The sequence below is a fragment of the Neopelma chrysocephalum genome, unplaced genomic scaffold, assembly GCF_003984885.1.
Source record: "Neopelma chrysocephalum unplaced genomic scaffold, ASM398488v2 Primary Assembly neopelma1_22b, whole genome shotgun sequence".
Classification (NCBI taxonomy): Eukaryota; Metazoa; Chordata; class Aves; order Passeriformes; family Pipridae; genus Neopelma; species Neopelma chrysocephalum.
In genome coordinates this window covers 15,419,036-15,491,124 of record NW_020897690.1, presented here as the reverse complement: position 1 = coordinate 15,491,124, position 72,089 = coordinate 15,419,036, and the positions used below count along the sequence as shown (strand labels likewise).

The following is a 72,089-nucleotide window of genomic DNA, read 5'->3' as shown; positions in this document are numbered from 1 at the left end:
AATCAGGAAGAACAATGCGCCCCAGGATTCTAGTCAGCGCTGGCACTCCTAATTGCTGCCCTGCACAATGGGTTGCTGTGTTACCCCTGCTAGGGGCTTCCCTGGGAACACTATCGTCTTTTGAGTAGTCATTTCAATCTTTTAAAGTCACCTTAAATAACTAAATAGTATGACCCAAGCATTTGCTCATCACCCGGCAGTTTCCTACACTAAGACAGACTGTATGTGTTACAGAGATGTCTAGTTCTTTAAAACAGGGCTGTAGCTTACTTAATTGGTCATATAATTTTAAAATAATGGGACAGATTTGGACATTCATTTAAGTAGTGGATATTCAAAAGATTAAAAATAAATACCTATTCAGGTTAAATTTTATAGTTATGATGCATTTATAAATTTTTATAGGGTTAAAAGAATGTTACAGGCTTCATATGATGGTCCTATAAATGAATGTGCTGTGTACTTTATGTACTTTATGTGCTAAGTACTTTATGAGAGAATGCTGAAACTGGGCATGAAATGTGGGAATGAGTGACATATTGACTTGATCAACGTTGCAACAATTGATTAAGTATTAATAAACCTTTATAAATAACAAGTTCTGCCTTATTTGAAAATGCAATTTTACTTTAGGAGAGTTTTATGAGCAACCAAATACCATGGACCACAATATAAGATGAATAGCTATGAAAATGAGTGTCTCTTAAGGAATGCTAAGAGACCAGTCCTCCTGAATATTTAGTTTCACCATTTTATGTTGACTTGTTCAAGTGCCAAAATCCATTAATTGAGGCTCAATACTCTGTCTCCCAAACTGCTGTATTTTTAATAGCCACAAACCTCAGATTTTGGAGGCAATTCAATCACATTTCACATTCAGTCCATGCAAGGCCTTTGAACTGCTATATTTAGCCTTTTCTATTATGTAATAGTGAAAAATATCAATTTCTTTCAGATTTTCCATATCCTTCATCACAAATCTAAGCAACTCTCCTGACCCCAAAACACAAGAGTTTATAACAGAGTTCAGTTGAAAAGTCTTTGTTCTGGCCACCCATAACTGACCAGCTGAAATGGTAATTTTGTTTTGTTGGTTTTATGTCATCAGTTCTTTCAGTTACTGAATGAACCAGAGTCTTATGTTCTTGGTATGTATAAATAACAAATATAAAGATCTTGTAAGAAATAGGGGGTAGGGGTGCAGTAAGTAGGAAGTATCCACTGAGTATTATGCCCAGCTACTGACTGCTCTTGGAGAGAAAAAAAGCTGCTGAAGAATGAGGAGAACTGATCCTTAGGGCTAATGCTCCATTTTAGTACACTATCCCTGACCACATCCATGTCCATTCCCAATTGGGACAGACTGGCATCTAGTGAGTCTTCATTTAAATGTTTTCAACTTGATAAAAACAGAACTAAAACCTCAAGCAGACAGTCTGAGCTACAGGTACCAACAAAGGTGATGTTTCCCTATTTGCCCTTGTGTGAGTTTGGAAGAAGATTTGCTTTGATGTTCACTTTTCCCTTTCCCACATCCATTCTTGCCTTTTTTACACAATTGGTGGCTGCATTGTGATCAAGCTCTCTGTGCTCATCTAACTCCTTCTAGTAATTTTTGTAATGGGCTGAGCAGAAATGGTGCAGGAATCAAAAAGCAGGAGATACCACCCAAAAGCCAGGAGCTGGGCATTTTCCACTGTTTCTGAGACTCATTATTCTTTCTGTCCACTACATTTATTGCCATGGTGTTTAGGAATTTCAACCCTGAATTCCCATAATGAGCTATTTCTATGAAGCGCTGTATAGAGGCAGAACAAAGAGATGGTACTCGCTTTAAGATCTTACTGTGGACAACAGCAGATGGTGATGAGCAGACAGAGGGGGAGTACAGGAAAACAACAAGACAACTGTGAAACTAATTAGGATTGTAAAACTCTGGACAAGTCTGGTCACAATAGAAATATTAGTGGGTTTGGAGAGTACATTATTTCAGCTTCACAATCAAAGAAACATCAATCAGAATAAATATACAGGCAATGTCCTTGTTTCTGAGAAGGGAAAATCTAGTAGACAACACCTCAAATCAGTATGGATGCATGCAAAATATGGAACCTCTGTCTAAAATGAACACTTATTTCTCTTTTTTGTTAGCCTTGCATTATTGCAGACAAGCCAAAATAGAACTCCATTTTATTCTACTTAAGGACAGCTAACTATCCTTTCCATGGATTCAGGTGTACTGCAAGGGCCAAATTAATGCTCTGAATTTTCCTTTTTTCCTATGTGGCAATTGTGTGTTTCTGTATGGACACTGCTCATACATGAAACCAATTGTTGCCATTCCCAGGAGAGTACTTGCTGCTTAAAATCAGCAATGTCCCTGTGATAATGATGCTTAATTTAAAAAAAAGGAAACAGACACTACTGTTTTTCAGTTTAGAAATTACAAACTCTGCTTCTCTTCTCAGCACCATTTTATTTTTCCCTGAGACACCCATGTGCTGTCATTGTCTCCATATTAGTCACATCTCAGAGATGGCAGAATTAGCTAAGAATTTATAAATTGCCTATATATCTTTGACTGTTTGGCCTTCAGATTCCTCCTTGGTTCTCCTATGTTCTATCTTCTGCTGGTGTCATCCGTCACTTGTGCTCCTTGCTGTTATCTTTGACAGAGAGTTTTCATTAGAAATATCCATTCCCACAGCTTTCTTTGCATTCCCAACTTGCTTCAAGTTATTAGTCTATATAAAGCAATGTGGTGCTTCTCTCTGATTTATCTCAGTAGGCCTTGGAACCACGCTAATCGCCAAGTTATGACTGTCTGTGTATCGGGCAAAGGAATGTGTGGGTGGCATTTGTCTCCGCAAGGAGGGAGTCCAAGAGCCAGCCACAAGGATATTATTAACTTTGTGTCTTAGGTTGAAATATTAACTTGTCCCTTCAGCGCACTGAAAAACACGCCTGAGGATCTTGCCTAATATTCCAGGCTTCAACAACAAAAAATGCCCACAATCCAAGCTCCAGCTCGATTCTATAGCCCCCAAGGCAGTCATTGACATGCTAAAACAACCAAGATGTATAAGTGTTTCTTATGTGAAATATTCAGAGAGAACATCATAACAACAGCATTTCCTCCCACATGCTCCTTCCGTTTGAGATGTTCCAATTATGGTGAGCAGAAGTCTGTATAACATAGATGTGAAAGACAAAGTAAAAACCTGCCCACGGAGGGCCACCTTCCCCACACTGGGGAATGGGAGACAATGTCCATTCTGCCTGTGTAGCAAATGCTTAACATCTTTGAAGTCCTTTGCAAAGCCAGTCAGCATTATTTTACTTTGTACTTTATTTATTCTTTTAGTTCTAGTTACCAGGTAACTTAGTAAGTCAGAAGAAGAATCAGGAAAAAAAAAAGTGGAACACTACTAAATGTGCGTTACAAGTTTTGCCAGGTATATCTGTACTTGAGGTAGTATACTACAAGGAAAGTAACTTATACGGATTTCAGTAAATGTTGAAATACATGTATATAGGATATATATAGCAAAAATATATTAATATATACATAATATATAACATATGTGTTTGTAAATGTTTTTATTTCTCTCTGCATACATGTATAAAATATTACTGACAGGATGGAGGGGGAATTTATCTCAAGCAGCTTTGTCCACCCAAAAGTTAGGTGTCTACTAGATTCCTTACTTTTGGACAGCATGGTACGTGTGCAAGTAGTCCCATCTGAAAAGTTCAAACAAAATGTATAAAATAGACAATTCCAGAGAAATTCGTATGTTAATATACCTTCTCATATGGGGCCCTAAAATTTTTATACTGGACCAGGTCTTCTCAGATCAGCTGCATTGATCCATATTGCATTGGGAACATCCTCACCAAAATTAGTGATAGTGTAAATGAAGTAAGGTGCTGCCTGGCATTGGTCCACAGCACTGACACAGAGTAAGGCTCTATACTGACTTTTTGTATACATGCTGTAACCTATGTAATATATATTGTGATCCTGGCATCCTCCAGTTCTGTTGAATACCGTTGTGCACAAGCACAAAGTCAGCATGAAAAAGTCTGGCAGCACACTCTCCAGATGTCATGTTTATAGCAAAGACAGAAACAGCTTTCTTAAGTAAAGGGACATCTGAGAAACACTTTTTATTATCATCTGTTGTAAAAGGTTGTAAAAAGATGCTCAGGGCAGCAAGCCAGAGGCCTTTGGGTTCTTCAGAAGCCATCCTGTATTGTTATCAAAAAAGATCAAACTCAAATTAGACAACAGTACAAAGCTGCACCAGAGGACATTCAGACTGAACATCAGGAAACATTTCTTTACTGAGAGAAGGGTCAAACACTAGAACAGGCTTCCTAGATGGGTGGTTGATGTCCAAAGCCTGTCAGTATTTTAGAATCAGTTGGACAGTGCCCTTAACAACGAGTTTTAACTTGGTCAGTACTGAATTGGTTGGGCAGTTGGACCAGATGGGTGCTGTAGATCCCTTCCAAATGGTCTGTTCTATTCTATTCTAAACAGTACAAACTTAGCTTAAGAGGGATGCCATTTGTCTTGCCATTTTCTCCAGCATTCTCAGTTTCCTGATGAATGACTCAGCATGAGCTAGTGTTGAGTTAGCCTGTTCAGTATTTCTGAAAATGTGCCTTCTGTTCTTGCCTCGGCTGGCTTCAGCAGGAAAAAAGTAGATATTTTATCATGAATGAGCCTATACCAATGGTGGCTTTTCTTCCACCTGCCTGTAGAAATGTGTTGTTTAGCAGTCAAAGAAGACATGAGCAAAAGTTGTCAAAAATTGAACTTACAGGAAACTATTGAGAAGATCAACTAGTAATATTTTTAAAACTATCTTTGGATGCACCAGGAGGGGTAGTAAAGGCAGCACTGTGTGCAATTGCCTTCCTTTTACACGGATATTTTTCATGTGTATTTGCAATAGTCAGTTGCAAATTTTCAGCAAACAGTAATGAGTATTACCGTGGATTCTTTCCTGAATCTTTTTGATAAATGATTTTCTAGTCTTGAAGAACCTGAAGGGGTAATGTTTTTAGTGATGACTAAAAGGAAGTACTGTGCTCCTACTTTTTTCCTCAGGGGAGGGGGATTTTCCCAACTGTTTTTACAAGATACTGTTTTTACGGGCAATTACTTGCCTTAGTGGTGCATATAACACTACTGTATACAAAGCATTACTGTCTGACCTCCTTGTTAATTATGCTAAGCAGTACAGCTGCTTTCCACTAACTGATAAAATAAAAGGAAATAGCTTGTTTTCCTGAGGACATTAGCTTTCTGAGTAAAAAAAAAAAAAAAAGGCAGAAGCAAAGTTTGACCTTTAAAATTTAGATTTGTGCTGAGGGTCACTGGCAATAGGACTTTCGTACGTGCTCTGATACTGCTGACTCCAGCATCAGCATGGCTACACATTGGTAACCAGGGCTGGAGATGAAGCCCTTCTCTCTCCTTCACCAAACTGTAAAGTAAGTGCATGGGATGTAAGGAAGTGAAAATATGGTTTGAGTGTTAACAAAAGCACATGATAAGATTGTTAAACTGCTCTATTCTGAACACTGCTTCCCAGACACTTGAGGAATTTGTGGAGGGAACATAAATTTCTAGGTGATACTTCACCGAAGAGAATTTCATCACAGCCTGAAATAAGCAATTAAGCCTGAAATAAGCTAAAAAAGGCAACTCTTTTGATGCCATCTGGTGCTGCCCATTAATCAGACAACTATTCTCTTTTAATTAGGGACTAGCCCTGGTACGCCTTGTCATATCAGTATCACCACAGATATAGATACAGAGAGCTCTTTATGTTCTTAATTTCCACTTTGGCCTTTACTGTGCAATAGTTTAAAGAGAATTAGTTTTTCACAGGGATGTTAAGTGATTTCAAACCTTTGTGGTCGTTATCCTTACTCTTCAGGTAGCCTTTGGTAACATAAAATACTTCTCTGTAGCAGAAAGCTCAACACTGGACATTACAGCTACAAGAATACATTATAAATGAGTGTGCGGATTTGCTTTCCATGTTTACATATGATGAACCTGAGATGCAGAGAAATTGCATTACTCAGTCATAGTGGTTAGAAAGTGAGTCCTCGAGTCCTACTTTTCAGCCTCTCAAAATGTGTTGCTGAAGAACATCCCTACCTCTGGTGGGAAATGAGAACAAGTTTTTCCTTCCCTCATAACTTAAAACAAAACCCAAAAAACCAACCAGAGCCAAATTCACTGTGGTCATGATGATCACCCGGGAGTATACCATCACCTACAAACATGTGCTCTTCTTTTTTGTGGGCTTTGCTTTGTCACTGTGGTGTCAGAGAACTTCCAGCAGACCAAGGCGAAGACCCTTTCTGGGTCCATTTTCCAGATGCCTCTTAGATGAAGAGGATGATTTTCTTTTTTGGCCCTTTGCCACTCTGTTAGCTGGGTTGCAGTGAGCCATGTTTATAGTTCACATGGCTGAAGATAATCCCAACAATACACACAGTATGAGGAGAGTGCAGCTGGACTGCTGGGAAAATAAAACATCGGAGGATGAAAAAGCAGAGGAGGTGGGGGTTTGGGATCTTCGAGCTTTTTCCCCTTCAGCCAGCATAATCAACACAGTGATAAATTAAAAATTTATTCCAAGACAACACATAAGTTACTCAGAGGTCATCATCATCACAGGGCTCTTGTTCACGGAGTCCACATTTTGTTGGAGGGGAAAAAGCTAGTCTGCAAAGGGATTGTTATTTTTATCAGTAGTTAGTCATTATTTGTGGTCTTTCTAGATAAGAAGGCAGAACATATTACAGTACTTATCACCAACATTATCTGCCATTAGACACAACTGAACTGGATTATTGCTTCTATTTTTTATTTGTTTACATTTTTCAGTCTCAGAGCAGTTACACAGAATTCAGCTCCATAGTCTCCCTCTTTTGTCTTCTTAACTATGTATAAATAATTTTTTAAGCAACAGCTTTTTCAGAAATTAAAGTTCATTTTTGACGAGTGTGTAAGGTCTTTGTGGCATTAAATGTAACACTGGTCTTGTATGGAAAGAAAATCCTTTTAAATTTGTCTATTCAAGTATAAAATAACATTGATACCTGCTCCTCAGTAATTCAGAATTGAAGTTTATGATCTGAAACACTGTAGTATTCATTAATACTATTTTTTAGTGACAGAATATAAATTCTATAAGGTAGAGAATGTACTTGATGGGTTCTTGTTCTACTTTAAGGCCAAGTTCAATAAATAGTGTATAAATAAGATCTATTGGAAGAAAAGTATCATTGAAAAGCATTGAAACCAGCATTGCATAAACTTCTTTGACATTGTCTTTTCTCTGGACTGTGCAGCAATATGAAATCTTTCCTACTTTTGCCTGTAAATGTAATTTGCTGCAAAAATTTGCTGGATGATTTGGGTAAGTCTAATAATCTGCCCGTAGTTATTTTGCAAGTTGTTTGCTCTGGTTATTTACTGGCTTTATCATACTGTGTTATATCACATAATTGTAGCACCTGGACTTGATGACTGAAAACGTTTAACAGGATAACGTTGAAGAGCAATTAGGAAAAAAAAGGGGGGAAAAAGCCATTAAAGCAACCACTTCTTGCAATTTCAGATCAGATAAATATTTTAAATGAACAAATACTATCACCCCACAAACAACTCAAGTAACAAAAACTGCTGTCCTACAAGAAGCTGTAAGGTTATTTATTCACACATACATTTGTAAATCTTCTCATCATTCAGCTGGGTCCTGGGATAGTCCCAAACAGTGTTTATCAGGCCCCTACAATTGTAAAAATCCCTGAGCATCTGCCCTGGAACTGTCAGACAGGCCCCGGATCAGCTTCAAACACCAAGTCTTGTTAAATTCCCCCTCCAAATCTCTAAAAAAACTATCTTTCCTTAACAATGAAAATCTCTCTTTCCCTTCAATTCCTACACACTGCTTAGTCTGGGACTATGTCAAAGTATAAACTCTATCAAGGCAAAAACCAGAAACTAGACATTTAAGTATTCTTTCTCATATTCCTTCCATTTAAGGATTGTTAGGATTGCCTACTGTAGACAGCTTTTGTCTTTCCAGAACTAACCCACCACAATTTTTCTTTCCCCCATCAAGGCCTGTATGGTAGATAGATAGTATGATGAAAGTCTGAATTTATCACAGAGTAATTCATATGAAAGAGAGCACTTGTATTAAATAAAGACATCTTGGAATTATTTCTAAAAGTAGTATCTTTTTTTTTTTTTAAGGAAATAACATACAGAGAGTATATGGAGGTGCTGTATAGGTAAGACTTTATTGTCAATTTTTGGGGTAATTTGTAATTTATTTTCTAATTTCAATTGAAGTCACAGTTTCTCAGCTCAGTTATTACTGTGTCCCAGGCTGTAGCATTTGGATACCATTGGTGAGAACAGAGAACATTATGGTGCTCTAGTTTAACCCGAAGAGCTTTGCTTTTGGGAAATTTGAGAAACATGAAGAAACACCAAAACTGAGTCTTCAATGGTTTTCTGTCTTTCATGTCTATGGCATTAGTTGCTGATTTGGGTCCACAAAATCAGTATAAACCATTTATTTGGTTGTGTGTTTTAAAGAAATTGCAGTATGAGGGACTAAAGCTGGGCAAAACGTCAGTGGCTGGCTTTTAAGCGTAAAGTGGCTGAGCTTCAGCAAGGGCCCATGAGCTAGAAATGTGCAGGAGTTGGGACAGGAACCAAATTTGACCTTTTTTTTCATTACAGGAAAATCTTATTCATCTGCGACACTGAAAATGTTCCTGTGCAACTTTTGTTTCAGTAAGGCTGAGAAACAGGAATACAGCAGAGGCAGGACAAAGGCTATTCTTGCAGATTTCCCAGTTCAGCTAAACCCAGGACCAACGGAAAAGCTCCTGAGAAAGCCTGGAGACTCCCAGCACAACTCAGAGGTTTCAGAAGCCTTGTCCACAAGGAACAAGAATGGGAATGTCAGGCTTGGGAAGCAGCAGGAATAGCCTTCAGTGAGGTATTTCCGTACTGCCACTTCCTGCCTGGGCTGAAGCAAGGAACAGTGAAGTACATGACTTTTTTAAACAAGGTTCTCAGAGCCCTGATTTGGTGTTTTCTGCCCACAAAGGTCAGGAACCAGGCAGCAGAGCTAAGGAGATTGTGTGGGATATAAGCTGTCAGCAGACGTGGCATGCTGTCCCTTATATAGCAAGCACTGCTAAGTGGATAAGAGGGGGTGCTGGAGAGCAGGCATCAGGGTGCTGGCCCTATTTCTGTAGCTCCTGTCTTGCAGCTAATGCAACTGGTTCCAGGTGCTGTCTGCACCTGGCTTTCATCTGCTACAGAAGCACCCTGCAAAGGCCCTTTGCAGTCCTAGGCAAATGCTTTGATATCTACTGATAATGAAGATACTTCAGAAGTGATAAGTGTTACCATTTCTATAGCTCAGGACTGAAGGATGAAAAAGTACTTGGTACGGTTACCTGTGCCAGAAGGTCGCAGTGATGTCTAAATCACACCAGTCTGCAATTATTTATAAATTTTGTGTTTTCATGCTTGCTTTCTGTTTGTTGACATCCACAGTACATTGTAATAAGATTTACTCAGAACATTACTATAGTAACACCATTACAGTTCATTTCCATGGTGCTGCTGTTAATATTTAATGGAAAATGAGACAGGTGTCCCATTTTATGAGACAACAATGTGTTTCCTGAATGGATAAACTATGAATGCTGAAGGGCTGAATAGTTTTGCCCCTGTGTGGTAAGGACATTATCACTAAGGGAACTAAGATGTCTCCTGTTCTCCAGTGTTACCCCACTTTAAGAAAGGACAACATCTCCCAAGTTGCCTGACAATCCAGTTCACTGTGTTTAGCTGCCAGCTTCTGTGTCTCAAAAACTACCCCATGAGACTTCATCTGCCTAGCAAATAAGCAAAGGGTGGCTACCAGATCTAGAGCAAGAATGAAATGGTGCTATTTACTCTTATCTGCTTCAAAATCTGTCTTGTCTTAAACTACAGTAGGGAGAACCAGAAAAGTGGCATGAAGTTTTTTTCAGCTTGAAGGAGGCTGCTGAACTGCAGGGTTAGAGCATCATCGGCATCTGACACAAGTCACTAGAGCTCCAGTGCTGGGATGTCTTGGGTAAGAGTTTACCTCATTGCATGGTGCACTCAAAGCCTCCTGAAATTAAGTCAAGATGAGCATCTGTGCTAGAAATTCAACGCCACGATCAGGGTCTTCTTTGTTCTGCCTCTTGCAGAATATGAGCTTTTATTTTAGGTTTTAACTAAAAGGCTTTTGCATTTGTTCTAGGATGTTGCAGATGGTCTATAGGAAAATGAATAATCTTTCAGCATTTCAGAGATGAACATCTATGATATACAAATGCAGAAAAACTCAATGACCCTTGTTGTCCTGAGTACTCATAGCTATATTTGTCAGAACTATAAAAAACAAAGCCATAATAGTTTATGGTGATATAATCCTAAGTCGCATGTGAACATAAGACTCACAGTACACCTCCTGCTGTGGGCACTTCAGCCCAAACACTATGTCATATATATGCAATGGTGCCCTCTTTATTCTGTCTCTTTATGTCAGACAGAGCTGTCCAACCTGACTTGTTTTCCTCAGGTGCTAAGGTGTTTCAGTGAATGAGTCCTTCATGCAGGAACCTCATCACAAGCCCTGTTTGTGAGGTCATTAGGAGCCTGGAGAAGCTGTGCATCCTCCAAGCAAACCCGGGGTGCAAGAGGCTAGCCTTTCTTTCACCAAATCGGTTCCTAACTGCCTGTTATGATGCTGGTTGTGATAAGTTCAAGATTCTTAACATTCCAAAGAAAAAACAAATGGCTAGTCAAACCTCAGTAAGTTCATCAAAAATGGGGCCTGAAGAAAGAGGCAAGTTATATTTGATGGGGACTGACCTAGTCACACTAGGACAAGCAATACAGCTAAGTACCAAAGAGTCCTTTTATTAGGGGATAGAAAATGACAATGGCTCTGCCAGAATCTTCTTTCTCAGACTAATTATCTTATTATTTTGAGGACTCCTTGTGAGTGGCTCCATTTTTCCTGATCTAAATTTGATTTCCAAATATATAAGTAACTCTGCACATCACATCTTAAGTGACACAGCCCCTTGGTCCATTGAATATTAGGATGTCAGGCTTTGCACTTAAAATTATTTTAAAGTTTACTTTTGCAGTTAAAAGTCATGTTTTAACTGACTACGTGTTCAAGCATATGCAGCGAAATTTAATTCCTCTCTCAGGATCCTCAGTTATGCTTAATCATTCTTATGCCATTTGGAAATGGAGAATTTGGTTTGTTTTCTCAGGAAGTTTTTACTGGTTGCCCATTATACAGTCTAGCTGTGGGGGGAAAAAGCCAACCACATACTTTATGTGATTAGACAATGGGCCTGGGAGAAGTCAGACAATAGGACACATGTGAAAGGGGGCACATCATCAGACCATGGCCTTTAGATTTCAGGCAGTTCATAATCTGATTAATCACCTCCTCGATGATCTCTATCCAATGCAGTTTGACCATGTCTTTTTTTTTATGAGCAGCAAGATACTGCTTATGTCAGCATTTTGCAACCTGCCCTGTCATTTGGGAGATGGAGTTTCCTGTGGTCTTGTCTGTGTAACTCTCATCCCCAGCTCTGAAAGGTGAACACTGAGTGTAGTGGAGCTATTTCTTAATTATTTCATGACTGGTAGGAAGAGGGAAGTTGCTGTGTGATGTCTTCTCTTAAATTTCTTGCCCTCATTTCTGTCCTGCTTCCTCTCTAAACAGTGCTATCTTCCACCCAAAATGAAAATTAAAAGGAATAATCACAAATGTCAGCTCCAAAAATCACAGTTATAACGATAGGGGAATGTATTCTTCACAGCATCAGTTTATAATTAAACCATTTGTCTTTCACAAAAGGTGTCTAGGCTGTTGCTGTAGGATATAATAGGATATAATATTTTTTATAAACTATATTTTATACAGATTTCTTTTCACTTGGAGAACCCAGTATTTAAACACAGTCAGTAGCAGCAAATAATCTCCTTTTACTACCACTTTCAGCTGATGCATTTGGGACTTTGGCAGACTCCAGTGTTCTTTCAGCTAGTGGTTAAGATCATCACTATGTGCAAATGTTCCTCATAAATAGCTCCAGGATCTGCCTCTTCAAGGTGCTGAGCAGCCTGAGCCCTTACCAGTATAAAATGGGAGTCTGGCAATCATCTCACCTCTTGGGATCAAAGGACTGACAGGGCTAAATAATGAGCTCTTGGCATGATTTCTTTTTTCTGCAATTGAAGTGTTCCTTAAGATACAAAGCAATTCATCGTTTCAGTAGTGTTGATTTGAACTCACTATTCACCAGTTCTTAATTTTTCCTCAGATCCAGTGACTCAGCAATCAAAGTCACTAAGCCATCCACCATATCAGAAGTGATGGGACACTCCAGTGGGCATTCTATACTGGCTTCAGTAGGGCGCCGCTCTCCCATTACTCTCTTGGGTCTCATAAGGACTAAGAGATTATCACACAAAAATTCTCAGTCCACCTGACTTCATGAGTCAGAGCCTCTGGGTGGTGTACTCCAGCGTAGCCCCATCAAAGCCAACCAGAGAAGATATGGGCAATGGTTTGGAGATAGCTCAATTCATCTGTGCTTTCTGCCCCCCAAAAACATTTCATTCCATCCACCTCAGCCCTTGCCATTTCTTAACTTGTATCTATTGTCTTCCTGGCTTCTCAACCCACAAGTTATGAAAAGTGTTTTGCCATGTTCTCTTCGCTTCTATAGCCAGCACTTCCTAATCATCCAAGTGCCTTGCATTTTCCACAGCTGGCCTCTAAGACAGTTGCAGCCTTGGGTGCAGGGCTGGGTATATCAGCTATGATCACGATTTATTTTTGGGATGCAGGAGTATGCCCACATCTCAGCAGCTGTGAATGCTGGCATGTGCTGGGGACAGGAAAGGTTTACATTGCCTGGATTCCAGGGGACTGATTTAGAGTGACTCATTTTGAGGCAGTTGGCCAGATAAAACCCATGCTGACTCCCTCTGGAAAGCTGCTGTCTAAAAACAATATGGTCTCATCTTCAGCTTTTCGGCAGTGTCCTCAAGAAAACTAGCCTTTTCTTTGGCTCCTCTTCCTGTTGCACCCCCAGTCCCTGGTGGGCACAGGACAAAAGGCATATGCTGGGATTATGCGTTTATCTTTTGTGTATGTCTATTATGTGTCTTTTCCAGGTAGAGGACTCTTCTAGTAATGCCAGCCGTGTCAAGCCCACCTCTCCTACCAGCACATGGGGAATCAAAGCTGTACAGTTCAGCAGCCACACGTGTTGATGGAGAGGTGATTTGGGATTTGTCTACCTTAGGGTCAGCATCCCCAGACCACAGTGAAACAGCTGTTGATTAATTTCTGTCACTTATTGGAATGGTGACCAGCCCGTAAAACATTTCACCATAACCCAAACAAGATATGATGCAATGATTAGGAGAATAATTAAAACTCTGACCATTCTTCTTAATGGCTGTGGTAATGACAGTAATGGCAGGACAGTTTGCCCTCTCTGATCATGCCTTTCTTAGTGACATAATACATTTCAAGCTTTAAAGCACCATTGTGGTTGTGACAAATGAAACAATTCAATAAATTAAACATGGTTCGGAGAGAGAGATAGTTGGTGAGTGCTGGCTGATGCTTGGTTCATGTAAGAATAAAGCAGCAGCAATCCTGAAGCTTTGCTTTGTGCAAAGCTCTGCTTGTGGTTTGGCTTGCTCGTGGTGCAGCATGAGGTGCTGTAACCTGTTTAAGCTGCCTTGCAGGAATCAGCTCTGTCTCATCTGCCTCTGACTCGTTGCATGACAAATGCTATCTGCCCTGCACAGCTGGGAATAGAGACTTCCTAAGATTGCAGCTCATGAAAAATCTGGGTGGGACAGCATATATTCTAGAAATGCCTGATGCAAGTAAATTGCTAAAGCAAGTTCTTTTTATATAATGGTTTAATTAACAACCTCCATGTTACTGCATTTAATGTGATTCACTGTGCTTATCAGAAGACTTCTTTTCTGAGGCAGGGATCATACCTTCCCTCTATGGTTTACACAGGTTTTTCCTCACTGGTGTAAGGAGTGGATAAAGTCCCTTGTCTTGTTCCTGAGCAGGCAAACTCCTGCATTCCAGCATGTGAGAACAGGAGACAAGATGGATCACAGCCAAAATCACTTTTGTCCACTTCTGGAGCCCATCAGCAAGAGGCTGAGGGTGCCTGAAGGTGTCAGACAGACTGCAAGGTAATCTCATGAAACGCTGCTGATCACAACAGAGACTTTGAGCAAAAGGTGCACAGCCAAGTTGCTACTATTGAGGGACATTTCTGGAAACCAGTGCAATCCTTAACATTTTTAAAGGATGTTTGTGTCCTGAGCTTTAAGCTGTGAGGGAATTGGACCATGCCTCTCTCTCTAGACTGTAAATAATTTGCGGGGAGAGCTGTTTTTATCACTGTGCTTCAAACAACACTCAGCATATTGCTGGAACCAATTATATAAATAAATTATATAATACATCTTTGGGTAACTTAAATACCATGCTGAGCAGTCAGTAGTTGAAAATTGAAAGATGCCCAAGCCAAATTTGAAAATAAGGAGATAAAACATTAGATAATTCAGTCATATTTATTATAGTTTTTCATTTTCTGTAGCAGCCTGGTAATATAGAAAGATATTTGTGCTAGAATACCAGTGTTCTATAGAACAGATGTTTTTATATTACTTTCTCTAATGTGTTTAATAACATATTATATGACATACTGTAGTCATAACACTTGGTTAAAAATCTTCTGCAGATATAGCATTTACTTTTGATTAAACAAGTGTGCTGGGACTTCAGAGTATCTCAGCATAATTTAATGTTATTCTGCTATTTTGGAGCAGTTAATTGAATTGCACAATGGGCTACTTCAAGAAAATATGAAGAATATATTTGTTTTGAAAAGTTAAGGTAAACAAATTCACTCCTAAACACTTTAGTGACGAATATCTCACACTCTTGAAGTTCAAAATAAGTTATATTTCCTATTTAAGCATAGTTTCTTGATAGTGACAGTCTGCTAGTTCTCAAAATACAGATTACAAAGCAAAGACTGAGATGAGCAAAGTTTATGAATCCATAGCAGATATGTTATGCTGGAGACACCGTGAGTATAAACAGACTAAAATCCAAGGAGCTAGAGAAACGGAAGGTCAAACTTTTTCAGCCTCTTTTATGCAAGGAGTCTCTCCTGAATATAAAAGAAAGGTAAGTTGTTCTGTACTAGAAGTCTGTGTGTATAAGAAAAAAAAAAAGACGGTAACAGTAAGATAACTGGTTTCAAAGAAAATGATGCCAGTGGAGGAGGAAAGTAGGAGAGCAGTGAACATCAAATTATCATGGGTAAAGAGAAGGCAGTAGCTCTCATGACAAAAAGGTTGTCAGTGGCTGGAAAGGCACAGCTTCTTTCTTATCCTTGATTTTCAAACGTTGATGAAGACATCTCTGTATAGAAGAGATTACAGAGGTCTCTGCTACATTTTGTCAGGATACTGATTTTTGATGCACATTCTGTATACTCTGAATCTTGATATCCAGAAGGCATTTGACTAATAGAATGGTGGATAATGACCAAGATCATGCCTGCAGGAGACAAAGGAAAAATGATGATCTCTGGGCAAAGCATTGCTTTAATATTATTAGTTACCGGCACATTGAGCACAGCCCTCTGCATCATGCCCATGGTAAAAGGGAAGCTGTTTCTGTTGAGGTTACCAAGTCAAGGTGTCCTTGACATGGATAACTTTATCATTAGCTTCTTAGCACAAAGTTTGAGCTTTAATATGTATTACTTAGCTGCATATCATATAACCTCAGTGTATCTGTGTTGCAGACTGTCCTTATCTGAATGATTAACATTAGCTTATGAATGGTGGCTAAAAAAAAGTGCAAGAAAGATCAAAACAGTACCCTAATTAAGCAGCATCCCCTCAAACAGTTTATAGTTTCAAGGTGACTCCTCAGTCTGTGCTCCTCAGTCCAGCAGTAGGATTGTTTGCCAAAACTTAGAGGGGAGCAATTGAAAGACAGCAATTTGCTAAGGGCCTGATTCCTGGAAGAGGCAAGAGAGGAAATTGTCACTTTCAAAAACTGGCATTCAGGTAGTCTGAGCCCAATGTATAATCAGGGCTCAGTTCTCCAGAGAAGGGGCTGCTTAAGTTATGCCTACTCAAAGCATGAATTGAATTTCAGATGGAGGTCCCGTAGCATGTAAAGGGATAGCATCATGCTCAGGTGGCATGAATGTATAGCCTAGAGATGGAAGCAAGGAGATCATTAGTTCATAACACCAAGGAAGAAGTGAAGGCACCTGACTATTTCTTGGAAAGTGTCCTTAGGGAGCTGGGAGAAGTCTCAGAAGAGGCAAAATAGGCAACAGTTGGGGTCAGGGAAGCGTCAACTGCATTTACAGCTCATTCGAGGAACATAAGGTCACATTTATACTATTTACTGATAAATGTTTTACTGTACATCCAGGACAGTCTACCCTGCGCTGTTAGAAATCATAAAGTAATTCAATATGCGATAAGGGTGTAGCTTGACACTCATCAAGTCTGAAATCCCAGTTTCTGCGAAGAGTCACACCCTTCTGCTTAGACGAACTGTTGAACAATAAAAGCCTTTGGACTTGGCATTCAATGAAATGTGAAATCAAACTGGTTAGATGCCAGTTCTTCAGTTCAAACAGTTGGGGCTGGTTGAGGTGAGGTGGTCAGTCACCGCAAGAGTGTAGGGATGCCTCACAGAGCCAACCATCTCTTCCCTATTTGTTGAATCAACTTCAAGGATTTTCAGGCAGACCAAAAGCTAAAAACTCCTACCTGGGTAGAAACTTCTCTCCCCTATTTTGTTTACCTCACTCAAAACCCGTGAATTACACTTTAAAATAGTTGACAATGTGTAACCTTAGGAAACCACATTCCCGTTGGTCAAACATATTTTGTGGCTTTGCTAATATGATATTAAAGTGTATGAGACACACTGGCTACCATTTGGTCTGAAGGAAACAACAGATGCCAGGTAAAATAAGAATCCAGTGCTGCCAGTTGCAGGGCCTGGAGGAAATACCAGAGATGTCAATGGAGTAGAGGATGGTGATAATTCTAGGCTATGTCTACACAGCTTGTCAAGCACAAATAGGGAAAGTCTGGTGCACCCCTTGACCCCAAGCTCTGCATTTGTGCCATCAACTCTATGATATTTTTTAGTCACCCTTTGGTATGAACATTGCATAAGAAACTCTGAGCTATAAATTGGGTTTGCTTCTAGGGGAAGCAACATCAGGAGCCACGTAAGAAGGATTGCTTAGGTGTAATTTTTGTCATTTAGGATATATGATAGTTGCCAAGGCAGTAAATTTTCATTTGCTCTCTCTGCACAACAAAACACCTTCCTCACATCTTCACCCACCTGCCTGCATGTCCCTCCATTCTTCCTATGAGTCTCACATGAGCACAGGTGTCAGAGGGTTGTTGGTTAATGTGGACTGCAGTGTGCACCTGGACCACTCTACATAGATGTTGTTCCACCTTTAGAGGATTCTTTCTCCTGAGATTTCACATGGAGAAATTGCTCCTCAGGTCAGATTTCTCCCCTGGTCCTGGTAGGAAGCAAGTTCCAGTGATTTTCTCCATCAGTGGGAGAGCACACACAAGAAAGCTGGGTGTTTTCCTCATCTCTAGGATTTCCTAAAGGATGGCACCTTATAGATAGTTGTTGGGCTGCTAAGCTTTTACACCTCTGCTGCATGTTAGGTTTTGGCCTTTCCTCTTTAGTCTCCTGCTAGCTATTTTTTGCAGAGGAGGGCTTTTATCTTTCCTTCTCCGGACTTTCCTCACTGTGCCTTTTGTAAATTCTTAATTTCAAAAGTGTTCTTCAAAGACCTTTTGTCCCCTCCTGTACCTAAGTGGAGTTTAATTGTCCTCATATTAAGGTCCTTACTGTTTCTCAAGAGGAGCATGAAACAGAAGCTTCCAAGGTCTTAAATGCAAGATACACACAAATACAAAAACTATGGGTGAACTGTTTCAGATGGTAGAACTGGAAGCTCTTCATAACTCTGGCTTTATGGAAAAAATAGCCAGAACCGGGGTAGCTATAGCAACGTGCATATTGCTAGGTTTAAGGGAAATCTAGTCCTCATAATGGGTAATCCAATGAAGTAAATAAAGCAGATACCTAAGTAAATCTAATAAAACTATTAAAATTAATTTAAGAATAATCTAATAATATAAAAATCCCTTGCACAGCATGTGACACTTTTAACTCTTCAGCCTCAGCAAACAGTCAGGTTTATCACATCCCCAAACTGTGTTAGAAACAAACTGTTTCTTAGAAACCTGCTTCAACTGTCAATCTGATGATTTATGTGCACGCGCGCACACATGCACCCACATTCCATAGGCACATCATATCTGCTACCTACATGCTTGTGCCTGTGTACATGCTCTGTAATGCTTTTTAAAAGTCATGCTCCTCTTTGACCTCCATCATAACATCAGCAGCGAATCCTTGCAGGTCAGACAGGTGCAGAATTCATGCCCTTCTGCTCAAAGGCCCTTGGCCTTGCACTGGGGCCTATCCTTGGCCTGCAAGCAGCACAGGGCCTTGAGTGCAGCCTGATTTCAGCAGTGATGAGACAGCACATGTTGGGGTTGGAGCTGCGTCTTTATGTCATCCATGATCTTCCCACAAAACTCACAAACTCCCCTTCTCCCAGAGCTGGGGACAAGCTTCCCAGTGAGTGGAGGATAACCGGCTCCCTTTGTCTGAAACGTAGTGAACAATTCCTAAAAGCACAAATTTACATTTTATGATTTTGGCCCTTTTTCTTCAGTTTGTCATTCTTGGAACTCCTTCCCTCTTTTATGATCCAAGCAGCCACCCATTTTCATTTAAATCATTCCTTGAAACACACTTTCTCTGCAAAGCCTCTGGCTACAGATTACTGGATATGGCAGAAACAGTATTTGAATTCAGAACAAGGGTTTCGTTTGAGCAAATTGTTTGGGGGATAGCCACTTTTTATACCGCACCTGATATTCCACAGGGTATTAGCATGCAAACAAAGATTTATTATGCACTAGTCATTATTTCATTATTCTTCTTTTTAAAAGAAGAATCTCTTTTTAAAAGAGATCCACTCATCTAATCACAGCACCAAGGGAATAGAAACATATCATATCATTTAGTGTATCAATTACAGACCTTAAATGAGGATGAGCAAATGGTCATGGTGCGTGGTTTGCCAGTTTACCTGTTCTCCAGGGAGAAGAAATGAGGCTCTTTCTGCAAGCAAACAAACAAGCGAGCATTTTTGGGTAATTGTTTGCAATCAATAGCTGAGGTGAGTATTTTTTTCCAGCAGAACTCTGTCATGAAGAAAACCTCATTTTAAAACAGTAAGAGGAAAAAAAGTATTTAATTGTATCATTTTGAATCATCGTCTTCACTTGATTTGTGGATGGTCTTCTATCTCTGTATGTTCTCTAAGTTAGTTTGCAGTGCTATATGGGAAGGGTTTCTTTTCACAGTAATTGTCAGTGCTATGATATTCCTCATAAGTTTCAGCCAACAGTGGAAAAGCAGATTTCCTTGAGCTGCAGTGAAATGCAGTGACAGAGGAGGGAAGAGTCTCCAGGAAGCATTTGGGACCAAACATTTCTATGCATTCCTTCTTCCAAGTGCCCTTGCCCGCTCGCACACATAAGCATGTGTGCACACCATGGTGCCACACACTTTGCCAGTGCCACCAAAAGTAGAGGAGGAGGAGCGGGCCAGGGAAATGACCACCACAAGCCCTTTTGGTCCTGCATGGGATTCCTCGCACAGAAAACCAGCAGTGTACTTACATGCTACACGCAGCAGGCCAGACAATTACAGTCGTGGGAGGTATGCCCAGTTGTCTGCGTGGGTGCAGAGTCTTATCTCTGAGTACCATAAATTCTTCCTGTGATATGCCAAAATGGAGTTTGTTCAATCCAAGACATCATTAACCTCAATAATTGTCTTGCCCCTTTGGTCTCAAGGCTCTATGATTTTTCATCTACTTTCTCTCTATCTGGTGGCCCAGAAAAATGGCTGGATCATGCTGACTTAAGTGCTCTATCAAGGACTCAGCGGATGGGAACAGCCGTCCTTCCCTGAGAAGAACCCAGCTGAACAAAGTTAGCAAAACCATTTGACACTGAATAATCAGGTAAATGATGATAAGTGCCCTGTGGTGAGACAGAAATATTACGCAAAACAAACCAAAACCTCTTGGTAAACATTTGTGTTCACAGGTAAATACCCTGTGGCCATAGGCGTCCATTTATAGGGTGGCACCAGGAGGTCACTGTGCTGAGAGTGGCTGCTCCCCTTCTGTCCCCTTCCCACTGAGACCTCAGGGGCTAGCTCCTGACCTTGGCCGGGGCTGTGCTAGGGGAATACTGTACCACATTGGTCTAAATTGCAAAAAGTTGTTAAAGAGTCGTGCCTGTCCCACCTTTCCAAACAGTAAATTTGTGTGTGCATGTGTGTTTGTGTATGCAAAATAGGGTAAGTATGAAAAATCCTACGGAAAACCTGAAAATATTGTCCTCAGTACAGAGTTAAAATGTAGGCTGCCTTTAGTGTACATACATGTTTTCTAGTTTCTTTGCTATCTTAATCTAAACCCAGCAGGTTGTTCCCTTGTTCCCCTCTGAGGAGGTGAATGTTGCCACCAGTTTTGCTTGTGCAGTATTGGTGACATACATGCTCTGTCAAGCATTGCCTTATTAGCACATCCTGCAAAATGATAACCGATGGTGTAAAGTCCTTGCCTAACATTTAGAAACACTTCCTCAGAAGAAACGCCAGGCACTCCAATGCATTTAATTTTAGGAAAGCAGCTGGTCCAAAACAGTGGAGACTGTATTATTAGTCTCCCACTCTGGGGCAGGACTGATCATGCTTTCCCATGGAAAGAAGGGGCAGACATGGGTTAGGAGTGGCTTTGGTGTCTTGCAGGATTTTTCACCGTATCAACAAAGTGTCAGCCCAGTGAAGGGGATTTGACCAAATTTGTTTTCAGCCAGCTGTGCCTTGCTCTGGTGGCAAGCTGAGCTTGAGGAAAGGGTTAGAGATACTCAGCAGGGTGAGGTGTGTTTCAAGGGGTGCTGCCATGAGGGCAGAGAGAAAAGTAATGCAATTACCTTTTCTTCAAAAATGAAGACAGGAAAAAAAAGCATTAATATAAAGGCATATGCATGTTGAAAGGCCTCAAAGCCCGTAGAGATGCCCAGCAAAGCTGAGTGCTACCAGAATAGCCACCGGGCTATACAGATAGACTTAAGGTATAAAACCTCTGACCCAAGCACATGTTCCTCACCCCAAGGGCAGTGAAGTGGTGCTGCCTGAGCCCTGCTTAATTACTGAGTATGGAGAAAACATATGGAAAACTTCAGGATGGGGAAGAAGCACAAAATGTCTTTGTAGAGAGCCTGTGCCAGTAACACTGCCCTGCATCCTGCTAGGAAACAAGCCAGGGAGCAACGCTTCAGCAAGTGGAACTCTGAAAGCCTTGATTCAATTTGTACCCAGCTCAGCTCCGTGACTGTCTCTTAGCTGCTTCAAATTACTTTCCTTTTGGCAGCTGAGAAAATGTTAACTGAGAGAACTGTATTAATCTCTATTAGTAAGGAGTTAGAATCTAAATAGCTTGAACATAGGCTTTCTGGTGTGTCAACTGAAGCAACATACATTTATCAAATCTATAAATCAGTTTGTCTGACACAGCAGCCAAATGTAGGTACCAGAAAAATACAACAGTCTAAGCACAGTGTTTATCTTGAAATTTTTTAAGGCCTCCTTAAAAAAGCTCAAAACAAATAAGCCAACAAAATTATATTAAAAAACTAAGAACTAATCTGGAAAGACTAAAAGATAAATAATTCAAATTTATTTATTTTAAGGTTTTTTTCCCAACATTGCAGATTACAGTAGCATACTGCAGGTTTTCTGCTGCTATTGTACTGTTTCTGTGAGGGAAACTCCCTCTTCAATAATTCTTATCTAAGGGAAGAAGCTGAAATTCTTCACTACAGTACACCACGCACAGAAAATGTCTGCTCGCCATCTAAACTCATTTCTTTTCCTGAGGCAGTGACCAGCACCACACATTCAGAGTAAGAAAAAAAAGGGCAAGAAGTGCTAAAATGAGCAATTACTAAGGAACCTGCCCCTAGCAAAAGTTGCCTTCTAATCACTGGGCAATTTATTGTTATTTAAGATCTAAAGCATGGTGATTTATATCCCTTGTAATTTGTTATTCTACTGAGTGCAATGCTTGGTGTTTTTTATTATTCATGGGCCTTTTTAAATCTCATTTCTTTGCTGACCTCAATAATAGCAGCTGGGGCAGTAAGTTCCACTAGTTAATTATTGGTTGTATATAAAGGCCCTTCCTTAAAAGAATTGTATTTTACTTACATTTGCCTCCTAATTTGCTTGATCCTCTCTCATTCCTGCACTCTGACTATGCCACCTTCCTCTATAAGCTTCATTATTCTGCTTTAAATACATCCTCAAAAATTATTACTTGTTTGTCTTCTTTGTCAGCTCCAAGGCTGTGCATCCCTTTCTGTGCACAGAGCCTGTGACCATTTGTACCATGAATACTTTCTCCATCAGTCTTCCTCTGGCAGGTTTTAACAAAGGACTCCAGGGTGCAGAATTGCTTCTCCCTAGCAAGGTGACCACCAGGGTGTTGGTAAACAACAAAAATTCAGGAACTCTTCCTAAATTCTCTTCCTAATAAGGAAGCGAGCCCCTGAGCAGGGCTTTGGACCAGCCACACTTGCACCGTCTGCCAGAGCTGCTATAATGGGGAAATATATTGTCCCTGAACAAATCCAGCCTGATGGTATGGACTGAAAATAGTGCTTTGCTGGAGCTTGCCTGCCTCCCATGGCCCTTGCTGGAGTCTCTCCCTTCCCCCAGCTTCCCCCAGCTTTTCCCTTGTCCCCTTGGGTCAGGGCTGCTGTCTGCTTCTCCCTAAGGCACAGCTGCCAGGGACAGAGAGCTGGTGCCACAAAGACCCAGAACCAAAACTGCTTATCATTCCCTGCCACCTCCCTGCATTACCCCAGGGGAGAAAGGGGAGCTTGCTCAGGGCTGAGTCACAATCAGTGACCTCCCAGTCCTACCCTGTCCCAGCATCACTCTACTCTTTCTCAGCTCTCATGGGGGTGTAATTTCTCACTTAACTGTCTTAGGGAGTGGAAAATCTTCTTCCTACTTCATTTAGCCCCTGTGCCTGACCCCAAGCCCTCTCCTATACCACATGCCCAGCCCCTGCCCCTGCCTCTGACCTCCTCCTGATGCAGAAATGCCTCACCTACCCCAGAGCATCTCCCTGCTTTTTGTGGTCTGGCAGAAGGGGCAATAGAGCACAACTGGGATTAAAACAAAGCAGATATGAATGCCACAGAGCACTGTGTTTCTTGTGTAGTGACTTTTTCCACTGCTGCATGTAAGCTGTATGGTTCTGCCATGAAGAGTAAGTCTGGGCAGATGGTCCATGCAAAGAACTCCAAAGCAACCACCATTGTTGCCCCTACATACAGGCAACAGTACCAAGACCCACACAAACGGTTTTAGCATAGGAGTGCTGCAGAAAAGCTCAGCCATGTGGTCATCTGGTTACCAAAGTTGCAAGAAGTGCAAGTAGAAGATGATGGGAACAAGATTTCCTGACTCCAGTGGCTTCTCTGTTGAAAGTCAACAAAAAGAAAGGGTTCCCAACCCCATCCCCAGCACATAGTATCCCTGCTTGCAGTTGCTACTGTCTCTATCTTGCTTCAGAAGCAGGGATTAAGTGACCCATGAGTACATATTTATGATGCAGTAAATCAAATATCCATTCGGGCTAGACATGTCTGGTCTTCTAACTATCTTGAAGTATTTGATGTTGATAGGTCAGGATCTCATCATGAGTTTTGCATTATGTTAGTTTTCTTTTTCTGTTCTCAGCCCATTGCCCGGATGTAGTGCTATTGTTGAAAGGCCAATTGTCACTTTTGAAATAGTAGTTCTGTGTCTTTCCAATTACACTAAAAGGACTTCAAAAGTAGAAAAGAAACAGAGAACCTAAAGTACATACTTTTAAAACCACAGGGATTTGAATTAAGCTTATTAATTTGGTAGAATAACTCCCAATGTAATTTTTATTTACTTGGGCTGATGAGATGATGCATACATTTTAATCTTATTTCAGAAGCTCAAGTATTTTCCTGATGTGACTGAATCATGCAAGAAATGCCAGTGTTCATCCAGTGTTGCTGGAAACTCTGTTCCAGAAGTCCTGGTGAAAGTGAGATGGTAGGAGATGAGAGGTGACCCAACCACTAGGCCAGGCACGGGCACAAGAAGTGCAATGGGTAGACTCAAGGGCAGACCCCTGTGACAGGCCTTGAAGCTCATATGAAGAGGGAGGACAGCGAGCTGAGGGTGGCTATGCAGGGCCATGGCATGCGTGTTTGCACATGCGTGTACATGTGTGCATGGTAGGAATTGTGACTTTGCAAGAGAGCACGCACCTGAGCGAAGGGGGTTAACACAGGGGGAAGTACTTTTCCTTGAGTTTTAGGGGAAGGAAAAAAGGCAAATTTCATTGCAACTAAGTGCCAGAGACTCCAGGAAAAAGCCAGGAGGTTTTGGCGTGCTTCTTTAAACAGGGAAGCTTTATCAATGCATGGGGCAGGCATCCTGGCTGGTTTGGCTGGCAGTGGTGGACTAGTGCAAGGTGTTTCAGAAGGAGCAGACACATGTTGCCGAGGTGGGAAGGGTAGGAGAGTGGGTAACATTGTCTGAAGGTAGTAGTAGAAAGATCCTAGATCAAAGAATCACATGGCTATAAAAAGTGATCTGGCATCTGAAGGCAAGTTGGAAGGACAAGACAAGAGTCACACTCTTCCTTTGTAGGGTCACATCTCCCAAACCAAAAATTTGCATTGAGTTGGGCAAAACCCTGTTTGAACCACGTGATCTCCTCAGAGCCATGGGACTGACAGGCCATCCCATAGTGCTGGCCCAGGCTGGAAAGGGCACAGCAAGCCATGGCAATCCTGACAATGCTGACCAGCTCTCTGGCTGTGTCAGCAGCATCTGTTGGCCTTCAGGCATCTTATAGCTCGTTGGAACGAACACCTGACAATCATTTGGGGTGCAACTGAGCTACTGTTGAGATGGGAACTTGAGTGCCTGGGAGCAGGGGAGCAACCTGCACTGGTCAGTGGGATTGTGGGTAAAAGAGATGACATCATTCCAAACACAGTAAGAGTGGTGGGAGACCTGTGTTGTATCCCTGGACCAGACTCACCAGGGCACATCAGGTCTTCCCCCCGTAATTTTGGCATATGGGGTGTAACAGATAGGGACTGGCCAGTGATGGCTTAGAAGGTATAAGGCTACAGAGGTTCTCCCTGAGCTCCCTCCACCTAGAAGGAGATCCTGCTTTAGTTTGGCTGGTACCACATATATAATTGATGAGTATATTAGACAGAGAAGCTCAGGCTGTTGTGTTCAGGCCAGGACAGGAAGGCTGACTCAGCAAGGGCTGCCTTCACTCTAGAAGCAGAGTATTTGTCCACAATCAGCAATAAGACATCATCTCTATTTGATACAGAAATCACCCCTGCAAATGCTCTACAGAGCAATTTTTTTCTACAAATGGACCTCAGTTCTTTTAATGAATTTGTAAGAAGTTTTTCTAATATTCAGTGCAAGACAGGACCTCTATAGCATGGAGGGTGACAGCACCCAGACTTTTCCCATCTAAGAAAATACCCAGAAATGTTGTACAATATGAGCAAGCCTGACCTTTTTCCAGACAGCAGCATCAAATTATCAAGCTGAATAAAAAGAGAAGCAGCCCTTCTAAGAAGGAAAGTGAGCTCTGGAAACCTAGTAATTTAATGTCCTTTAATGTCTTCAGCCAAGCTGCATATCACTTGGAACAGTAAGGAAAAAAAAAAAAGAAAGCAGAAAAAGAAATCAAACCACCTTTCATTCTCATGAGGAGGTCACAGAGTTTATCCTGTCCAAAGGCTTACAGTCTGGCCCAGGGGCTACAAAAAACAGCAGGAAGCATTCCCTGTATGTATCAGAAAATGATACATCTTCTCTCCTTCTGTCAGGATTTTGCTTCTCTAATCAGATAAAAACCACATATTATAGTCAGCATCCTTAGAAAAGAAACATGAGATTGTGCCTTTTATTCAACTCCTTCAAGGCCTTAAAGAGAACCATAACAAAAAGTCCAGTCTGCCTGCCTGACCACTTCTCTCATCTCATAAAAGATAGGAAAGCTGTTTATGTATTTTCTTTTAACTGTAGCTCAGAAATTCAGGTCCTCTCTCTCGTTTTCTTCTTCCAGCTCAGATTTTCAGGCACGCCTCTTGCTGTCATACTTGATGTGAGCACTGAGGACTTGGGGGAAAGCCAGCCACCTGTGCCTTGTAGCAGGAGAGCCTGTGGAGTACCACTACCTCTAGCAAAGCAGCCATGCAGGTGAACCCAAATGTTCTCAGCTCTTTTCTTCTACACACTGAACTCCTAGCAGTTGAGAGAGACGTTTTCCTAAAAAATATGTGACCTTGTCTCTTGAGCAAATGGTAGAGAAATCTCACAATCCACTTCATTACTCCTCTTGATAGGCATGAACAAGGCTATCAGAAAATCACCCTCTAGGTCAAAAAAATTAAGTACACCTTTTAGGACTTCTTCATACACTTTTAGAGTAATAAGGGAGGAAAAATCCTGTCTTGAGCAGAAGTTTCTATCACAGAGACATCAAAGCTTTTAAGCCTGGACTATTGTAATACAAGATGATCCTAAAAATTGCCTGAAAACAACAGCTTGTTAAGCAGGCAGGTACTTACCTGTAAGGCTGAGCAGACTACAGAGCCCATTTCTACTACAATAGCTACCAGCTATTCTGCTGCACAAATACACTCTTCAGCTATACAGCTGCAAGCAAGCTAGTATCTCAGCAGAAGGGAGAAAACACCCCTTTGGTCCTGCTGCAGCAGCTGCCTGACACAGGGATGTGGTTTGAACTTGCAGAAGAGCTGTACCTAAGAGCTCTCTGTGGTTGAAGATGAATTCAATGAAAGTCAATATTTAGCCCCATTTTTCAACTCACAAGTTTTGCAGCATTTCTCCAACGTTTGCAAAGATAGAAGAAATATAAACTGCCCGGGAACACATGTTGACTAGGCTTATACAAGGGACAGAAGGACTGCAACTGCCTTTCAGCTGCTGTTAAGGCTCCAAACCTTAGTGCTGGAAAAGTGATGATCTGCGAATGGGTAACAGTAAGTGTGGCTTGCAGCAGAAAAGCAAAACAACCTTTTCCAGCACTACATCCTCGTGGGAAATTTTTCTTTAGGGAGCTCACAAGCTCATGAAAATCACATAGACAAAGACCTGGCAAAAGGGAGTGACAACGCATAAACCATCCATATAGAGCTGGAGCAAAATGAGAGCTATGTCAGTGACAAACTTTTGTTCATGATCTGAGAGCAAGATTTTCACTCTTAGGGGAGCTGATTTGTGAGATTGACCAGTCATGGTGAAGTTTTAACTAATCAGCCTGTGCTAGGGTAGGAGAAGGGAGGTCGCAGGACACAAGAGAGCACTTACGGTTGTTCCTTCACCAACCCCCAGCTGCTGGGACTGTGCTTAAATGAAACCAAGTATGAGCAGGTTCTTGTTGTGTGCCTTTGACTGTCTTCTATCAAATTACCCCTTAGGACCATAATTACTCCAGAAACTGGCCCAGATCCCATCTGAGTCTAGGACTGCATGTGTAAAAAGGGCTTAAGGCCTTCACCAGTGGATTCACTGACTGAGGGACAGCAAATGCAGCTCTGAGGCGATCCCGAAAGGCCCCACCACACTACAGGAGGCACACTGCACCAGGATGCTTTTGAAAGGTGATTCCCTGCCCCTGTTCTCTTTGTGACCTCTTCTTCCCTCCATAAGATTTGCTTGAGCATCAGAAAAATCCCTAGAAACTAATGTTTCTATATGAGCCTGGGGGCCCTGGGGACACGGGGTTTTCAGCTGACATGAGGCTGGGTGCCTGTTCTGGAGATTTTCAAATGAGGCTTTAATAGGTCTGTCTTGCTTATCAGCATCTCTAAGAGCTCAGGGTTTGGATAAGCACTGCAGAGGATGCATATTTAAATAAACATAGAGAGGACTTTTATTTTTTCATCCATCACTTTACAGGTTTCCTTTTTAACCTCCTCAGGAGGTATGACATCTGCTTGAGTGTGTGTGTGAGAGTGTGTAAGATCTTTCTTATTCCATCTGGGTTGTGATTAACTTAGATATAAGGCAGTCAATATAATTCATTGTATGTATTTATTTCAATTTCTAGATATGGTATGTACAAAGAGTTGCTCAGAAACATGTCTATCAGCCCATCTTCTTTCAGTAGCTTAGAGAAGGGAGAAAAAGAAGTAGAAAAGAATATGTGTTTTGCGTTGTCATAATTCTTCATTTTATCCTGTATGGACATTTTCTTTCTTAAGCCTGCTAGTTTATTCTGAACCCTTGGACTTGAAAAAAACATATAATTAAATGATTTTTTTTTTTGCTTTCAGCAGTAAAAAGATAATTGAAGGGGGAAACAATCTATTCCTCTCAAGAATAATCTTCAGCTTGGGCCAATGACTGCTCTGTGGTCAGTAGTTTGTTGACCACTATGGTCTGGCTGTGCTGGTTGTGAGGAGATTCTGAATTCTGAAAACCTCTGACCTCTCTGCCAAGCAGTGATGCCATGAGCTCCATTCCAGCTGCCAGCATCACAGCTGGAAATGGGGCTACCTGAGAGATGGTGGGAGTGAAGGATGTCCTGCCACAGGTCAGCACTGCAACAGTTGACATGGTGGGAAAAGCAACCTGCCAAAAGACCACATTTAGCACAAACTCGACTATTATTGAATGAACTTACTTGGGTTAAAGGTGTCTTGTGGTGGCATTTGGTAGACTCTCCCTAACAGCCTAGTTAGCTCCCCATAAATGCTCTCTGTGATGTCCCTTCTTAGTGAAAGGTCCTGTAAGGGGCATCACAGAGGATGGAGAGCAGCTTTGAGAATCATAGAAACTTCCTAGCTGTGCAAAATGTACTGTGGCTATAACGAGGGGGCAAGGCATGACACTTCTGCTAGGCTTACCCATTCAACACTCTACATTTAATCATGCACTTCTGTATTCTGTAGCTATTCTGTGACCAAGCTGTCACTGCTGAGAGTGGTCCCGGTATTGCCCAGATTATTGTGGTCCAAAATAACATTTTTAATCTCATACACAAGCATGTGGGCTTTGGAAATCTCTTTTGTAAACTAGCTTTAGAGTTGAGTTGTGTGGCTCTATTTGGATTTATAGGTGACCTTCTTTTCTTTTGGTTAAATGGTTATATAAAGATGACACGAGAATATAGTGTACTTTGCCTGCCAAATTTTTGTCTCACTCTTTCTTGGACTGTGATTGAGGTCCTGCTTCTGCTTCTGCTAAAAACTAATAAGGATTGTAGCATCTACTCCTGCGCCCAATGCTTTTATATGAATACTTGCTGAGATATGGAAGTAAAGATAAGTTAGCACCTTTAATCTAACCAGTGCCTCACAAACACTACCCACACCATCTTTATGAGGCAGCAACCCACCATAAATATTTGCAGTTACACATCTAGGGAAGCTATTGCAGATGGGTTAAAATAATCAACTTATTATTATAGTAGGGATATGCTAGGAGGATGAGAACTGCTGCCCAAGATTTGGACCTCCCCAGCGATAAACAATGTACACCAATTCAGACATCTCCTCATTCTCTGGCAGGTTTCCTTCGAAGCAGACAGGACAGGGGAGGCCAGCAGAGTGGAAATCCTGTACAAAACAAAGGCCTGGAAACCAGGGCATGCAAGAATGGAGTGACCTGCCCAGGGTCACAGAGGAAGTCTGTGAGGAGGCAAAAATGTAACCCAGGCTTGATGGGTCTCAGGACCATCCTCTGTTCTGAAGAGGGAATCATAGCAAGAAGTTGCTCAGAAATCAGGAGTTTTTAGCTCCTGGCCACATACTGATATTGTGAAATTTTGTTTCTCTTGAGTGATTATTCCAGTTTCCATAAAATTGCCACATGTATTTTGGAAGTTAGACTGCTACCCTTTCAGCAAAACACAACGAAACTTGGGAAAGGGCCAACAGAGGAGCTGAGGGCTCATTATGGCAGGACACTGTACCAGAGGGAAGATGCATCTCACCGTAGTAAACCACTGATTTACAGCTCCCTTGCAAATCTCCAGCAAGTCTTGACCCTTGCTGGGTCCCCTATTTCCTCTTCACCCTGAACCAGTTAGTTCTTTTCTACTGATAAAGTCATTATCTTTCTTTCTTTCTTTGACCACGTTGGCCACCCCAACCTTGTAAACATGAAATGAAATACCACACAGGGACCTAATGATTTAAATATGAGACTGCACATTTCATCTTGAAATTCAGATGCTCTTATTAAAGTGTGGAGGGAAAACAGACAGAAGTACAGCCTTTTGTGTTTGGTTGGGTATATGTATTATTTATGATGTAGAATGAATGACTGATTGCCTTGAATTTTGATATGTGAAGCAAATGAAGAAATGTTACCTTTTTATATGCAATGCTACAGGAAAGTGGTTTCTTCAAGCCTTTGATGTGAGAAAAGCTGGATTATAGCACATTTCATATGTTTAATCTGCAGCTGAAAGGTAAATAGGCAGACCTGATTTAACAATAAGGACCTACAGTCATCTGTGGGGCAAATTCCATTGTATCTAACAGTATGGTACCAGAGCTGTATCTGCCCAGTATTTGCTGATTAAAACTTCATGTAATGGCAATGTGATTACTGGTAGAGCAGTGACCTTCACCCCGGTAACTTGGCTTCCAGGGCCAGAGAGCTCTGCAGCTCAATAATAGACTGATGTCTGGAGAAGACTTCAGACATAAAAATCAAAACACTGCTCTGACTTTGTGATTTTCTCATAATGACCATCAGGATAGCAGGTGAATTAATCTCTTTTTCACACTACCAAAATGACCTCTTAATTATTACAGACAAAGAGAGGAAAATGGTGAATTTATATTTAGTGGGAAAGGACTTGGGTCACCATCTTGCATACTCTATCAATAATGCCATAAGTAATCATACTGTCAGCAGGCATTTAAAAATCACTTCCACCTCATTCATCAAGTTACTTTTCTTATCACATAAATGGAGAATCTGACTCCATTTCTGAGTGCAGTTAGAGGCTGTGAGAGACAATGTCCTGTCCTTCCCTTCCCTCCTCTCCCACAGGAGTCCCAACAGCAGGAGCTCAACCGTTTCCCAACAAGTGCTTTGCACAGTTCACTCTTTTTCCTGTTACATATACTGACCTGCTAAGTGCTGCCATCTTCCTTGTATGTTTACATAGAGCATATATAAAAGGACAGAGCACTCACATGGATAGACTAGCACAGACATATTCTAGTGATATAAGTTTAAATATAACTAGAGTTTGCAAGGCATTTTAAGGTGAAAAGATTCACATCATTGCTGACTACCCTTAAAAGTTGTATTTCTCCTTTTTTTCTGCTTAACATATAGTGTCTGTAAGCGATGACAAATGAATAGGCTGTTATCTCACAGGATAATGGCTTTCTGCTTCTACGTCGTGCTGAGTTGAATTGGAGATATTCAGGTGTGAGCAAGGGAAGGATGCTGATTTCCAAAGCAGAGAGTCAAACAGCGACAGGCTTCTGCTACCAAAGCTTTATTCCTCTCTTGTAAAATGAACTTACGCAGACATTGGAAGAGCAACTCTTCCTGCTGGAGTGTGTTACAAAAAAATTACCCTCATTTTTGTTGTCTGCTGCCTCTAGATATCAGCAAAGCCATTGCCAGTTGATGCCAGATACATGGACTATTTCACTAGCCAACAAAAGTAAACAAAAGTGCTCCTTCTCCTCCACCAGATTTTGATAGACTGATCCAGTGGAATAACTAATACCTGAATAATGTCATTGACTTTCTGCTGCTTTTTGGTACAGTAAAGCACTGAGCCATGAAGGTTTTTCTACACAGAAGGCGTACCACTGTGAAGGCTTGGCTACACACAAAATTGTAACTATACTGGCATAGTAAAAATGCTATAATTTCCCTAGGGTAGAAACAGTTATACCAGTATAAAGAAGCTTATTTATGTCTAAATTTCTATTTCAATACAAGCAGGTGAATAAACTGTACTGGTATAAAACACCTTTGTGCCAGTACAACAGTGTCCCCAACTAGTGGTTATACTGGTTTATCTATTTCAGTAGAAAAATCACACCTCTAATGGAAATAGCTATACCAGTACAAACCCTGAGTCAATTAGGCCTGAGCAAAACCTTTAGACAGGCTCCTTCCCCCCCCCCAATACTATAAAAACTGTCTTAATAAATAATCTGGCTAGATATTTTTTGAGTGCTGGCTTGGAGTACTTTTTAGTGCTCACCGGCAAACCTGGGACAAATATTCAGCAGTCTGGCATCCAGGGAGGCTTCCCAGTGTGATGACAATGCTTGCAGGGAATATTATATTTTAATCCTTCTTATTCTGGTTCTTCTCCTTTTTAAAGAGCAATTAATGCCCGGTGTGGAGATCCTGGCGTGGACAGGGGCTGAATGAGAAGCCATGCTCACTAGGGCTGGTCGAGCACTCTGCTGACTCAACATCCCTTCTGGAACTGCTTACTGCCTTTGGGGCCAGTTTGGGTTTCCCTGCCTGACCCTGCAGCACAGCTGGGGGGATGAGGTGAGAGAGGACGGTGCTGACAGCCATATCCACACTCCATGGATAGACAAAGGAGTTTCAGAAATCAGGCAGACCAAACCACATGGCAGAACCTGTTCCCTTAAAAACAGAAAAATGCAACCCTCATCATCATACTGGATATTGGTCTCATGATTTTGTGGATCTGACTCATGATCCTTCATCTCTGAAAATTCTGTCTCACACACTGAAAAATAAAATCTGCTCCTAGGCACAGGTCAGGTAGAACTAGGATGTATTTCTTATAAAACCAGGTTTACGTCTTGCATTTGGTATTTCTTTGGCAGACTTTAGTGCTAGACTGGTGTGCTGCTGTGGAGAATAATGCTACCTTCTCTTGGGAGAAACCTCCCCTGGCAAGTTAAACCTATTTTTTCTAATGCCACCTTTGATTACTGGTGACAATTTACTGTCCTGGGCATATGAGGCAAAAGGGCATTTTTGCCATTTTTGGTAATGGTGGAAAACTTTCTTGGGGTTAAAGGTGTGCAAAGGGAACTGGTTGAAATTGCTTTTGAAATCTCATTTGCATTGCACCCTTAGTCATGTAACATGAGATCTGCATCCTGAGGAAAACAAGAAATCCTCACCTTTTGTTCCCAGTTTTGAGAACATGCAGCACGTTGTTACCCTGGGTTGGGCTCTATGCTGTCACTTAGTGCCAGAAAAAACAGAAAAACATGCTGGAAATGAGGTACTGCATCTTGCCATAGACCACACAAGCCTAAGAAAAGTTCTTCTGAACTGATGCAAATAAAAAGGAGGAGTGGGGAGAAGTACAGGTTGTCCCCAAGCCCTTTTTTTGTTTGTGCAATTGCTGTACTCATCAAGTTTTGACTTGTTTTAGAATTGGGTTTAAAATCCTCAGCCTTTCCACTGTGAAGAAAACGGGAAGATGTAAACCTATGCTGATGTAAGGCTTTTCCTTGAGAACAGGACTTCTCCTGTGCTGGGTCATTTGTTGGGAATTTTATTAGCTTGAAATAGTCTCCACTGCCTCCCAAGTGCGGTATGTAACACAAGATCTACTCTTTGCAGATCGTGCCCAATGATTTAGGATGTGCAAATGATTTAAAACGATCCATGCTCCCTCCACCCAGAGTTGCCTGCCTGGGATGCTATCCTGTGTTTATACAGCGGCTAATAGAAAGATCCTTGTTAAAGCACTTGGATGCTGCTGAAGCAGCAGTACCAGGAACTTTTTCCTGTTGGGTCTCCCCTTGGGGATAGCGGGCAGTATAGCTACAGGTGGGCAGGAAGCCTTAATGGAGATACAGGCTATTTAATGATCAGGGAACTTCTACCATGCAGAAAATCTGTTTTAAATTTAGCAGCTGGATTCCAAATCCCTCTTGTATTATGTGTTTGTTGGAGTTGTGTCTAGTTATGGATACAAGTATCTAGGCACGTTATCTAGTATTTCACGCATAATGCATTTGGGGGAACAGATAAAAACACAAGGATATGTTAAGGTGTCTGGTATGAAAGCCAGCACGACAGCTGTTTCTCTGCCTCTCTGAAGTTTGAACAATACCATGAGAGGTTGAATTTCTTTCTTATTTGATCTGTACTTACTGTATTTAGTATATAGGCCAGGAAGCTGCATGACTTGGAGAACAGGACCAAAGAATGACACAGGAGTCCCAAGCTCCAGTTTTGCCTCTGCCACTAACATCTTGGGTGACCTCAGGCAACTTACATGACTGCTTTGCTCCCATCCTCCTCTTCTTCTGACTTTTCTAGTTTGTAAAGGTCTTTGGGGCAGAGACAGTCACTTATATGGTGTTTGGACAGTACCAAACACAGCAGGGCTCAGGAGCTCAATTAAGGCTCGTATTTACAAATATAAGTAAATAGTAATATAAATAGAAGGCATTCTGCCTGCTCAGCATACTGCTGCTGCAGAGGATTAACCCATTCCAGAAGTCCAATGTCTTCTTGACCGCTTTGATGCCAGGACAAGATGAATAAAACATGCTACTCATTACTTTTAAAATGCATTTGCATAAAATATATTGCTATATTTTACTACATTTTCCTGTTATGCAAGCCCACCTTTATGTGGTGAGATTTATTGCATGCTAAGATTTATTGACTTATTTCAGCATGGAAATGACTATTAAGATTGACCTGTCAGCAGTTTTTAATTTAATTGCTCTTTGATCCTTCAGCCTTGAACATATTTGCATTTGCAACTAAGCATCTCTTGGCAACACTTGTAGAGTACAGCAGAAAGCAGTAGCTGGGATGCAGAATCCCACGGAAGCTTGTGAGTTTCTCCATTTCTGGATGTGGACCCATCATCTGATCTTGAATTACTGCAGGTTTTCAATCTCACTTTATCCTTTAAAGTGTGCTTTTGGGTGGCAATAATATTTCTTTCATTCCCTAACCTTTTAATTCCATTCTGACTACAGAATGGGCAGAATCTCAAAGGAACAATTTCCAATCTGAAACCAAAATCAGATATATCTACATCTGCCCATATTCTGTGTTCCATGTCCCCACAGGGTAGGGGGATGAAACCTGTGGCCACTCCGCATGAAAATACGTCTTAGCTTGCTCCTTAATATAAAGCAAATGTCTATGAGGATGGATGATTTCCATGGCGTTTATATGGAAAAATATTACACAGCATCCTCCTCTGTGGAGAAAACCAGCACTAATACACAATGTAGTGCAAAATTGACTACTTGGAAATAGTTAGGATTATCAGGACTATAAAGGAGAATGAGGATGTGGAACTGCCCTCTCCTGGAATGAAAGACCTGCTCTGATTCCCAGTTTGAATCTGGAAAAATTCTCTCCAATGACAGATGTACAGGATAAAACTAGCAAGCTTTAACTTGTATAACTGGGCTTAGAAGCACACTATGTACAAACGCTGGCCCCAATAGCAGTAATGCAGTAATTTTACATAACACGGAATTGTTACTAAATTATTCATCAACACATAAAAATATAACTCTTTGCAGTTCTGCAGCACTGGCTGTCTGCAAATTGCTTCTGAGAGTTCCTTCCATAAGTTGGGAAGTCTGGAACATTAGCTGGGAGGCTAATGAATGAGGGGATACGCACCATGCAGTCAGCCAAACCACTACTGTGTTTCGTTCTGGCTATTTAGGGAATGTGCCAGGTACAGCCACCAACTGAGCTGACTGAAGGACTGGAGGCTGGGTTTTATCAGCAAAAGCTCTAGTGGGGATAGCTGAGTCTCATCTTGAACATGTTAACTAACTCACCAGGCAGATGTATCAGCAGAGATATGTTCAGCCTCAGTATCTCACTGGTAACTTCCAAAATTCAGATCTAACAGTAGTTTTGGTGACCTACTGCTTACTGAGGCCCCTCCTGTACATTGTTTGCACTGTTATATGTTGCTGTGGCAGGGAGGGTTGCAGCTCTTTGGATCGCTTACTCCTAGGTTCTGTCAGAAAGCAGATGCATCCACTTCCTCTCCCTTTGGCATTATCATTGCCTCTGGTTTAAGAAGAGAAATTGCACGGGCTACTGGCTGCTGGGATCTGGGTACTGTAGTTGGCAAACACTGGATCATGAATCACTCTCCACCTCAACTGCTGTCCACCTGTGGAGCCTTTGCTCATTGCTTCAGCAGAAGCACTTGGTTTGCCATCTTGAGTACTGGATAAATCAAACCACATTTTGGCTTATCAGAAGGAAAAAAAACAACCCCAAACCAGTGACACAACCCACCAGTGATGCCCTTGCCACCCAAATCAGAACCCTCAAGCCGTGACCCACTCACCCGTGCCAAGCACTACAAGGGGCAAATGCCAGAGTTTCTGACAGAAATCCCTCTGTTGAACACATGAAACAAGACAAAGGAAACCCATGCCTATTTGCACTGTGCTTGCTTTGTTTCTATTGCAGTAAACACACGTTCCGATGTAGAAGACAATGATGCTCCACAGTCTTGTTCTTTCAATAAGGTTTCCTTTTTCAACTCCTGACTTGCAAACTGGACAATGAATAATGTCTTCTTTCAGTCTGGTGTTCAACTGCAACACCACTATGCCTTGTTCAGGGGAAAAGCTTTTAGGGCTTCAAGCACAATAATGACCTCAGAAAAGAGACATGGTATGTACGTGTTTTTATCAGTCCACAGACAAAAAAGTAAAGAAGAAAAAAAAAAGGAAATTAGCTGAAGATAGCATTATCTGGAACCGGATTTGAAATTGCTTCCAGAAGTGACTGCATATAGCTGCTGTGACTGCGTCAAAACTTAGTCCCTGACTTTCTGAAAGTTCCTATTTTACAGGACAAAAAAAGCTACTGTTAAAAATGGAAAAGGATCCCATGGTAGAGATGCTTTTTAAACTATTCCCGACCTTCTGAAACGATGAAGGAGACTCTCTCTGTTTGTGTGTGCTCCTGTACATATGGAATGAGTGATGGGAGGGAACAGACTATGGAAGCCTGTTCCTAAAATCCTTAAGTGTGAAAAACACAATATTCCTGTTAAGTAGGTCTATTTTCTATCTCTTTTTGAACTCTTCAATATTGCAAAAATCAGAAAACTGTTTAAAAAAGAACAAATAAAATCCTCAAGTTGGTAGACAAATACAGGAGAGAGGGACTTTTATATCTGGTACAGCATCATGCAGCCTGTTAATACTTAAGCAAATTATATTTATTTAACAAATACTTAATAATATTTAGTAACAGTAACAACAAAAAAAAAGTACTTTTTTTTTGCTCTAAGAAAGATTCAACCATCTTAACATACTTTGATGAACCACCCTGGGAATGGGTGGTTCCACACATAGAAACTTTCTCCAGCCAAATGAAGACATCAGCAACAAATCAAACTCCCTACCCTACTCGGCAACAAAAACCGAAAAGCAGATGCGAATAGCGATGCACCAAATCCAGGTGAACGTTACTGAAAAATCAGGAATTTCTTTGTTTCATTTTATGTTTAAAAAAGGAACTCAATCATCATTGCAAAGGCCATTTTCTGCAAGCAGGGGAATGCAACCATTATGGTAGCTAAAGCTATAGCAGGGACATGGCATATTTTATTATGTGTGGTCAGCAGCAACAAATGGAGTAAGAATGGGAATAGTCTAATAAATCTTAACAGAAGTCTCAGAGGCAAAGCACAATGCATATGTAACTCAGCAGAGGATTAGAGATGAGTAGAGAAACAATACACACAAATAAATACTCTAAATATGTAAAAGTTGTTAATTAACAGTTGCAGAAGCCAACTATTTTTCATACTGCACCAACAAAGAACCAATTTATAAACATTTCATTCAGACAAACTGATTCAAATCAAGATTTGTGCAGATCTCTGGATTCAAAATAAACCTTGTGCTTAATGCTAAGCAGCACCACACAACAAAACTGTTTCTTTCTTTTCTGAAGAGGTTAGAGGGAAATCTATCCCAGGGTGGCATTTTCCATTGTTTCATAAATGCATCTCTTGTTCTCTTCCTTTTTCCAACACACTGATGAAGTGCTAATTATTTTGGCTGTAGCATAAATTGTGTAAATCACTTGTATGAGTCGGGGAAGTTAGACCCTGCCATGTCTGAAACTCTGCAGATTGATGTGCATGTCTAGGTGTTCAGGTCCAATACTCTGCATAACTAGCATTAAAAGTCTGTTTCTACAAGAAAAAAGGAATCTATAATGAAGGCCTGTAAGTCAAATACCTCATGCAGACAATTAATATTATTTAAAATTAAATTTTAATCTAATCAGAGAGATTTAATGCTGGCTTAATGGTTGAGTAATACTCCAAACTCAAGTTTTAAAAAAAACGTAAATAAAAACGAGTAAAAAAAAGGGAGGGGAGACATACAAATTTTTATTTGAGACATTAGACTGGACTTCTCTAAGCTCTGAACATTGGTTTATATCTGTAGAAGAAATAAAGATACAAAATCCAAATTCTCCATTCAGTTTCCCTGGTGATACCAATTTTTCACCTCATTTTAGTCTCTTACTAAAAAAGATAATATAAAGGGTTGGATGAATCAGGCATGCATCAGACTCTTTCCTCTGGTTGAACTGAGGTAAGAGCATGTGGGGACAATCTAGGCTGAGAGATACACTAAGGAAAAGGGGGGCTCACTGTCCTTTCAGTCCTTCAGAAACAAAAGCAGCCTGCAGACTGTGCAGCTACAGGTGCCGTTACGGGATACGTCAGGGACTAACCTCAGCAGCATGCGTACCCCTAGACACAGGCTGTGTCTGCACTAGCAAACAGTGTGGGACAGTAAGAGCAGCCATATACATGAAAATACTCAGTGCTTAGGACACAATGTCTTTAACAGAGATATTTCAGGGCTTTCCTTTTAACTCAGGATGAGTTAAACATTATTACTACTAAAAGCTTTAATAGAAAGTTACTACATGGAAGGGTCATACCCATAACTAGGTTTCATTATAAATGAGTTTATAATAAAATCTGTATTCACTTGGGGTTAAACTGAGCTGTTACCAAGAATTCCACAGCACCTAGATGATAACATAAGAGCAGGCACAACTCCCATCAATATGAGAAGGGAATGAACAGCCAGCCTAGACTTCCTACTGTAGACAGCTGAACTCCCCCTCAATTTCTAGTCTGAGGTGTGACTGAGCCATCAGGATTTTTGTAATTTTTTTTTTGCTGTCACAGTGAAGATGACATCTTATCTTGTTTTTATAGTGTTTTATCCATGGGAACTAAATACTCAGAAGTTTACCCAGGAATAACACTTAGAAACTTTAGTTCTATGCAGTGCCAGCATCCAGAACCAGAACCTTTGCATTGTGAAGCCCAGAGGATATTATCATCCAACAATCTAGTTTTGAATCCCCTACATTGAAAAGTAAGTACTCATATAATGTATCACACTAAAAGGATGCTAGTAAGGAGAGGTTACACACCCAGGGCCTTCAGGCAACACTAAGAACAAGAAGGAGACCTGCACTGAATTTTGTCTTGCAGCACCTAACAAAGGAAGCTCTATTTCCTGCTAATGGGACTATCTGCAGCATTCAAACTTATGAGTGACTGAATCATTTTCTGTGATAACATTTTCAATGTTAGCATTTCTGATCTTCAGCATACTGAGAAGACTTTTAAGGCAAAAGAAGGCTAATCACAATCAACAAAGGTTATCTTATTTATCCTACGGTGAGACAGAGCACCTTAATTCTGAATATATTAGCTTTCCTAATGAGGAAGTGGAGCATTATCAGTACTGCATCATTATTGAAATGTATATTAAGTGACATGTTGATTTTAGTTGATGATTTCTACTGCATTACTAGGCTGTTAGTTGTGAGCTCTTTCCTGGCTTGAGACATTTTATATAGACTTGAGATATAAAGCACAGCATACTGGTTTGCTTAAGTCCATCTCTAGTTCTAATTTCTTTCTGTAAATGGAAAATATTTGGCAAAAAGACCGTTTCAAGCCATGTCAGGTTTTGATTTTGTTTTTATTCGTGGCATTAACAGATATCAATATTTTACAATATATAATAATATATAATATATAGTCACATTAACTGCAGATGGCTAAATATTCTTGTGCTTTCAACAGTCCATAACTATACATTTTAAATTCCAGCTCAAAAAAAAAAAAAGAATCTTCCAGCACTCTAGTCTATGATTATAAAAATGTAAATGTACAAACTTCCTCTTCTTCAGTGTCATTACAATATAGGAAATGTGAAAAAGCGTTTTCATCTGTCCTTTTTAAGTTAATCAATTTAACGAAATATTTTCAAAATATGTACAACAACTACCAAAGTAGTTAACATTTGAAAAAGATGCTGCTATAAATACTTGTGAGATAACATACAACAGCCATACAAATCAGAAATAAAGGGCCAACTTATGCACGACCTGAACAAGAGTCCACAAAAGTCCTGGTTACTGATATAAACCAGCTTCACTTCATTTTGCAGCGCAGGAATGAATTCTACATCTTGAACCTCTAAGCAGGACTCTGAATCTTATTTAAAACCTTCACAGTCTGTTGCAAATAGAGATCCTTTAAGGTGGCTCAATATTTCTGAAGTGCCATGAATGTTACTAGGGTTCAGCATATCTCTGCGCATTAGCATTCTATACGTCATATCCCATAAGTAACTTTGCAATAGACACTGTCTCACATTCATTATTAATTGCCTGCTTTCTCGGAGCTCCATCAGAGATAGAAAGTTAATTTAATTTTAAAAACCAGTGACCCCAGCATATGACAACTTAGGTACCATAATTTTTTCTTGTGATTGTTTTTTATAGACCTTTATTCTGGTTTTCACTCCAACCATTTACAGCCCTTTTTGAAATCAAATAAGAAGCAAGTAAATAGTTTGAAATAGTTTGAAATATTTTTAACAACTTAAAATGAATATCACTTTTCAGATAGCTAGTAAAGTTTTTAATTTTGCCCATAAATACAATTAAGTATTAACACAGGACTGCACAGTGCTTATATTCTTATTAACCTGCCAACAAGAATGGTTTATTGGCAACTTTAAATATTCAGAGGCAAAACACAATTCCTTGGCACAGAAGCTTTACAGCAGAGCAACATATTTCCCCCTTAGAACCATTATGCAGGAACACACAGAAAATTATCTACAACTTATTTTGGCTTGTAGACAAGAGAATATACTAAACTTCTTGATGTTTTTTGCCACTTCAGAGCTTGAATGATGATTATGGATGCATATGGGGTAAGATTTTCCAATTATCTGTTCTTTTTATACGATTTAAACAAGCAGAGGGACCTATAACAAAGAAAAACACATGATCATTCAAGATATTTTTAAACCTCCAACTGTTGACATTGTTAATCAAACATTCTCCTGTGAGGCTGCTTTCAAGCTTGGTCTCTTCATCTGCTCCTTGGGACTACTTAAAGCTTATCTGTTATTTTCTAGCTGTATCAGTTGGTTTAATGAAAGGTGCTATTCTTCCCTAAAAACCTCACAACTCATATATACTTACGTATGTTGCAGTTATTTAGGTTGTAATTACACAATTTCTGGAACACAGGTGATGCATTTTTCTCTGAAAGACCTTCATTGTGGAATGAACAGAAACCCAGGCTGTGAGTATGCAACATCTGACAGTCAAAATCTATTCTGTGTCAGCTAGCTGTCACTGGCCATAAAAATCAATTGATGAGTACTTTGCTTCCTGATTAAATGAAGGAAACTCCCAATGGCTTTGATTCAGGAAAATACTTAAACAAATGCTTATCTTCCTTCCCAGTCCTCAGGTCATCTAAGCATATGCTTAATTTTAAATTCATATGCTAAGGTGCTCTTCCAAATTCAAAGTTACTGAGCTTTGATTCTATCATAGAGATATACATTAAGGTCACCGCAAAAACTAAATAGGAATCATGTGTTTGATCAAGCCTAAATTTTCCATTTTGGCCTTAGTATCCATGGCAGAAACTTTATTCTTGAGGAAAAAAACAGGTCATGATATAAATTATTAGCAAGGTGAAGAGTTCAAATTATTTTCAAGTTTTATCTTTCAATTCAAACAGTAACATCATGCAAATGCCCGCCTCTCACTGTGCATGGGAACTAGAATCACTTCATAGGCTCATTTGACTACCTGTATATCAAGCTTGGCCAACCTTATTGTGGGGCCTCCTGCCCCATTTCCAGCCTACCAAAGTCAACATTAACTGTGGCTTTGAGTCTGTAATCCTGTCATTGCACCCACAGATACTGATGGTAAGAAACAGTATTTGTTCATTCACAATTATATATCTCCGCTTATGTGAGAAGAACAGTCCACTGCTTGACATAAAGGTATAGAACTAGGCCATGCTTCCTAGAACACACTCAATGTGCCATAATTCAGATCAATGTGTTAATTGTTGACAACCAACTCCAAATTATCCCAGTGTACACCATGGACTCATTGTAATGGTGCAGTAATTATCTTACCTGGCTCCTTTGATTGCCAACAGAATGATACACTGCACGTATCAAGAGTTCACATGACCTAATGCCTATGCCAAACATTGGCACAAACGCTTGTGGATACTGTGATGGAGCCAAATTAATTTTTAAAATCTCAGTGAGCAAACAGAAAGGGCTGCTTTGGTGCAACTCTTTGTTGGAAGATATATGGAATCTGCAGAATCTCCCTTGCACATACCATTAAGAAGTGGTCTATAGCAATCATTTTACCCATCAATCATGAGCCCGTTCTTCAGAGATATAACTTGCCTTTCCCACCATTTGCAGGCACATTCCCCTGCAGTATTTCTATCAAATCCCTGGGTACAACTCTACCTAAAATGAATGGACAGCATATAACCTAAAGCAACTTTTATAGCTTCTCTTCTTTGGTAAGATTTTTAATCCTGCATGGACTTGTGCTGCAACTATACCTACAGCTAGACATCTAACAGGTTATTTGCATGTGTAGTTATGTTTTTTCCACAGATAATCATAGTAAATCCCAAGGCAAGTTACACAAAACCAAAAATACACATGCATTGATATACAGAATTTTAGAAATCTATCTAGGTTATTTTGCATTTTCTGAGATGGAAAATAGAAAGCTAAAAACCGGACATATAGATCTTCATTATGTGATTCTGTTTGACACAACTGAAGGAAAACACTACTTCACTTTTAACATTGGAAGCTACAAATGGTACAGCTCTATGACCTGAGTTTTGCCCACCAGAATTAGCCAAAATCTGGTCTCAAATCAGCTGTTTATTTCCTACATCAACTGATTCTCCTTTGCACATGAGGCAGACTGCATGACTGGGAAGCAGGCTCCTTGCCAGTGAGACACGTTCATTTCTCAAGACAATTAACCACCAAAGGCACTGGGGCAGTCATCACGGTTGGTGGCTTTGCTTGATGCCACCTCCCTGACTTGCTGTTATACTTTGGATGTGTTGAACAACTGTCAGGTTCCTTGACAGACCATTTCAAAAACTGAAGAAAAAGGTTACTTCCTGCACTTTGTCAGGTCTTTTCCAGTTTGGTAAATAAGTTCATCCTGTTCCTGTGACATGCCTGTGTCTCCGCTCCCTTGAGGTAGAATCTGTAGCGTAACCAGTTTCTGGCAGGTCTCTGAACTGCCCTGCACTGCGGATGAACCATTTTACTGAGCAGGCCCAATTGGGCTTGGCACCCCCAAGAATTTTCCTTCAAGAGTGTGTGGACAGCAAGAGTGTGCAATAAAACAGAAGCTGTTTCTTCAAAACAAAGGGTGATTTATTTGCCAAAGCAGGCACAGTACTCCAAGAAATGGATTAAAGAAGAGCCAGAAGACTTATGCACGTACTGTCTTACCTATACTTAGTATTTTCCTCAAGCACCTATTTCTGCTCTGGTTTGTTTTGGCTGACCCACTTAGAGACTGTGCTGTGCAGACCCTGACTCTCAGCAAGGCAAGGTCAGCCTCCAGCAACTTCTCTCCTCCCTTCCTGCATAGTGGATCTTTTAACCTTAAAGTTCATGACTTTAGCAAATAGCTGTGTAATCAGGGGAGGAGTGGAGGAGTTGGCTTTTCACAGATATTACTAGAGCTCAAATGTTTGTTGGGATGCTCCTTATATAGGCAATTAGTTGCTTTGTACATTTGGTTCCACCGACAGTCCCGTTTGATCTGCTTCCATTGCAAATATTCCTTCATAAATAAGCACCATAACTAAGGAATACAGATTCTTCCCAGTTCTCCACAATATTACCTAAATAAATGACTTTGCTGTCAGAAGCCCTTGTCCCAGAAAGCTTTGAGAAGACAATGGAAGAGAAACAGACGCCATTACTAAACTGAACTACCTACTCTGCTGTCTAATTGCTGCAACCAAAATCTTCCAGAAAGCCAAAAACGGCTGTGTGCTCACATCTACATATCACATCATCATAGAACTTTGACAGAGGATGCAAAACAAAGAAAAAAGTTTGTTTCAGCCCTGGCACAAAACCACCTGTCAGCCATTGCCTACAAAAACCTCAGTGTTCTTTAGACACAGGTAAAGGAAGAAAACTCTGATATGTAGCTATCATGTATTGTCTCTTCTCTATAGATTCAACTTTTCCTGTCATAAGTTGTCCAACTGCAAGGAAGGATCGGAATTTGGCTCTCAATTTAATGCAGGAAAACTAGAAGAGATATTAATACACACTGGATAGAAAGTCTTCGAGAAATCTGACAACATTTTTACTTTTATCAGTTTTCAAGGACATGAGATCTCAGATGTCAAAGTGTCAAGATGACTTTTGTGTATACAAGGCTAGTTTGCATATCTAGTATCTGAAAGAACAGCACAGTAGTAAGAAAATCATACTCTGTCTTGGACAAAACACTGCTCTCTTTTATTTTCATAAAAGACCTATATAATGACACATACTCTTCTGTTGTTTCAATGTCAAAACTCCCAAAAATTACTCTGTCTTGGAAATGAAACAAGACAGGCACAATATTTAGCAGAATACGTGAGAATATCTGGCGTATTTTCATGGCCTGCACTGGTTATCCAAGTGTTTTGAAATAAATCCACAAAGAAATGATAAAGACTTGGTTTCATGAGTAGAGCTACTGATTGCCTCAGAGACTTCTGCAAGAGCAATGCAGTTGGAAGAACAAAAAATTTGGAATGATCAAGAAAATAACTGCATCACGTATCCTTGAATGTCCAAATCCTGCTTCTTTTCTGTCAGTTGGTACAGTAGGGAAATAAAGGCCTGATTTCTTCAAAATTTGTACTCTTAGAATCATAGAGTATCTCAAGTTGGAAGGGACCCATAAAGATCATTGAGTCCAGCTCCCTGCTCCTCACACGACTGCCTAAAACTAAGCCATATGACTAAGAGCATCATCCAGATGCTCCTCGAGATCTGACAGGTTTGGTGCTGTGACCACTTCCACAGGGAGCCTGTTCAGATGACCAACCACTCTCTCAGTGAAAAATCTTTTCCTACTGTCATCTGAACTTCCCCTGACACAGCTGCATTTCCTCATGTCCTATCACTGGTCACCACAGAGAGGATATCAGCACCTGCCCCTCAGCTGCTCTGCTTGAGGAAGGCATTGACTGCAATGAGGTTGCCCCTTAGCCTTCTCCAAGCTGAACAAACCAAGTGAACTCAGAAGCTCCTCATAATCTTATGCTTAACGTAGTTATTTTTCACATGAAAAATAACGGCACATCCAGACTTCTGATGTAATCAGAACATGCCGATGTAAATTTCCCTGAAACACTAATTTGTTTGTGCCATTTGTATGATTCTGTGGAATTTCTGGTTTATCAGAAATCATATTTTTTTGGCTACTTTCAAATGTTAAAATTTGAGCATATTTTTTCATTATCTAAAAGAGGACAAGTATGCAATGTTTACACATTTATGGCTGGCATCAGCTAAATCATGTGCTGGGAAAACTACATCTACTTTTGTACACTCCCTAAAATCCCTGGATCAAAGTCCATTCTTGGATACTGCAGTGTAACATTGGGATGCTTCCAGTAAGGCCAATTGATCTGCTTCTCTTCACCAAGAAATGCGGTGTAACTTGAGATTAGGAAGAAAAAACTTTGATCAAAGAGGCAAATCAAATCACACACAGGCAACTGAGCATTTAGCCATCTAGGAGATGACTGATTCACACGTGCCATTCAATTAATAAAGTTCAGGCAGACATTAAATTGACCTCCCAGCTTTACTGTCAGCTCTCAGCACATGTGACCAAGGTGTAAGTGTTGGGAATCAAGGTCTAGGACACACTACTGAAATTAGGAGAGAGTACTTATTTATAAATTTGCTTCAGGGTCTCATATCTGATCTTTCTTAAGTTCACCTTGTCTAAAGGACATACAGCATTATCTCAGATACACAAAAATGAAAAGGTAACAAAGATACTTTCTGAAATTATACACATGCTCCTGATTGTCTCTTTTAATAAAAAGTATTAACTATTCAAATTGCTGCATATATGCACAGGTGTGTTTCATTAGCTGTCCAAAGGTTTCAAATACATTCCTATCTTTGATTCAGCTAGAGAAAACAGTACATGTACCTTCTCCTGCTGGAAGAAAGAAATGTGCATCTAGAACAGCTTAAAAAGGTCTCAGAAAACACAGCTAGCATAGGTTGTTTCATCCACAGTAAAATATAAAAGTACATTACCTTTCTTAACTTTGCTGCTGCAGCACCAGAGCGAATGGCCTCCATTAGAGCTTGCCTTGCCTCCAATGGGTTACCTGTAACTGTGGCAGAGGATTTAGGAGCTGCTGCTGCCAGCTGAATGGGAGGTGGTGGTGGTGGCTGGGCAGGGGCAGGTGGGATACAAAGCTGCTCTTCCTGAACGTCTTCTGTCTTCTGCAAGGATAGTTCTGCATCCCTAAAACGCTGCAGCTCTTCAGAGGCCAAAGAGGAGATCTGCTCATGAGGCAGTTGAAAGAAGGTGATTAATATCAAGCATGGCTGAACTGTAATTATTTGACAGTTGATGCACTTTCATTTTCCTTGAATGATGCAAAACACATAGAACTTTTGTTTGCTCATGGGGTCAAACATCTGTTACTACTCACGTCACTCAGCTGGGCTGATTACTAGCATTGAGATTTTGGCATTGAGTCTGTCTCAGAAACTCAATCTATTTACTGTGAGATCCAGCATCCTGTAACTCTTCTTGGCATGTAAGGTAAGAGAGAAAGTTGGACTTGGTATTAATTTGAAAACAACCACAAGGGTTTGGGAATCAGGGAGATATATTAAAGCTGCAGTAGCCACCCATGAATCTAATTACTTTTTTGCAGTCTAGGCTGCACAGAAATAATCTCAGATGACAGGGATGCTCTTCCAGATCTGAGCTCTCAGACATAGCTTCATTGAAAAAAATGCCATTAAACCCAAAGTTTTCAGCCATACTTGAAAAAAAAAAAAAAAGGACCAGAGAGAACTATGTGAAAGCATTGAGAACAAAATCAATTGATTCTTCTTCCAAGTATATTTCTGTGGAATTTCTGAAACTAAAATCCCTGCATAAGTTAGCAGTTTGGAAACTCATCCTACTTCAAGTGCACGCACATGAAAAAGACAATCTTGCAGACTAAGCCAGCTTTCCATCAACTGTCTCAGGAGATACTTTTACCATTAACACCATTACTAGTCATAATCATGATAAATTGTTAGTAATTACAATTATTTGGCAATAACTAGGAAGTTCAGTATCATGGGCCAAATAGGAGGTTTCTAAGCAGATCTATTAGAATTCTCTTCTCAGAGAAACTGAGACACAGAACTTTTGCAGTGAAAAATTAAAGGATTAATCTCCCATCAAATAATCCACAGAAAGCTCCTGTATTCTATTCCCTCACTGCACACAAACAATATATATATGAGTATAACCTCATGTTAGATAAAAGATGAACATTTGAGATGACATAAAAAGGACAGCCCTTTCATCATAGCACATCTGCATCGTGCCCTGTACACATACAAATATGGTCATTTAACTAGCACAGGCGACATAGTGAAAAGGAAGTGTACGATTTCTAGGCAACTTTCTCTAAAATTATGGCATAAGCTTCTCTGCCAAAAAGTCTCTGTGATGACACACTATCACTTAATTGTCAGACCCTCTTTTACACAAATTTACACTTATGCCCAATGAATGCAGAATGCAGTTCAGTATATGTGCAGATTGTTGCTGGCTAGCACATCCTGCTCACAGGCTCAGAGTAAGCTGTACACTACCTGCAGCAAGTGCAGTAAGATATTTAGGGATGAAGTAATTCCCTAACACAGGAAGAGACATCTTCTATCTAATGCCAGCTATCTGGATATGTGCTAATGAACTGAGTCATTGCATGAGGGAAATGGGAACCTCCTTGCCAAGTACACATCTTTGGCTGGATTAGTCATCTGAGTGAAAACTAAGGCTAGAACAATATAGGTTTTGGCTATTAGGAATAAGAGATGCTTTAATGATTACGTAAATCAGAGAGAAGGAATCATCCTGCTGTGGTGAATGCTGATGGAACATCAAAATCAATTACTTGCATGCTACTTGCATGCACTATGTTAGCAGATAAACAGTATGGAGAAGCTCTAGTGTGTTTTCAGGTAACTGGGACTAGAGGTATATGGTAGGTAATGCAAATATATTAATCTAACTGCATACTCCTAAAGTACAACTTCTCTGCTCAGAGAAGTTGTGGATGTCCCATCCTTGGCAGTGTTCAAGGGCAGGCTGGATGGGGCATTGAGCAACCAGATCTAGTGGGAGGTGTTTAAGGTCCTTTCCAACCCAAACCATTCCATGATTCTATGCCACCTAAATGTGAAAATGAGGAACATTTGATGTCTTCTATGTACACTCCCTGTAATTGGTTTGGATTCTATGTCCTTCTTTCTAAGTTAAAAGCACACCATTTGAAAGAGTTTAAGTTTTATAGCAGAGGATAGAATTGGACTTGCGATACTCTCTGCCTAAGTCAGATCTGGTCTTCTGTTATATGGTTTCCCCCTCAACTTCTCCCTTTGCAGCATGATGTTTAGTGAATACACCATATCTGGGTGTATTCAAAACACCCAGTAGGAACAGACTGCACTTTAAAGATCACTTATCGTCTTGATTTCTTACCTTTTTCAGCTTTGAGGTGCCACTGTGGCCTCTAATTGCTGCTAGTAGGGCTGAGCGCGCATTCTCTGGCTCAGCATATGAGGGTTTCCTGTGATTGCCATTTAGTGCACTGTTTGAAACCTAGAATATGAAAGGAATAAACCTCACATTGTTATTAGATATTTACTTAGAGACAGCTTGGACACACTTTTTGGCACTTGTACCAGAATGCAAACTATGAAGACTAATCAGTCTGTCTTTTTTTGGGCCTGCTTTTAAAACCCTTACTTACACTGAACAGTGAGGATATGTGTAGATAGTAACACTGTACTTCGAGATGCAGTCTCATATCCCCTAAGCATGAAGTCAGTGGCAAACAATTATCATGCCCTAGTAATACAAAATGCAGTTTTCTTTCATTATAGTTATTTACAGGTTTTCTCCACGCTGTGTGTTCCTGTTTTTACATAACACACTGAAATGAGGGTTCAGCTTTTAGACTAACCTCAATTACCTCTCGTTTATGCTGTGTCTATGCACCCTCTGCCTCTTCTAGCTAGTGCAGCAGCTGTGGTGTTGCGTAATATACAGGATACGCAGAATAAGCAGCATCTTGGTCTGTATTTTGCCATTATAAATTTTTCAAATGCCTTGTGTTCTCCAGCCCACCAGCAACTGTACCAGTTATAAAACCTCTGGTGTCTGACAGGATGAATACAGGGCTCTGCAGTCTGAACAGGCTAAAAAATGTTTCCACTTTACCTTTCTGAGTTTCTCCTTTCCCCCTCCAGTCTGAATGGCTTCCATTAGGGCACTGTGCAGTGATGTGTCTTTTGGAACTGGTTTCTGAATAACAGGTTTGAACTTCTTCTTTGGTCCAAAGATATTGGTCTGCACATTAATATCCACTTCACTGACAGCATTAATATCTGAATCATCAGGTTTCTCCTCCTGTTCTGACTCTGCATTTGCTGGTGCACTGTTTAACTCAGATGACGCTTTAAATGAATTAACTTGAACACCATTAGCAGGAGGCCATTTAGCGACTCGCAAAGATGAGCTGAAAGAGGATGGGACTCCTTGGAGGTCAGGAGACTTAAGAGATGAGGCTGAATTAGTAAGGGTCAAAGCCTCACATTTCTGGTCAAACATGAGACGTGTCTTTTTCTCTGCTATACTTTGTTTGCTGTTTAAACCACGATCCTCTTCTGCACTGTTGTTATCCTTTGAAGAGGATTTAGTAAGTGGGACACTGCCATTCTTTTTATAGAAACTCAGAGGAGTTGCTTGATTTGGTGCCCTGATATTAACTACTTTGTTTTCCAAGCCAGAATTATCACCAGGTGTAAACCTGTGGGATGCTTTCTGACTGCAAGTAAAAACACTTGAAAGTGTTTCTCTTGTTTCTGCTGACTCTGTTTCCACAGGGCTATATTTGGCCACAATAATACATCTTTTTGGTGAAACTTCTGCTTCAGTCTTAACCTCTCCTGCCCCTTGCTTGTTTTCATCTTTCTCATGATATTCCGCAGAGTCAGACTTAAAGGTAGTTGCATTGATGTGTCTTGCAATGGCAGAGGCAACATACTGACTGGAAGTTCTCCTATGTGGCTTTACAAATGGAAGTTCCAGCTTGTCCTTATTAATGGTTGGGGCTGCTAATGGTGTCACCTGAGACTGTGTAACTGGAAGAGGTAGTTTGGTCCTTTCATTCTCAGACTGTCTTTCGGCTACCTGGGTAGTAACAGTTTGTGGTGCTACAAGTTTTGGAGCTGCAAGACAGACAGGTTTGTGTTCATGTTTTACAGTAAAGGGTTTAGAGTTTGCGGTGACTGCTGACTTTTTAGAAAAATGCTCAGCAGAGTCATCACTTTGCTTTTCCATAGAACTTGACCTCCAGAATGCCTTCACTTTCCCAATATGAATTTCCTCACTTTCATCAGAAGAAGAACCTGGTATGTGTTTACTAACACCAGTGTTTGGGCTTATAAGGTTGCCTAGTTCATCTATCTTAATGGCACCAGTGGAGAGTGAAACTCCTCTATCGAAATGTCTTACTTCAGGTTTGGGAGGGACAACTTTAAAGGTTGTCAAACCCATTTTAGGTTCATAGTTCGATCCTGAATTCTGGGCACGATGACACCATGTAGGTGCTGATGGGACATCTTCTACTTCCACTTTTTTTGCTGGTGGCCATTTGATTTCTAATTCTGATTTACTTTTTTTCAGAGATCTTTCCCTGCTGCTATATTCATTATACGGATTTAGCTTCTCTTTTGCTGTATTGATTTCAGCTGTGGTCTTGGAGTGAGATGGACTCAGCTTAGATTTACATTCCTCAGACTTCACACCATGTTTGGGAGGGGGTTCCAGTCTTAAGTTCTTTTCACTTCTTTTTTCGAAGGAGGATGTGAGAGATTCAAACATATCTCTCCGCTGTTCCACAGGCAAATGACTGAATTCATTTTCAGATGGTTGCTGATGTATTAGGTCCTTCGATAAGCATACAGCTCCACCATCTGTGTGTCCCTTATCAAAGGAACTTGCATTGTTGTTTTTATTTGTTAAGTTTCCTGTATTAACAGAGTCGATTGAGATATTTTGTGGAACCCTCATCTCCATCTCTTGATTTTCATCTGAGTTAGAGGTGCTAACTTCTGGAGCATCGTCTATGACTGTTACTGGAACAGAAATGGAAACATCTTGGGCAGCCTCAGCTTTTCTTATATGTGGGTTCAATGCTTCATTGATGTAGTCAGAGTCAGAGTTACTCATACCATCTACTGCTGCAAAATACACATACAAAATTACATATTGGCAGTATTTAAGCAATATGACTTTAAATTACACAAACAGATAGCACAAGCTTAAGCAGACCAGATATTTTAGTTACACTAAAAGTAACAGGAGTATATATATGCTTGTATTACAAAAAAAAGAGAGGTCTGGGTCCTTCTTATTGTCTGGCTGCTGATTATAATCAGCCAAATATTCCTGCAGTCCTCCTGCTTCAGCCAGTGGGAAACATACAAATACAGCTGAAAGCAGAATTTCATCTATTGTTCATACCTTATCTTTGACTAACTTATCTCAGTGATAAACATTTCACTGCATGACTCCAAAGGAGAAACGTTTCTGAGAAACAGCAAGCAACTCCAAATTATGTTTCCCAGATCTGGTTAGTAATAACAGCCCAGCTGAAGGATTTCCTTGAACAAGCAAAAAAAGAAACAGTACTTTTATTTTTTCTTCATTCTCACTCTTTATTACCAGTGACTCCAGAAGCTTCACTGTGCAAGAAGCTTAAATATCCTTTCAAATTCACTAGCATAAATCACAGGTTACAAAACAGAAGCTAAGGAATTGCCATGTTAGAGAACTCACAAGAAATCAAATCAGAATCTAGTCCACTGCAGAAGTATTAAAATAAAGATGGGAAGTTTTAAAAAAGTATTCAATGCCATTTTTTGACAAATCAATAATAGAGAAGTATTTTTAATCCACAGTAGGAAAAAAGAGGAGCACAATATGACATTCTCTCTCTTCCCACTGATTCATGTTTTCCCATTTTTAACTTTTAAATATGCCTGTTAACACCAGGAAGTGTTGGCTACAAAAACGTCCCATCCTTTTTCCACTTCACTATGATAAAATACAAAACAGAGGCATTGTTCATTAAACACAGAGCTAAATTCACAACTGGTTTAGCTTCACTTAAGTCAGGGAAATTATACCAAATTTGGCCTATAAAATGTGTCCATTAACTACTGTTCATCTCTTTTTGGTAGCAGACACTGAAATATAATGATGATCAGATATGCAATTTGAAAAATATTCAGTGCGAACCTATAAAAGGTGGCTGCTCCTGAAGCAAAGGGAGAGCAACCACTTTGGGTGGACCACATTCTGCCACAGACCCGTGAGTTGTTCCCAGTGATCTTAGTGAGAAATGCAGAGGATGCGTCAGAGTACAACTGATTATTCTGCATCTACTGGTTATTTCTCTCTCTTTTGTACTTAAGAGGCAACACACTTTCCTACCTTCTAAATCTTCATCCAGGTCAGCCAAAGTCTGCTGGAGCTGTGCTTCAATGAATGTATCTTCATCGTCATGCTTAGCCAAAGCCATTGCTTCATCTTGCCTGCTACAGGAAAGAGGAGAAAAACTTTGTGTCTCTCCCCTACTTTTTAGCTTTGCACTGTTGCTCTGAAACACATTATCATTTCACCCCCCTCGGTTCCACTGGTATTCTGAAACTCATTCCCCAAAGTATGAAAAATATGTAGCCTGAGAGACACACACCACCATACTGACACATTCACAACTAGGAAGGATCTCGAGGGTGCCGGAGCAAACTCAAAGTGTGCTGGCAATCAAAAGATTAGGATTAATAAAGCCTGTTGCAAAGAAATGGTTCAGCCTCACTGTGAAGTACACATTTCATCTGGACTGCAGAAATACAGCATATGCCAAGACAAAGTTTTTGCGTAACGATACAATTGTAAGGCAGATCACTAGCCATCCTGTGCATCCGCTGTATCGATATATCTGCACCTAAATGAAATAAAAATAGCATGATAATGAAAATAAAGACAGCTAATGTACTGTTGGACAATCGCTCCTCATCCTGAGGGGTGGGAGGGAAGGAGAAAAGAGAAACTAATCCTTTGAGAGCAGTTTTTAATGAAACATAAAAAGGGACCTGATTTTGCCAGAAATCTGATGAAGTTGTACAATGGTCTAAAACAAGTCTGAAATCAAAATGAGTGCCAAGTGTTGTTTTAGCTTATTAAAAGAATAAATGAAAAAGAAAATGAAACTAACAAAAATCCTAACAAAAAAAATAACTAAAATTAAAAAAAACCCAAACATGTGGCACCTGTTACAAAACATGAAAAAACATAGAAAATAAAATCATGACCAGCAGAAAGTTTTTATCTAAATAATTGAAACTAGAATTTCACATTGGGCAATTCATTTTTCCCAGTTATGTCAGCTGAATTTAAGACATCGCTCTCTGTGACATACTATCTAAGTTTTGCCCTTGTGATTAGCTTATTGAAAAAGTAATTTTCCATTCTAGCCACACTTAAACTAGCTCTGGTCAGGTGAAGCAGATTTGCCCTTTTCAAGATCAAACCCTTAATAGCACAGACAGATGACATATTTTTTTTTTGTAGTTTAGCAAACAAATGAAAATGCCTGAAAATGCCATTTATCTGCTACCTTTGAAGATATTAATTGGAATAAAAATTCGGTGATATTTCCTTACATTGATTTAAATTATGTCCAACAATGCAGATTCCTTTTTAGCTATTTGTCTGTTTTTTCCCTTGCTCATACCAGGAGCAACTGAAAGCACATGTTGAAGAATCAGGTATTTAATTTTATTTTACTTCATTATTTATTTATTTAGCATTCAACTCTCCTTCATGCCTTTTGTAGTAGTCTTGGAGCCCAATCCTTCTACTTGTACCTGAACTGCCTTGCACTTACAAAGCGGAGTTCAGGTATGTGGGATCAATGAAAACAACACAGTACACTTTCAAGGAAGCCTTCCAAAACTGCCATATGCACATTCTTGTGTACCTGGACATACAGACAGGATTAATTCAAGACAGCAAGGCTTCATGTGTGCCTAAGTGGTTTCATAAACTGGAATCTAAGGCAGTATTCCGCATTGGTTGCTTAAATACAGAAGTAGAGACACAGTACTCTGCGACTGGAATACAATTTCTTCCAACATCTGCCGCTGACCTGAGTTTTGACAAGTCTTGAACATCCCTACAAGCCAATTTGAACTAATGATGCTCAGGCTCAACACCCACACTGCAAGATTCATCATAAACTGAGTTTTTCCTGTGATGAATTACAAGACCAGTGGCACAAATCAGCTGAAGTCTCCCATGGAGACAACTAGTGCTGTAAGACTGCAGTCCTTTTGTACCCTGCGGCACACATTCACACACATACACAAATCCATGAGATTACTCATTTAAGCAATTTGACAAGAAGATTTAAACTTATTGCAGCACTCAGATTGGGAGAGAAAACTGACAAACAAAACTTTCGACTTGAAGATGGCAGAAAGAATGAACTGAATGAGTTTCATAATGTTTTCACAGTGAAAAGTTCTATAAAATGATTATAAAATGCACTCCTCCAAGTGCATTTTAAAGCAATTTATTTGCAAACTCAGAAAGAGCATTCTGAATGGGAGAACTGCTCAAGCTGTGCACCAGCTAAGGTCTATCTAGCATGGAAGGCAAATACCACTTTCTTCTTTATAAAGCTGATCTTGGGGAATAGTTGTACACAGCTAGAGGCAAATAAGAGACACGCAGTGAGACTCTAAGTTACTGTGGAGAAGTTGCTTCCAAAACCTTGGATGTTACAAGAGGTAATTCCAAAAAGGCCATGCCAGCTCACCACTTTTTTGGTACCTGATCATATTTTTCTGTCTTTTGCCTGACTGTTCTAAAATACAGCCAAAATCTGTATTACTAAGGTTGCCTGTCCTGGGCTTTTTACAGGAAATAAGAGGGACTATTAGGTTGAGAATTTTTTGGGCAATTTATCTAGAAAAAAATATTTGGGATGAGAACAAGCATTCCTGGACTCCAAATACAGAGCATATGCCCATTGCGTGGACCAGTTCTTTTCTCATATCTATCGGTGGGAATCTTTCAATGACACCTTATAGCAATATTATCCTCTCTTTGCTGGGCACAACAGTCAGCAGAGGTCTCTTTTATTAATCCTCTGCACTTATGCAGTGACTATACATAATTTGCCTCTCAGTCTCTGCTTCCATCTCCTTACCTAGACAAGTGTGAAAATAATATCCAATTCACAGAATTATTCTGAAGGAAAGAGAACAATGCAGTGAAAATGAAAGGATTCTTATTTGCTGTCATAGAGGGAGCTTCAGCAAAAGCAGATTTTGCATTTCTAAATCTCTAAAAGAGCTGTTGTTCAACGCATCTCCAAATTCACATTCAAAGCAAGCCAGAAGGTATAGATTAGGCACAAAGGTTTTTCTTAAAATTCTTATCACTGGGATTTTAAAATGGGATATGTGTTTTGTGAGGTGAAGGTCTAGTAGTTTCCAGTAGCTCACATGACTTACAAACATGCCTAAGACGACTTTTTCTCACAGGAAAAGGAAAACAAAAGGGCCTCTAAATTTTTTTTTCCATAGCCTTCCTCCCTTCTAACCCTATATACTTTTCTTTTGTTGACAGCTCTCTTTTGGTCAGAATCCAAGAAAAATATGACTTATTTTGATACCATGTTTTACATTCTGGATAAACATTACCAGTGGCATTTTCCCATACCCGCTTTTATTTTTTTGACTTTGGGAGGAACTTGATAACCTTTATGCTGCTTTTTTGGTAAAACGTGAGGTGCTAAAAATACAGCATTGGTGAGTATTTAGCCTAAACTCGAAACGGCAAATGTGTGCAGTTCCTGGAAGCCTGTGCACATATTACTTATGTAGATTAGCAGAGATTTGTGCAAGAGCACAGAATGGAGCAAAGTGACTACTAAACTACAGCATTTAATGTTCCACTGAGCTCAGGCTACAACTCCTAATTGCTCCTCGGCAGTCATCTGCACAGTTGGAGACAAAATGAAACTTACAGCAGCATTTTACCAAATTAGTGCCATGGGAAACAGACATTTATGAGAAAGTTTACATTCTAAGAAGGAGAGAAAACACTCCTATATAACTAGCTGGAAATGCTGCATTAAAATAAACCCAAACCAGTGGTAAGACGGGATTTGCAATGACAGAAGCTGCCATTTTTTTTATAGTTAGAGCAGCTTTAGCTGTGGATCTGTAAATGACAAAACTGACACAAGTTTCTCTGAGCACTTCCTGCGAGTTCTGGTGAACCTCGTATATGGCCCCAGAGGTACAGACCACATCTCCTACCATAACCATTGAAATAAAACACAGACCTATGCAAACTGCAGAGAAGGGACCGAAGAAGACATTCAGTTATCTAAACACAGGCACCTGGTGCCATTTTAAATGCTGTAGGATATTCAAGACATCTGTCTGGGGCTGGTAGACATAACATGGAAGACAGGAAACCCATATCCTACCTGAGTGGCAGCAGGTAAGAAGAAACAGCAGTAGAAATGTGTCAGGTTAACCAAATATGACTTGAAATCTCACTCTTTGTACAGTACTAGCTACATTGAAAGACTTGAGAACATGGCTCCTGTGAATCTGTTACTAGGATAGATAGTAACAGAATCTATCACTGAATGGTGATAGTAACAGAAGAGAAGGGAGACAGACCCATGGCAAGTAAGTCAAATACAGACAGGCACACTGTGCAGTAGGACACACAAGAATGTAATAACATCTATGAGGTAGTTCAGTGGACATTGAGAACATTCAGCTTCTCACATGTGTCTTGGGCAGCTAAGAGGGACTGGCCAACATGGAAAACCTGATATAGTTACTCCAGGCTGGACTTTGGAGCATCCAGGCTCTCCTCCCAGCTCTGACAGTCCTCCCAGTCTGATAGTGGGGACTTACATTAATCCACCTGTATGTATCCAAGTTTGTCCTCTTTAAAATGAATCCACGATATTTACCTCTTACACAAATGCTGGAATGAGAAATGCTTCTACCTTGTGTGTATATATCAAGGTGGGTATTAAAGACAAGACTAATGCTCAATGATTTTAAGTAGTAGGGAGTATGGCTGAAGCTTTTTGAAAACTATTCAATCAGGCCAGAAAGAAAGCATTAAGTAAAGTCAGGTTGTTTATATCTTTGTTTTTGTGAGTGAGGCAACAAAGTACTCTTCAAAAGTGTACGTAACTGTGTTCAGATTAACCAGTGGTTTATACAATCCTAGGGACCATGTTTCTATTCTTTGCATTTCTTAGCCTAGATGACTTTTTTTTCATGTAACAGGAATGTAACAGCAGCAGGAGAGCAGCTAGTATAAGTGCTAAACTTTCTGGTCACCTAAGTCATGACCTGACTGGGAATATTGTCCATTTCTACTGCCTCCTGTGAACTTGAGTGTAAATTTTTAACCAAAGCCTGTTAAAATTCTGTAGACTGAACAGCAAGATTGCTGAAAGTGGCAGGCACCTACAAAAGGGAAAAAGCACACGGTCATAGACTGTTGAATGCCAGATAACCTTGCTTTTTATGTTTTTAGATGAGCAATAAAAAAAAGCTGCACATATTTTTAAGAGCAAGGTACAGGGATTATTTCCATTCCAAGTTTTTTAGTTTGTGTTCTGTCTAGTGTCTAGTCTAGTGTCTAGTCTTGTGTCTAGTCTAGTTCTGTGGGACTACATCAAAGATCTTTACACTGCATTTGCACCTATGCTGAATTAAAATCATCAGAGATTGAATTAAACTCTGTTTCAATCCTGTAATATACAGGTCCAGCCGTGTCTGCAGATATACTACCACCCAATTAACAATAAAAACTTGCAAATATAGGTGAGGAGGAAAACTAAGTAATTTTTCAACAGCAGCTCGGTTTATGGTCCTTTTACAGTTCTCCTTCACAGTTACTGGTCAAGAATCTAAACAGAAAGCGAATGAAAATGCTTTTTTTGCATAGCATCGTTTTCTGTTTTAGTGCTAGAAATCTCTAAGCTTGTTACATACCGGGGCGATTCTAAGATTCCAGAGTGCTATGACATATGTCAGTTCCAGGGTCCTGCTGCATAAGCAGCAGCTTGGAAGTTGCTGTATAGCTGGAAGCATGCCCCCACTACCCCCTCCTCGTGCAGGTCTCTGGCAACAGCTTCTCAACAGGAAAGCCCACAAGTGGACAGCATTGCCAGAAACAGTCAGGAAAGTGGACTAGCATGATTTAAATCTTAATACAGCCATATCACCTGTGCAACATAACACTGCAAGTTAAAAGATGGCACAGTTAAATACCTTCTCTTGGTTTACACCGAAAAATTAGAAACAGAGCAAGGACCAGAGCCTTTCTCTTCAGAAAACAGCACTACACCTTTAGCAACTCAAGCTGCTTTCTAGTATTTAAAATATTCTACAGCTCCAAAGTATACAGCATTTTTCTAGTGGAAGAGTTGAACAGAAAGGCTAATCTGTATTCTTGCTCTATAACAACTGTGAGTATCTATTACTTAACCATAATATCCTTAATATCTTTGCTACATGAAGGTCTGCCAGCAAAGAAGTGCACAAGAGTATTCAAAATTAAAGCATTTTCTGGAACAAGGGGAAAGGAAAAGCCAAAGATAAGGAAGGAAAACTATGTAAGAAGCAGAGGCTTACAAATCTGTCAGACATCTGGGTCTTAATAAATAATTTGTCATCCCTGAAGTTCTCCCTGTCACTTTAACCCTTTCTCTACCTTCCTAGACCTTAAAACAGTTATCAAAAAGGTAAAATGTGCCTACCCAGTTTAAATAAGATCTATTCTATAGACAAATAACAGAATAAAACTTTCTCCTGTTTCTCAGAGATAGTTACAAGCGACATGTAATTGTACAGAATGTGTTTGTGCACAGAGGTATATATAATACATAAATACAGTGCTATTTTTTCATTGCAGTTTTTCTCTTTCCTTCCTGCCTGCCTTCTGCTACTCACTGTTTTTATTTCCTCTGACCAGCTTGGCCGCTGAATTCTCTCCAGCTACTGACTTCTCCTTGTCTCCTGTCTTTCCCAAGTGGAATACAAAACCCTGTAACATTTGAATTTGAATGCATTGAAAATTAACCAGAACAAGTTCACCCACCCCTATAGTTTCAAGCTTTTGTTCTAAACTAACTCATCAAAACCCTAACAGTTTAGTAGCAAACAGCAAGTACTTCTCAGGTTGGTAACTGAGAGGACTCATCTCCTCCCAGTAGCTTCAGCAATCTCGACCAGAGCCAAAGGTAACAAATTCTTTCAAGAGAAAGGGAGGAAATGGGATTATCTCTGTCCAGACTCTCAACACGAACTGATCTCTGGAGGGTTCCCCCGCCCCCACCCTATGTCCTCCACTAGCTGTACGTGAAAAAATATTCCTCTCTCATGGCTACTGAAACAGACAGTCAAGGGAGGGTAAAGTCCCTTTCAGACCTTTGGAAGGTATTTCATCTTCTTGTCCCACATGAGTCTGTATTTATTTAGGTTTATAACTACAAAGTTCCCTTTACATTTTAAAATACTTTTATTTTTTAAACATTTTACTATATTTAAAACCTTTTCAAAATTTAAAAAGGTCTTGTATTTTAAAGTGTTTATCCTGCTCTGAGAGAGGTCATTGGAATCAGCCACTCCTAAGATCCTTTTAAAACCCTGATTTCAATTGCTTATAAATTTGAGAAACTACACATCTTTGCCAGGTGACAGTCCAAATGACAATTTATATCATGCCCATGATCATGTTATTATTTTATTTCAGCCAAAATGTTTAAATGTCTTCCAAGAACTGTATTTGGAGGAAAAGGAGAGCTGCATTTGGATATATGAAATGCTATTTAATACTCAGTCCTCTGAAAAAAGGTGGTCCTGCGTGGTGTAACTGTTCACCACGCTGCCTTGACTCTCTGCCCATCAGCTCTCCTTCTCTAAAACAGGATAATGCCACCTCTTCATATCATGTGACCACTGTGCAGAGAAGTGAATTAAAGCCTACACGGCACGTGGATACTAGTGAGACAAGAAAGATAAAAGAGCAAAAGGAAATTAAATAGTCCTGTTTACAGAACAGCATTTGAACTGAGTGAATGGTGGTATGTTTGTTTTATTAACTGAGCTCTGAAACTTAGAAAAAAAAAAACCCAAAATTGACTACTACTTTAACTTTAGAGACGTTGTCATACTGTCCAAAAGGGGGGGAATTAAGGTTAAAGGGGGGAATCTAAGGTTACACAGACAACCTAATATTAAAGTTACTTAATTTTGAGCGTGTGACCTAGCATCCCTAATAATATTATTTTAACATATTTTTTAATGTGTAATTATTTATAAAGCTCCAGACAGTAGGTGTGCATGATGCTTTATAGGCATATAAAATTGTCTGATCCCTGCCCCTAGGAGCTTGCGTGATGACACCACACAAGGGATGGGAAAAGAGGGGGTATGGGAGGACAGGGTTGCAACACTGTGAGATCATGAGATGTACTTACTGCTACATAAGCAACATTTCAGCTTCTCTGTGGTTTTCTTGTTACTCATTTAACACTATATATTAAAATTTGGTGAACAGATACATAACACAGAGACATCAACCGTAAGAAAGGATATGAATAAAGAGAACTATGTAGTACAATGTTCAGAGTCAGCAGTTAATATTAAAACATGCACAGCCAAATGTTGCATATAGTCAACTATTTATACGGTTTAGCCTTTGGCACCTTCAGCTGAGGTCTGGGTTCTGCTCCACCAGGTACTGTACAAATGTATCATGAGATACGATAGCTGTGTTATGGTTTTTACCATAAAAAAGTAGTCAGTGGCAGAAGGGGGTATCACAGACAGAGAGACCAAGTTGGTTTAACAGGTTAGAGGCAGAGCTAAGGGTAGAGTGGTTTGACACTTGTTTTGATATTCTAATTGCTAATTAATGTGTATTTAGATCACTATTGCTTGAAGAAGAATCCTAAAACCAAACCAAACCAAACCAAAAATAGTGCACTTGCAAGTTGCTCCCGCGTACTAGAAAACAAAACCATACAGCAGCTTGGAAACCCTAGAATCCATGTACCTTCTTTTAGAAATTTCTGTTTCCGTGCTCTGGGAACTGAACGAGAACTGAGCTCTGCTGCGGCTATCATTTCTGTTTGTGTAAAGCCCGTGGTACATGTAATTTCTGACTCTGACATACTATTACCCTGCTATGTGCTGACAAACCTATCGCATGTCAAAGACTGTATCATTAAATGCTCACAAGTTTCCTTGACTTCAGCAGACGAAGAACCTGATGTGACATTCTGATGCTATCAGGCATATCAGTCACACAGAAATCACCCAGGACATCCAGTAAACAATTCTAGAAACTTGAAGAAAAATGAATTTAAAACTAAACACACAATTAACTAAAGTAAGAAACATGGCAAAATATTCTTGATCTCCTGAAGCACAGGCTAAGCCTCTGGACCAAATGTAGTTAGGAACTGTGGACTTGATTCTGCTCTTCACTGCAGTTCTTCACATTTGCATGTGCAAAATACTACCTGGATCTTTTTATAGCCCTTTACACTCTAAATATAATTTGCTTCTACTTTAAGGGTACTTTTCACAACCCACAGAGTACAAAATGATTCTAGTACACAGCATTATAAATTCTTAGGAATTTGTTATTTCACCAGGTGAAAAGCCCAAGTTTTTTCTGGCTTCAGTAGTTCTCAGCTTCAAGGAGGACTCGGATTCACTGCTGCTAACCACCGTTACTTTACAGTAGCAACATGTTCTTCCAATTTTCTTTGTTGTTATCTTCCTTATAGAATTCAGTTAGATCTTGGTACATGGATCACTAGTGTACCAAGAAGAAGATAGACAGGAATGAATAAGCTCTGCGTAAAATTTTCCTTTAAGTTTTGTAGCTTATGAGGTATATTTAAAGCTCTGTATAGCTTGGTATCAATTATTCACATGAAGTGCATTTTGACTTGTCTGGGGACTTAAGAAGCTGGTTTGGTCCTGAAAGCAGCCTGTTCATCAAAGAACTATGTACAATTTCAGAGTTCCCAACACATTTTATTAGTGGGGTGGCAGCTGTTCTGACAGTGGAAGTGGAAACTGATGTTCTCCAGATTTGGATGTACTCAAAATTGTACTCAGAATTGATTTATATCTGATTAAAAAAAGAATTTCATGCAAATAGGTTTAAAAAAATATTTTTCCTTCCTTCTATGCTTAGGAAGTGGCTTTTGAAAACTCAGTAATTTGACCTCAAAAGGATTTAGAAAAGCAAAATTTTCAAAGCTGTTTTGTTTACAAAGATAGGTTAGGAGTGGAATTAGATTTACCTTCAAATATTACTGGCACATTCAGAGCATAACATTTTAAAAGTTATTACTATCAGCATCACTGTTATGTCAATCTAAGTGGCTGCTGACATAAGATTAAAATACATCACAAATGTTAAGTTTTCGCCATACACTAAAGCTGATCTGAAGAAATTTTGCCTTTCCAGAGCCTAAAAGATAAATAGTATTTATGAAAAACAACAACTGTATCCTACTTTAGTCCCAAATCACTCCTTTAAAATTATGGATATATTAGATAAATACACAATATTTAGCACAACAAAATCACAGAAAAAAAATAAGTTGGAAGGCTAGTCCAACCTCCTGCTCCAAGCAGGGCAAATTTTAAAACCAGACCAGTCTGCCCAAAGCTTTGCCTGCATGAGTTGTGAGAATCTCCAGAGATGAAGATTCCTCGACTTCTCTGGGCAACCTCTTCCGCTGCTTAACAGTTCCCAGTTTAAGGAATTTCCTCCTTATATTCAATTTTTATTTCTTTTAGGGCAGTTGTGACAGATGCTTCCTGTCCTTTCACAGTGTATTCCTGAGAATATCCTATGAGAAGCCTCATAGTCCTCCTTTGGTTTAGGAAAAAACTGCAATCAGGTCCCTCCTTACCCACACTGCTTTCCCAAGGTGAACAACCTAGTTGCTTCCCTTGCCCCAAATACCCCACGTGCTCCAGTGACCTAGCGCTCTCAGTGTCTCTACTCTGGACCCTCTCCAGGTTGGCAATCTCTCTCTTGGACTGGGGGACCAAGGCTGCACATGAAGCTACAGCACTGGCCTCACAACAGCTGAGGGGGGGAAGTTACCACCTTCAACAGGCAGTGCAGCACACTATCCTTCCAGCTTCCTCTCCTTTGGCTCAACAAGACCCCTAAGCAACAGTCCTGCTAGACAGCTAATGAAACGTCCTGCTGTCTCTTCTGTGTGCACTCTTTCCAACTAGTAAAAATTTTGTGTGTTTGTGTGGCAAAGAAAAATCTAAATATACAGAATATATATCTCTGGCTGAAGGAAGAGAATACTGACTTTCAGGAGGGAGTGTTTCACAATGACCTATGGTCAATCTTTAATTGGTTAAAAAAACAGAAAAAGTTCCCCCCAAATTGTAGATTATTAATATTGTTATTACAGTGCTTTGCTTTGATGTCTTTGCTCAACAAAATGCTAAGTTCTTCCTCCCCCGCTGAATGTGCACGTGTGTTTTTCTAGCCAGGCTAGATCCTGCATTTTGAGGAAAGCTGGAATAGCCTATTTATCTCACAAGGATTAATCTAAGTGTACTGAAATTAATGGGTTGCTTTTCTGGATCACATCTGGAATCTTAATTGCAGTTACAATACTAGCCTATCTAATCCTTCCAATAGAAACTGCTTCACAGCCTAAGACACTGCAAAAGGACAAATCACAAGAAAAATGTGTTTTTGAGCAAGTATCTAAGTGAGGCTTGACCTTGTCCCCATTGATACTGATGGATAAAGAAAAACCCTGAGATCATTCCAATAGCTTAAATACTGACTTTGGCCTAATTCATCCCTAAGTTATCACCCACTGCATGATCCAAGATGAAGTTCTCACTCAGAAATGTGTGGAAGGAAATAACTAGGTCATGATACATACCCTTATGAAGGGGCTACAGATTAGCAGTTAAATGGAGAGAGACCAGAAAGCACAGACTTTGTGTCAACTGAGAATTCAGAGGAATTTCTGGCCCCTGTTCCATGACTCTGCAGCATCACACAGAGCGGATCCCTGTCAGTATTACCAGGCCACCCTCCTTGCTGGAGGCACAGCTTCCTATTTAGTCAGTTTGTATTTGCAAAGTCCTATAAATTTTGGGTTCCCTTTGCAGCCCTGCCACCAACTATGTGAGTTTTGGCAAACTAACAGTGTCAGAGTCATTTGTGCTTGAAGGCAGTTCCTAGTTAAATTCCAGGTTCTTGTATTTTCTTGGAAAAACTGCAGAAAAATGTTTGTTTATGTGAAAAAAAAACAAAAAAAAAAGGAAATATGCTGAAAAAAACCACCCCAAAGTATAACGCCAGTGCAGGTTAGCAGTAGGTGAATATATATATATATAGATGCATGCACACACTCCCAAACCAATCTCCAAAGTTCACTGCATACAATCATTTTCCACCTGGCTTGAATTTTCCATTATATGACCTCCATGTCATTTTTCTGGATCAATACATAGTAACATTTTAAACACTTCAGATGCTATCAGAAGTACAAAATAAACCAAACTGTAACAAAATTATTTCAGACTCCTTGAAGAAATCAACTTTGGAGGGCAGCGGATCTTTTGCAAGAAATGAACTACAAGTTCAAACAAAAAAGTGACCTTTGCCTGTTGCTACAAGTATGTCACTGGAGGGGATTTGGCAGTGAGCGTTCCACTGGGAGGAGTCACTTGGCAATGGTACTGGTTTATGAAAGAGCAAAAGAAAGTATAAATTGGTTTTCTTAAATGATTCCCTACCAGGACGACATGCAAGATATTTTCACAGAGCTGGTGGCAAGTAAATATTTACCTCTGTGGAGCACTGTCAGATTCCATGCTATCGCAGGAGGTGTTCTTCACAGCGCATGTCTCTGTGCCACACATCGCATCTGCCTCAGCTGAGTCCATGTAACCATTGACCAGCTTGATGTCTCTCAGCTTCATACTGTCATTTTGTGAATCCAAAGATACAATGTCAGATGGGGAGCTCACAACACCCGAGTCCTCTGTGGTGTCCTCAGATGCAAAACAGCTGCTTTCTGATGCCGTTTCTTCCACCTCTGATAGCTCCAGAACTGTGTCATCCACTACATAAACATTATCATGTGCAGACAGCAGGCTCTCTAAATGAAATACAGCAAGGAAAGTTAGCTGAAAGTCATCAGTACATAAATCAGAGAGCTATTCTTTCGTAATTGGAAAAAACCCACATGAAATACATTAGAAATAGTAGGAGGGAGCTCAGTATTTGTATATAAGATAAAGATGATTTGAAGTGACAAAAATTATGTCCTTCGCTTTTAGAAAGGCAGTTTGCTCTGCCAGTTCTGTGGAATTTGGGTTTTATAACTTTCATAGCATATCAGTTTCCCTAATTCTATGAAGAAAAAACTTTCCAGGAACAGTTTCTTGGGGAATTAGACCCAAGTTTAAATGATGTGGTTCAAGAAATCACTCTTGTTATCCCTTCTGTCAACATAATCTCACTGTTCCTCTTCCATTCTGCCAAACAGGTAATGACATTTCTAATAAGAAGTCTATATACAGGTAAAACCAGGCAGTGTTTCCCAGTCAGGATACTGAATTGGTAAACTAGATCTACTGCTGGCCCACTGGGTGTCATTTATTTTACCAACCTTCAATTTTAATTTTGCTTTAAGTGGGAGAATAACAGTTGTTTATTTTTCAAAGCATATAAAATCTACTAATAAATGTAGAGAAAAGCAGACAGTGCCATGCCTAAAGCAGAAACTTTTCCAGTGCTTAGTCACTTATAAAGGAGATCAAGGGATATGCCCTTTGCATGTTCAATTCTATTAAAAGTTGCAAATTTTGAGAGAAGATTAGACACAGTACAATTTCTCATACTCTGTTTTAGTTCGGTTCCTGTGAGCTACCCCCTTTTGTGTTTGTTTGTTTGCTTTTTGTAAAAAATACAATTTTTTAATTTCCCTTAAGAAATGTACTCTAGATTCCATCATGCAATTATACCATTAAAGGAGAACTCCCAACAAGGTCAATAATTTCAATGACTGAAATTATTGAGTGATGAAAGACAGGATCGAGCCCAAACATATGTCTCTTGATCAAAAAGAACCAATAAAGACTAATCTAAATGTTTAATTTGGAATTATAAGTGTGTGCCATTCACTTCTACAACCTCAGTAAGCAAAAGAAAGATTAAACATCAGTTTACGGTCTGATCTTCCAGACACTTGTGGTGGATGTTAATTACATGAGAAGTCCCAAGTCTATAAGCATGACTAAGACTAAACATACACTTCACTGTATTTTATGGTCAGAATCTACAACTTTTTGAGGCTTACATGAAGCTACAGCTCAATAAAAATTATCAACAGAGAGAAATATTTCTGAATTATTTTGAATACACTAAAGTATTTTCTTTAAGTCAGAGAACTGAAAACAATTTTGTCAAAGAATGTCACAGAAATAATTTTGTAAGGGGGTAGCTTAGCAGTGAAACTTGGAGTGAAACTAGAATAAAAATCAAGCCAACATTCTCCTTGACTGAGGTTACAAGATGCCATTAAGTACTGAAATTGATTTCTGACAGCAGAAGCAATAAAATTCATAAGGTTGCAAATCATGATTAAAGTTTTAAGTGCTGTCAGGCATCGGTATTAATGATGGAAGATGATCCAAAGACTCTATTGCAACTTTGGAAGAAATGTTATTTGATTTCTTTGACCTTATTTTCTGTACCATTAGTTCTAGATTCTAGATTTAATCCAAGAGATGGTTCCATTTTAAAATGGCAATTACAGGAACTAAGTATGTGTCACTGAATGGATTTGAGTAGGCTTATGACAGAACTACAGTTAGGAAAACACTAACATGAAGCATAAATATGAATAATTTGACATTGAACATCAAATAATAAAACCCAAAAAAACCAGACAGTGAAGAAACAAGTAATAGTATGTGGCCTTCTTGGCTTTTAAACAAACAAAAAAACCCCAGTAACAACCCACCACCAAAACATTAGTAAAAGCAACAATATGTTAAAACCAGGACAAAGTAGGATAGCAAAGAAATCAGTTTAAAGAGTGGAAGTTGAAGAGTGGAAGCACACAGGAAGATTTTTAAGCAATGCACAATGCAGTATACTTTGATGCAAAGAGACCTCTATATAATACAGGCCAGATCTGTTGTCACCTGGATGCCATGAATGACCTCTGCCCTACAGCTGGCACAGCAATTTATAACAAAGTACCTACTCCCAGATCGTGACACCAGGATGGCAGCCTTTTCCTCCCTAGCTGTCTCTCCCATTTCCTCATCCTCTTCTTGCCTGCCTGCAACTATTTCCTGCATCTTTCTGCTCAGGGATTTAGATCCTTTTGGTCACACGGCCCTACTTGGTATTACTGTAGTAATAACAACACTCAAGTCTCTCCCTGCTCTATGGCAGGATCTCTACCCCCAGCTCATTGTTCCCACATATTGACAAATAAAATGAAAAATAATTCTCTTATTACCAGGGTCCACGTGCAAGTTAATCCCTGTTATGTCTAGATCTTGGCAGCTGAATTACCCAGTTCAGAATAAGAACATTCTCATTCAACAGCAGTTTTATCCTGAAGCATAGAACTACAAACAGACATCTTTCTTCTCAAGTAAAACCAAAATGCCCCCTTTTCTTCAAGTCTATCATTTTGTCTGATAGCACCTCCCTTTTATCTTCACCAAGAAGATTCATGAATTTTAAACACAATTAACACATGGCACTGAACAGAGTTGTTGGCTACTTGTCTGAACATGAAAGCACACATATAAAGCATGACTATGATGGTTCTGTGTCATGTTAACAACCTTGTTTTAGCTAAGAGCAGCACTAAAACACCTCTGTTTTAAATTTGAGCCATTCTTTGATGGATTAAGTAAGAACTACTTTTCCTTCTACATGCTTGATTAAGTCTTCGCTGGGGCAAACTGAAGATGGATGGGCATTACTGGGTAATGATACATGACATGAAAAAAGCCTACCTCAACTCTTCTGAGTAGTCTTGACTTTAGGAGTCAGGATATACCTTATAAAACTTTCTAATTCTACATGGAGAACAGGGTAATATCCAGTAGTAGATGTGATTCTGCCTTGTAATTTTTGCATATTTTTTTCTCCGAGGGGATGCACCTGCAGAAAACCACCACACACTAAACGCAGTGTGATCACAATGATGGCAGCTATTGAGGTTATTTTTTGGTCGAATAAAGAAAAATCTCAATATTTGCTTCTCTTTTGTCTTTCATAACCCTACGACACTTTCAGGTTCTGATCTTCACAACCTCATGCAGACATATCCAGTTTCAGAAAGAGTATGCAGCAACTACTTCAGGACTGAACACACAAGTAATAACTGCCACAGATAACATATTATTGAAACACTTCTGTACCTCAGAAGACTGAGTTTTCAAATATATAAGTAACATGTGACCCCATTCAGTGGCATCAGGTGGGGCGTGATATTGAAAGGGGTGTAGAAGTTGGCCCACTGTCTCCAAGTCATTCTAAAATCTCCATGGGACATCTCACCCACAAATGAAACTGGAGAGAGTCCATCAACACCCTGCATTGCTGCTTACCTATGTCCTGCTTCACATTGCAGACACTGCTAAGCCCAAATGAGTGCTGTAGCAGGGATCTTCCCAGATTCGCAGCAGCAGTGCTGTCGCTGCACAATTAGGTCAACCACACGTTACAAAGGCTTTCTTGCAGAGGGGGATGTCTGTTTGCAAGAATGTTGCCCGTGACCATCAAGAGGGAAAGAGAAGAGCTCATGAGTAAAGAATGTGAGCTTCTTGTTTAACACAAAAGAGATCTTGTCGCTTTAATCTCAATAGTCTGTAAGTAATTAGGAAAACACTGAACTCTGAGTTTAGAGGAGTCATATCTGCACTCGTGCAGTTTGATATCGCATATATGTACACATTACTCATGCAGAATGCCAATGATGGGAGACAGATAAACCTCACCTTGTTTAAATGCAAATCAGCACTTTCAGAAATGAAGATTTAATTCAATAGGTAAAAAACTACCATGGGTAAAATACCCACTTTGATTACCACCGTTAAAATAACCATCATCGAATTTGAATGAGACTAGAATCAGACCTAAGTGTTCAAAAGATGCATATCCCACCTGGACTCACAAAATCAGTCAGCAAAGCCCAAGCCATCACTCCTTCTGAGACCAATGGGCACAGGGTGTAAATCGTAACTGTTCAGAATGTGCTGTGACCTTCTGGTTTTACAGCACTGCTGGTGGTTTATTGTCACATTCAATAATGACAGAAACAGTACATGCAACAGCATTTCTGAAGATGTAACAGTTGATTCACCCCTACATGATGAGTAACCTGAACTTCACAAGGGTTTTAGAGACATAGAGTTCCTCTAGCTCATCTGACTCTTGCTAAGAGGTTGGTAATTGTTTTACAATTTCTTTCATCATTTGTTCCACTGCCAAAAAACTTTCTTTTCATGGACTAAAATTGCTTTACCATAGTTCAAATGGTCTATTATAACGAAGTTGTAAAAAAATATTATAAACTTCTTGATGTTAAAGAATACTAATTCTTATAATGATCCCCAAATTGGAACATAATTCTTTCAATGACAGTACTTAAAACTTCTAGCAAGAGAAAGAAACATTGCTCTAATTATTTGTATGGGCAGTAAAAAGTTAGACTATCACCAAAGACCAGTATTGTGCACTTTTTTTGTACACTTGGAAGAAGGCTGATGGAAGAAATGGGAAAAGAAAACATTTGTGGTGGCAATTATTTACAGAGATAATGAAAACAACATAGGATTAGCTTAAGAGTTTTCCTACAGGTACAATGTGTTCTTGTTACATTTCAGTCCTTTTGCTCATCGATCCCAAACTTTTACATAGAGATAAGCGTTAAAGACTATTCAGCGTGCAGTTAAAGCACGAGAAAGAATGGGTGGCCTTCTCCCTATCATAGTTAAAACTATTATAATTCAACATGCTTCTTAGCATATTTGAGCCTACATGCATACATTATTTAAAAAAAAAAATTAAAAGAAACAAAGAGAAAATAAATGCCCACTGTTATAGACTAATAATAGCATGAGAGGAGTGGGGGAATAGCTCGAGACCCAAGGCACTCCTTCTCTCCCAACTTCTGTAACTGCCTTGCAGAAACTGAAGCTGGGGCCAGGAAAGGCTAAGGAGAGATACCATGCTTTGCAGCTCCAGGTCTCCTCCAAAGTGAGGATGTAGAGCAGCTTAATGTTGGCTCAGCTCATTTAGGTCACAGAATCACAGAATAATTTCATTTGGAAAGAACCCCTGGAGGTCACCTAGTTCAATGTCCTCCTCAAAGCAAGGATAACTTCCAGCTTCAACAAAGTAGCTCAGGACCTTGATCAGCTGAGCTTTGAAAATCTCCAAGCATGAAGACCCCTGGAAAAAATCATGAATCATTCTCTGGGCAATGTCTAATGCTTCTCCCACTTAAGAACATTTCTTTAATGTCAAACTAAAAAATTTCTAGCTGCAACTTGTCACTGTTGCAGTCTTATCCTTTTGCAGTGAATCTCAGAGAAGAGTCTGGCTCACTCTTCCTTTTCAATGCAAGACAGCATTCAAATTCTCCTTCTGCAGGCTGAATAAGCCCTGTTGCCTAAGCACCTTCATGTATGTTTTTGATGCCTTCTGCCAGACTCTGGTGCCTCTGGTTTGTCAGTACCTTGTTTTAGAGAACTCAAAACTGGACTCACT

At 39.9% G+C, this 72,089-nt stretch overlaps 1 protein-coding gene across 1 annotated transcript; it reads right to left on the bottom strand.

Annotated features, from left to right (window-relative positions):
• Window positions 1–41,116: 41,116 nt before the first annotated feature.
• Window positions 41,117–70,046, bottom strand: LOC113966176 (protein cordon-bleu-like). The gene is made up of 7 exons (XM_027680530.1): window positions 69,926–70,046; window positions 66,132–66,444; window positions 53,649–53,752; window positions 50,370–52,393; window positions 49,629–49,748; window positions 47,168–47,419; window positions 41,117–41,779 (listed from the first exon to the last, which is right to left on the bottom strand). Exons 2-7 carry the CDS (start codon window positions 66,263–66,265, stop codon window positions 41,762–41,764), a joined length of 2,652 nt encoding a protein of 883 aa, XP_027536331.1. The 5' UTR covers window positions 66,266–66,444; window positions 69,926–70,046; the 3' UTR covers window positions 41,117–41,761.
• Between the last annotated feature and the right edge of the window lie 2,043 nt (window positions 70,047–72,089).

Coding starts and splice junctions, on each gene's coding strand:
- LOC113966176 (XM_027680530.1), bottom strand. CDS start 66,265: ATGAAGCTGAGAGACATCAAGCTGGTCAATGGTTACATGGACTCAGCT. Junction 53,753..66,131: donor TCTGACAGTGCTCCACAGAG/GTAAATATTTAC, acceptor TCTTTCCTGTAG/CAGGCAAGATGAAGCAATGG. Junction 47,420..49,628: donor GCACCTCAAAGCTGAAAAAG/GTAAGAAATCAA, acceptor CCTCATGAGCAG/ATCTCCTCTTTGGCCTCTGA.